Source organism: Protomyctophum parallelum (assembly GCF_964188405.1).
Source record: "Protomyctophum parallelum genome assembly, chromosome: 17".
NCBI lineage: Eukaryota > Metazoa > Chordata > Actinopteri > Myctophiformes > Myctophidae > Protomyctophum > Protomyctophum parallelum.
Window position 1 is genome coordinate 45,273,164 of NC_139719.1, and position 71,195 is coordinate 45,344,358.

At 40.7% G+C, this 71,195-nt stretch overlaps 9 protein-coding genes and 1 long non-coding RNA gene across 10 annotated transcripts; all 10 read left to right on the forward strand.

The window, feature by feature from the left end:
- Positions 1–7,095: 7,095 nt before the first annotated feature.
- LOC310874801 (uncharacterized protein) lies at positions 7,096–9,348 on the forward strand (the record flags this gene model as incomplete). The annotated part of the gene is made up of 10 exons (XM_083787668.1): positions 7,096–7,157; positions 7,244–7,390; positions 7,689–7,900; positions 7,999–8,099; positions 8,229–8,347; positions 8,565–8,729; positions 8,824–8,855; positions 8,971–9,068; positions 9,187–9,224; positions 9,319–9,348. Exons 1-10 carry the CDS (start codon positions 7,104–7,106, stop codon positions 9,346–9,348), a joined length of 996 nt encoding a protein of 331 aa, XP_083643794.1. The 5' UTR covers positions 7,096–7,103.
- A 931-nt stretch (positions 9,349–10,279) lies between these two features.
- LOC310874802 (uncharacterized protein) lies at positions 10,280–13,276 on the forward strand (the record flags this gene model as incomplete). The annotated part of the gene is made up of 7 exons (XM_083787669.1): positions 10,280–10,486; positions 10,585–10,685; positions 10,815–10,933; positions 11,151–11,315; positions 11,410–11,441; positions 11,557–11,608; positions 13,247–13,276. The coding sequence occupies exons 2-7, from the start codon at positions 10,628–10,630 to the stop codon at positions 13,274–13,276; spliced, it is 456 nt and encodes a 151-aa protein (XP_083643795.1). The 5' UTR covers positions 10,280–10,486; positions 10,585–10,627.
- A 1,037-nt stretch (positions 13,277–14,313) lies between these two features.
- LOC310874803 (uncharacterized protein) lies at positions 14,314–17,214 on the forward strand (the record flags this gene model as incomplete). The annotated part of the gene is made up of 7 exons (XM_083787670.1): positions 14,314–14,438; positions 14,537–14,637; positions 14,767–14,885; positions 15,103–15,267; positions 15,362–15,393; positions 15,509–15,560; positions 17,185–17,214. Exons 2-7 carry the CDS (start codon positions 14,580–14,582, stop codon positions 17,212–17,214), a joined length of 456 nt encoding a protein of 151 aa, XP_083643796.1. The 5' UTR covers positions 14,314–14,438; positions 14,537–14,579.
- Positions 17,215–19,654: 2,440 nt separating this feature from the next.
- LOC310874804 (uncharacterized protein) lies at positions 19,655–23,599 on the forward strand (the record flags this gene model as incomplete). Its single annotated transcript, XM_083787671.1, has 14 exons — positions 19,655–19,660; positions 19,819–20,030; positions 20,129–20,229; positions 20,359–20,477; positions 20,695–20,859; positions 20,954–20,985; positions 21,101–21,198; positions 21,317–21,354; positions 21,988–22,134; positions 22,429–22,640; positions 22,739–22,839; positions 22,969–23,087; positions 23,305–23,469; positions 23,564–23,599. The coding sequence occupies 14 exons, from the start codon at positions 19,655–19,657 to the stop codon at positions 23,597–23,599; spliced, it is 1,551 nt and encodes a 516-aa protein (XP_083643797.1).
- Positions 23,600–29,305: 5,706 nt separating this feature from the next.
- Positions 29,306–29,915, forward strand: LOC310874444. Its single transcript, XR_014570571.1, has 4 exons — positions 29,306–29,329; positions 29,420–29,447; positions 29,676–29,760; positions 29,847–29,915. It is a non-coding gene; the product is annotated as an uncharacterized lncRNA (long non-coding RNA).
- Positions 29,916–30,140: 225 nt separating this feature from the next.
- Positions 30,141–31,653, forward strand: LOC310874805 (uncharacterized protein; the record flags this gene model as incomplete). Its single annotated transcript, XM_083787672.1, has 7 exons — positions 30,141–30,347; positions 30,446–30,546; positions 30,676–30,794; positions 31,012–31,176; positions 31,271–31,302; positions 31,418–31,515; positions 31,634–31,653. Exons 2-7 carry the CDS (start codon positions 30,489–30,491, stop codon positions 31,651–31,653), a joined length of 492 nt encoding a protein of 163 aa, XP_083643798.1. The 5' UTR covers positions 30,141–30,347; positions 30,446–30,488.
- Positions 31,654–31,747: 94 nt separating this feature from the next.
- On the forward strand, positions 31,748–32,798 carry LOC310874806 (uncharacterized protein; the record flags this gene model as incomplete). The annotated part of the gene is made up of 5 exons (XM_083787673.1): positions 31,748–31,765; positions 31,856–31,883; positions 32,112–32,196; positions 32,283–32,429; positions 32,724–32,798. Exons 2-5 carry the CDS (start codon positions 31,864–31,866, stop codon positions 32,796–32,798), a joined length of 327 nt encoding a protein of 108 aa, XP_083643799.1. The 5' UTR covers positions 31,748–31,765; positions 31,856–31,863.
- Positions 32,799–33,788: 990 nt separating this feature from the next.
- LOC310874807 (uncharacterized protein) lies at positions 33,789–38,317 on the forward strand (the record flags this gene model as incomplete). Its single annotated transcript, XM_083787674.1, has 18 exons — positions 33,789–33,952; positions 34,051–34,151; positions 34,281–34,399; positions 34,617–34,781; positions 34,876–34,907; positions 35,023–35,120; positions 35,239–35,276; positions 35,371–35,392; positions 35,483–35,510; positions 35,739–35,823; positions 35,910–36,056; positions 36,351–36,562; positions 36,661–36,761; positions 36,891–37,009; positions 37,227–37,391; positions 37,486–37,517; positions 37,633–37,684; positions 38,300–38,317. Exons 2-18 carry the CDS (start codon positions 34,094–34,096, stop codon positions 38,315–38,317), a joined length of 1,491 nt encoding a protein of 496 aa, XP_083643800.1. The 5' UTR covers positions 33,789–33,952; positions 34,051–34,093.
- Positions 38,318–39,325: 1,008 nt separating this feature from the next.
- LOC310874808 (uncharacterized protein) lies at positions 39,326–42,269 on the forward strand (the record flags this gene model as incomplete). The annotated part of the gene is made up of 11 exons (XM_083787675.1): positions 39,326–39,343; positions 39,434–39,461; positions 39,690–39,774; positions 39,861–40,007; positions 40,303–40,514; positions 40,613–40,713; positions 40,843–40,961; positions 41,179–41,343; positions 41,438–41,469; positions 41,585–41,636; positions 42,252–42,269. The coding sequence occupies exons 2-11, from the start codon at positions 39,442–39,444 to the stop codon at positions 42,267–42,269; spliced, it is 951 nt and encodes a 316-aa protein (XP_083643801.1). The 5' UTR covers positions 39,326–39,343; positions 39,434–39,441.
- A 1,008-nt stretch (positions 42,270–43,277) lies between these two features.
- On the forward strand, positions 43,278–51,956 carry LOC310874809 (uncharacterized protein; the record flags this gene model as incomplete). The annotated part of the gene is made up of 28 exons (XM_083787676.1): positions 43,278–43,295; positions 43,386–43,413; positions 43,642–43,726; positions 43,813–43,959; positions 44,254–44,465; positions 44,564–44,664; positions 44,794–44,912; positions 45,130–45,294; positions 45,389–45,420; positions 45,536–45,577; positions 47,093–47,130; positions 47,225–47,246; positions 47,593–47,677; positions 47,764–47,910; positions 48,205–48,253; positions 48,663–48,794; positions 49,252–49,426; positions 49,525–49,625; positions 49,755–49,873; positions 50,091–50,255; positions 50,350–50,381; positions 50,497–50,594; positions 50,713–50,750; positions 50,845–50,866; positions 50,957–50,984; positions 51,213–51,297; positions 51,384–51,530; positions 51,825–51,956. Exons 2-28 carry the CDS (start codon positions 43,394–43,396, stop codon positions 51,954–51,956), a joined length of 2,538 nt encoding a protein of 845 aa, XP_083643802.1. The 5' UTR covers positions 43,278–43,295; positions 43,386–43,393.
- Between the last annotated feature and the right edge of the window lie 19,239 nt (positions 51,957–71,195).

Below are 71,195 nucleotides of genomic sequence, written 5' to 3' on the forward strand. Positions count from 1 at the left end.
GTTATTCAAGCTGTGTGTTGAATGCTGTGATTCTGGTTGTGATTCAAGCTGTGTGTTGAATGATGTGATTCAAGCTACGTGTTGAATGCTGTGATTATGGATGTGATTCAAGCTGTGTGTTGAACGCTGTGATTATGGATGTGATTCAAGCTGTGTGTGTTGAATGCTGTGATTATGGATGTGATTCAAGCTGTGTTTAATGTTGTGATTATGGATGTTATCCAAGCTGTGTGTTTAATGCTGTGATTCTGGATGTTATTCAAGCTGTGTGTTTAATGCTGTGATCATGGATGTTATTCAAGCTGTGTGTTTAATGCTGTGATCATGGATGTTATTCAAGCTGTGTGTTTAATGCTGTGATCATGGATGTCTTGCAAGTATGATCGAACCCTACAAACCCTCCCGCGCACTCAGATCAGCCAACGCAGGGAAGCTGGAAGTACCCTCACTAAAAACGCCGGGACAACGCTCCACACGTCCCAAACTCTTCTCCCTTCTGGCTCCAAAACTGTGGAATGCACGTCCCATTGCAGTCAGAACTGCAGCATCACTCCCAATCTTCCGCCGTATTCTGAAAACCCACCTTTTCAGACTCCATCATGGCCCATAGCACTTAGCCCACCCCCTTAGATAGCATTTCTGTAGACTTAGATAGCATTTGATACAGACTTATAGCATGTTATGTAGACTGCACTATAATTGCATTGTATGTAGTCATAGTACAGATGTATAGCATAGTAGTATAGATGTATAGTTTACATGTATAGTTTCATTATATAGATATTCCACTGTTACTTTCTTAGCTTACGCATGTTTCATGATAAATGTTTTATGTGATGTATTCCCATGCTTTTTTCTTCTTGCTTAATGTAAGTCGCTCTGGATTAAGAGCGTCTTCTAAATGCCTAAATTGTAAATTGATGATGTTCAACCTCTGTGTTTAATGCTGTGATTATGGATGTTATTCAAGCTGTGTGTTTAATGCTGTGATTATGCATGTTATTCAAGCTGTGTGTTTAATGCTGTGATTATGCATGTTATTCAACCTCTGTGTTTAATGCTGTGATTATGGATGTTATTCAAGCTGTGTGTTTAATGCTGTGATTATGGATGTTATTCAAGCTGTGTGTTTAATGCTGTGATCATGGATGTTATTCAAGCTGTGTTGAATGCTGTGATTATGGATGTTATTCAAGCTGTGTGTTCAATGCTGTGATCATGGATTTTATTCAAGCTGTGTTGAATGCTGTGATCATGGATGTTATTCAAGCTGTGTTTAATGCTGTGATCATGGATGTTATTCAAGCAGTGTGTTGAATGCTGTGATTATGGATGTTCAAGCTGTGTTGAATGCTGTGATTATGGGTGTTATTCAAGCTGTGGTGAATGCTGTGATCATGGATGTTATTCAAGCTGTGTGTTTAATGCTGTGATTCTGGATGTTATTCTAGCTGTGTGTTGAATGCTGTGATTATGGATGTTATTCAAGCTGTGTGTTGAATGCTGTGATTATGGATGTTATTCAAGCTGTGTTGAATGCTGTGATCATGGATGTTATTCAAGCTGTGTGTTTAATGCTGTGATCATGGACGTTATTCAAGCTGTGTTGAATGCTGTGATCATGGATGTTATTCAAGCTGTGTGTTTAATGCTGTGATCATGGATGTCTTGCAAGTATGATCGAACCCTACAAACCCTCCCGCGCACTCAGATCAGCCAACGCAGGGAAGCTGGAAGTACCCTCACTAAAAACGCCGGGACAACGCTCCACACGTCCCAAACTCTTCTCCCTTCTGGCTGCAAAACTGTGGAATGCACTTCCCATTGCAGTCAGAACTGCAGCATCACTCCCAATCTTCCGCCGTAGTCTGAAAACCCACCTTTTCAGACTCCATCATGGGCCATAGCACTTACCCCACCCCCTTAGATAGCATTTCTGTAGACTTAGATAGCATTTGATGCAGACTTATAGCATGTTATGTAGACAGCACTATAATTGCATTGTTTGTAGTCATAGTACAGATGTATAGCATAGTAGTATAGCTGTATAGTTTACATGTATAGTTTCATTATATAGATATTCCACTGTTACTTTCTTAGCTTACGTATGTTCTATGATAAATGTTTTATGTGATGTATTCCCATGCTTTTTTGTTCTTGCTTAATGTAAATCGCTCTGGATTAAGAGAGTCTGCTAAATGCCTAAATTGTATATTGTAAATTGATGTTATTCAAGCTGTGTGTTTAATGCTGTGATTATGGATGTTATTCAAGCTGTGTGTTGAATGCTGTGATTATGGATGTTATTCAAGCTGTGTGTTGAATGCTGTGATTCTGGATGTGATTCAAGCTGTGTTGAATGCTGTGATCATGGATGTTATTCAAGCTGTGTGTTGAATGCTGTGATTATGGATGTTATTCAAGCTGTGTGTTGAATGCTGTGATCATGGATGTTATTCAAGCTGTGTGTTTAATGCTGTGATTATGGATGTTGTTCAAGCTGCGTGTTTAATGCTGTGATTCTGGATGTTATTCAAGCTGTGTGTTTAATGCTGTGATTATGGATGTTATTCAAGCTGTGTGTTTAATGCTGTGATCATAGATGTTATTCAAGCTGTGTGTTTAATGTTGTGATCATGGATGTTATTCAAGCTGTGTTGAATGCTTTGATTCTGGATGTTATTCAAGCTGTGTGTTTAATGCTGTGATCATGGATGTGATCATGGATGTTATTCAAGCTGTGTTGAATGCTGTGATTATGGATGTTATTCAAGCTGTGTGTTTAATGATGTGATCATGGATGTTATTCAAGCTGTGTGTTTAATGCTGTGATTATGGATGTTGTTCAAGCTGCGTGTTTAATGCTGTGATTCTGGATGTTATTCAAGCTGTGTTGAATGCTGTGATCATAAATGTTATTCAAGCTGTGTGTTTAATGCTGTGATCATGGATGTTATTCAAGCTGTGTTGAATGCTGTGATTATGGATGACCGATTCCATCTGCGATTTCAGCATTCAACACTACGCATGCCTGCCTCAGGTAGCTCTTTTAAATGGCTGCACTCTTTGTACAGACATAATCAATGTAAAGCTGTTTGATTTCATGATTTCTTTCTGTTATTTCAGCAAGTCAAACTCAGTCCAGAGCAGCTATCATTGCTCATAGAGTGCAAACTGTCTGGTAACGTGAACCACCCAAAGAAATGTGGAAGCTGTTCTTCACCAAATTCTCTGCACATCTTGGAGATGCTCTTCAAATGCTTTCAAACACGGTAAAGACAATGGCTCACAGCCAAAGTGCCGTTTGATAGCGATATACACACTTGCATGTGAATGTACATATTGTGTGAATATGTTTGTCTCTGTGTGGGTGTGCACACGCGTGCATGTTTGCACGCAAACATGTCTGTACGCTTATGCTTACAGCATGCATGCTGCATGTATGTAGGATATATAGACAACATTTATGTAGGTTCATAATAACTAAACACCTGAAACAATAATAGGTCAATGAATTGAACATTGTCAATGAAACCTCATGAAGAGATTTTCTTTCTGTCCACAGACTTTCCGGCCCCAAGGTCCATCCATACCTCTTGTGCTTGATGTACTCAGGGAGGTCACTGTCGATCAGTTTACTCCACAAGAGCTGAAAGATACGCACTTTATACAGAAGTGGTTTCAACACAATCTTAAGCCTTTCCTCCCCCATGCATCTGGAGAGTTTCTGTCTCGTCTCAGCAGCAAAGACTTTAGCTGTGAAACCTACCAGTCTTTGTAAGTGTAATTACATTGGGTGCTTAGCGCTTTTTCCATCCATATGCTTACCATGTATGTACTTTGTATCTGGTATTTATACCTGTTTACCTTTGCAGAGTGGCTGCTCTGGGTCATCAACCAGCTCTCGACAGGCACAAGATGCAAATGATCTACTCAGACTTCATTGCAGCCTATTTACGTCGAAATGACACTGAAGGTGCTTGTCCTTTTTGTTCTAAAACAGATCAACTAAACAAATTGCACGTTCCATAGCTGACGGAAATGATCATGACAAGTAAAATGAACTATTTGCAAAGTCTTGAAATGCGTTCATTGTCTATTTCAGTTCCCGGTTGCGTCGACAATTCAATCAGCATCACCTACTGGCTACACTTGGTCTTTGGGCCTTTTATTTCCTTTGTACCCCTCCCTGATATCATGCAACACCAGACAAATGTCTCAGTGGTAGGTACCAGTTCAAGCCCACTGATTTTACTGTGTTATGAAATAGACGTACTACTGCGGAATTAAACTGCCTTGTGTATTCTAAAATATAGGTACTGTAAATGCTGCAGTTTTGTTTGCTACTACTGTATTTGTTTTCACATTGATTACAATGATGCCGTACTTTGAAAAATAAGGAGTAACGCTACTGTGTGTGCATTGTCTATTCTCAACATAGGTGGAAGTCCTGCCAGCTTTCTCTCCACAGCAGATAGGAGAAGTGGTACTGAAGCCTACTAACACTGGAAATACAGTTTACATCATCAACATTGTCTTTAATCACCTGGGCAATGGCACCAGATTCAAAGAATTCCTCATCTACCTGGAAGCAAATGCAGCAGGGGTAAATATCCAAATGTTTTAAAGTAATCCAGGCTTTTGCGAGATTGTCTTAAAGTACCGTAACTGTATCCTGTTTTTCTCATTCTCATTTTCAGGCAAACCTTGGTTGCGGATCATACAGTGCCATGTAAGTGAAGTTGTGTTGTAACGCATTCTTTATCAATTATTGAGTCGTCACTTGTGCTGGATAGCTTATGCTCGTATCTTCCTCACTCATGCCTTCCCCTCTCTTTTGCCACCAGCTTCAAAAGGTTAGACACAGGGCTCGACGCTTAGCATTTTTCCAAGTAGCACGTGTGCGCCTAAGTTGAAAAATCTAGTAGCACACAAATTATTTTAGGAGCACGATGAAAAGTTATCAAATAATGTGTTTTTGAGGGGCGCTAGCCCCTCCTATATACAGCTTTAGTCCCCACACGTCTCAATATTTTCCATTGACAATGAACGGAGAAATTAGGTCAAAATTCCAATAATTATTACGTAAATTAAACCATGATGTATGATGATAAGAGTGCCCCTCACTTCACACAGGTGTGATTTTTCTTTAATAAAGTGATATGAGGTAGGGGCAGGCAATATGACAAAATATTATATCACAATATATTTTCAGAAATGATCACAATATTGATATTCATCTGGATATCATATTCTTTTTATATAATCTATATAATCAATTTGTTTTTATACTGATAGACTATTAGTTTGGTATGCAGAATTGCAGATAGATAGATAGTCAATTCATTTTATGAATGGATGGACAGACAGACTATCCGTTTTTATCTTGCTGTTCCATCATGTGAGTGTGACATTTAGACAGTGCAGAGGCTACTCAATGGTGAATTAGTAATGTAACATTCTCCTTGGCTCTGACTGCTTCAGTTCAGACAGAACATCGGACATAGGCTACACCTCGGCGTGGTGGAAGGAGGTGGTGGGGGGATCTTTGCCTTTTTTACGTTGCTCGTTATGCAGGCCAGTGAGGCCACTGACTAGCTCTGGTCCATAGCTCTAGTCTAATGCGTTGCATTAAATAGAGTTATGGACCTGAGCTAGCCACTGACTAATAATATATCCAGCCAGGTCGGTCATTCGTATTGCGCTGCGCACACGCTTTTAGCGGTGCCGAGCAGTGCATGTTCGGACTAACGGGACTTCGGATCTATGGGCAGTTTCCCTTTTAGCGAGGTGCTAAGCAAGGGTTGTTTTGGTAAACCAATCAATCAGTCTACTCCATGTGCGTGTGCACGTGCACTCTTTACGTGCGCGGCTGCACGCTGTTTCACCCACGTTTGGTTAAAAGTTATATCAAGTGATGTTTTAACATTACAAAATTTCTAAATAACTTTAGTATTCAACGTGTCGGGGTCCTAGCAACTCCTTCTGTCTTCCGTGCTACCCTGCTGCGTTGCGTTCGCTCCGCTGCTCAGTGGGGAAGAGAACTGAGCAACACAGGGAGGGGCGGGGCGGGGCGGTGGGAGCAATGGGGACAGATCTCCAAATGAACGCCGCATTGAGCCTCGACACGTTGTTAGCTTGTAGCTCTGCTCTTTTTGGCGAACGACACCGCCATTCAGAAATATAGATTTAGGTATAGAACCGCGACTATAGAATGTGCACTTGCTGTAGACAGAGACTTCTCTTTATCACGATTGAATGGTCAAATCCTGTAGTCGCACCTGTGCGACAAATTTAATTTTACAACTCGCACGGTGATATTTTTAGTCGCAAATGCGAGTACCTAGTCGCACTGTCGAGCCCTGGTTAGACATGGTCATTGCTTCATCCCAACCTGATCTGGCTGCATTCACTATGGCCATCACGGACCATCTGACGAGCACTCTCCCTAAAGGTGAGTTACCGCACAGGGATTTAAGCATTATCTAATATCTCAATGCAAGCAAGCATGGATGTGCTACGCGTTTTGATATCTATGTGCTTAAGTCTGTGTTCTGATGCTTTTTGTTCAGGTTGCCATGGGATTCGGCCACCAATTGGGGTAATAAAGGTGAGCGATTGCTTATATCTTTCCATGTGTCATTTGAAGAGTTTAGTCAATGGAGACTCTGTGCTAATGATATCGGTTTTTGTCTTTCTCCCAGTGCAAAGTGACCTCAGCCAACGGTGAGTAGCTTAATGTTTACTAGCAACCTTTCCTCTCTTTGCTTCTCATTGGAGACAATTCTGAAATTAATCAAACTCACTCTCTTACAGAAAGCCAAATGTGCAGTGGTGTCGATAGGTGAGTGTCCCCTGATTTCCTCCATGCTTTGACATGCACACGTGCTTACTTATCCATGCAGGTGCATCATTTCTATGTTTTTAGCATTTCAACTCGTAAAAGAGAGGACTATGCGATAGCTGTCGATAATCAGACTCAAACTCACAACACTGTGAATACATGGTATATACAATATAAGCTTTTTTAGCCCAATTGACTCATTCTTATGTACTTGTCTCTATTTCACAGCACCGCCTTGGAAAGATACTTGGGCAGAAATATGACCGATTCCATCTGCGATTTCAGCATTCAACACTACGCATGCCTGCCTCAGGTAGCTCTTTTAAATGGCTGCACTCTTTGTACAGACATAATCAATGTAAAGCTGTTTGATTTCATGATTTCTTTCTGTTATTTCAGCAAGTCAAACTCAGTCCAGAGCAGCTATCATTGCTCATAGAGTGCAAACTGTCTGGTAACGTGAACCACCCCAAAGAAATGTGGAAGCTGTTCTTCACCAAATTCTCTGCACATCTTGGAGATGCTCTTCAAATGCTTTCAAACACGGTAAAGACAATGGCTCACAGCCAAAGTGCCGTTTGATAGCGATATACACACTTGCATGTGAATGTACATATTGTGTGAATATGTTTGTCTCTGTGTGGGTGTGCACACGCGTGCATGTTTGCACGCAAACATGTCTGTACGCTTACTTATGCTTACAGCATGCATGCTGCATGTATGTAGGATATATAGACAACATTTATGTAGGTTCATAATAACTAAACACCTGAAACAATAATAGGTCAATGCATTTGAACATTGTCAATGAAACCTCATGAAGAGATTTTCTTTCTGTCCACAGACTTTCCTGCCCCAAGGTCCATCCATACCTCTTGTGCTTGATGTACTCAGGGAGGTCACTGTCGATCAGTTTACTCCACAAGAGCTGAAAGATACGCACTTTATACAGAAGTGGTTTCAACACAATCTTAAGCCTTTCCTCCCCCATGCATCTGGAGAGTTTCTGTCTTGTCTCAGCAGCAAAGACTTTAGCTGTGAAACCTACCAGTCTTTGTAAGTGTAATTACATTGGGTGCTTAGCGCTTTTTCCATCCATATGCTTACCATGTATGTACTTTGTATCTGGTATTTATACCTGTTTACCTTTGCAGAGTGGCTGCTCTGGGTCATCAACCAGCTCTCGACAGGCACAAGATGCAAATGATCTACTCAGACTTCATTGCAGCCTATTTACGTCGAAATGACACTGAAGGTGCTTGTCCTTTTTGTTCTAAAACAGATCAACTAAACAAATTGCACGTTCCATAGCTGACGGAAATGATCATGACAAGTAAAATGAACTACTTGCAAAGTCTTGAAATGCGTTCATTGTCTATTTCAGTTCCCGGTTGCGTCGACAATTCAATCAGCATCACCTACTGGCTACACTTGGCCTTTGGGCCTTTTATTTCCTTTGTACCCCTCCCTGATATCATGCAACACCAGACAAATGTCTCAGTGGTAGGTACCAGTTCAAGCCCACTGATTTTACTGTGTTATGAAATAGACGTACTACTGCAGAATTAAACTGCCTTGTGTATTCTAAAATATAGGTACTGTAAATGCCGCAGTTTTGTTTGCTACTACTGTATTTGTTTTCACATTGATTACAATGATGCCGTACTTTGAAAAATAAGGAGTAACGCTACTGTGTGTGCATTGTCTATTCTCAACATAGGTGGAAGTCCTGCCAGCTTTCTCTCCACAGCAGATAGGAGAAGTGGTACTGAAGCCTACTAACACTGGAAATACAGTTTACATCATCAACATTGTCTTTAATCACCTGGGCAATGGCACCAGATTCAAAGAATTCCTCATCTACCTGGAAGCAAATGCAGCAGGGGTAAATATCCAAATGTTTTAAAGTAATCCAGGCTTTTGCGAGATTGTCTTAAAGTACCGTAACTGTATCCTGTTTTTCTCATTCTCATTTTCAGGCAAACCTTGGTTGCGGATCATACAGTGCCATGTAAGTGAAGTTGTGTTGTAACGCATTCTTTATCGTTTATTGAGTCGTCACTTGTGCTGGATAGCTTATGCTCGTATCTTCCTCACTCATGCCTTCCCCTCTCTTTTGCCACCAGCTTCAAAAGGTTAGACATGGTCATTGCTTCATTCCAACCTGATCTGGCTGCATTCACTATGGCCATCACGGACCATCTGACGAGCACTCTCCCTAAAGGTGAGTTACCGCACAGGGATTTAAGTATTATCTAATATCTCAATGCAAGCAAGCATAGATGTGCTACGCGTTTTGATATCTATGTGCTTAAGTCTGTGTTCTGATGCTTTTTGTTCAGGTTGCCATGGGATTCGGCCACCAATTGGGGTAATAAAGGTGAGCGATTGCTTATATCTTTCCATGTGTCATTTGAAGAGTTTAGTCAATGGAGACTCTGTGCTAATGATATCGGTTTTTGTCTTTCTCCCAGTGCAAAGTGACCTCAGCCAACGGTGAGTAGCTTAATGTTTACTAGCAACCTTTCCTCTCTTTGCTTCTCATTGGAGACAATTCTGAAATTAATCAAACTCACTCTCTTACAGAAAGCCAAATGTGCAGTGGTGTCGATAGGTGAGTGTCCCCTGATTTCCTCCATGCTTTGACATGCACACACGTGCTTACTTATCCAATATCCATGCAGATGCATCATTTCAAAGTTTTTAGCATTTCAACTCTTCAGTAAAAGAGAGGACTATGCGATAGCTGTCAATAATCAGACTCAAACTCACAACACTGTCAATAAAATACATGGTATATAAAATAAACTTTTGGAGCCTAATTGACTCATTCTTAAATTCTTGTCCCTATGACCGATTTCATCTGCAATTTCAGCATTGAACACTATGCATGCTTGCCTCAGGTAGCTCTTTTAAATGGCTGCACTCTTTGTACAGACATAATCAATGTAAAGCTGTTTGATTTCATGATTTCTTTCTGTTATTTCAGCAAGTCAAACTCAGTCCAGAGCAGCTATCATTGCTCATAGAGTGCAAACTGTCTGGTAACGTGAACCACCCCAAAGAAATGTGGAAGCTGTTCTTCACCAAATTCTCTGCACATCTTGGAGATGCTCTTCAAATGCTTTCAAACACTGTAAAGACAATGGCTCACAGCCAAAGTGCCGTTTGATAGCGATATACACACTTGCATGTGAATGTACATATTGTGTGAATATGTTTGTCTCTGTGTGGGTGTGCACACGCGTGCATGTTTGCACGCAAACATGTCTGTACGCTTATGCTTACAGCATGCATGCTGCATGTATGTAGGATATATAGACAACATTTATGTAGGTTCATAATAACTAAACACCTGAAACAATAATAGGTCAATGCATTTGAACATTGTCAATGAAACCTCATGAAGAGATTTTCTTTCTGTCCACAGACTTTCCGGCCCCAAGGTCCATCCATACCTCTTGTGCTTGATGTACTCAGGGAGGTCACTGTCGATCAGTTTACTCCACAAGAGCTGAAAGATACGCACTTTATACAGAAGTGGTTTCAACACAATCTTAAGCCTTTCCTCCCCCATGCATCTGGAGAGTTTCTGTCTTGTCTCAGCAGCAAAGACTTTAGCTGTGAAACCTACCAGTCTTTGTAAGTGTAATTACATTGGGTGCTTAGCGCTTTTTCCATCCATATGCTTACCATGTATGTACTTTGTATCTGGTATTTATACCTGTTTACCTTTGCAGAGTGGCTGCTCTGGGTCATCAACCAGCTCTCGACAGGCACAAGATGCAAATGATCTACTCAGACTTCATTGCAGCCTATTTACGTCGAAATGACACTGAAGGTGCTTGTCCTTTTTGTTCTAAAACAGATCAACTAAACAAATTGCACGTTCCATAGCTGACGGAAATGATCATGACAAGTAAAATGAACTATTTGCAAAGTCTTGAAATGCGTTCATTGTCTATTTCAGTTCCCGGTTGCGTCGACAATTCAATCAGCATCACCTACTGGCTACACTTGGTCTTTGGGCCTTTTATTTCCTTTGTACCCCTCCCTGATATCATGCAACACCAGACAAATGTCTCAGTGGTAGGTACCAGTTCAAGCCCACTGATTTGACTGTGTTATGAAATAGACGTACTACTGCGGAATTAAACTGCCTTGTGTATTCTAAAATATAGGTACTGTAAATGCCGCAGTTTTGTTTGCTACTACTGTATTTGTTTTCACATTGATTACAATGATGCCGTACTTTGAAAAATAAGGAGTAACGCTACTGTGTGTGCATTGTCTATTCTCAACATAGGTGGAAGTCCTGCCAGCTTTCTCTCCACAGCAGATAGGAGAAGTGGTACTGAAGCCTACTAACACTGGAAATACAGTTTACATCATCAACATTGTCTTTAATCACCTGGGCAATGGCACCAGATTCAAAGAATTCCTCATCTACCTGGAAGCAAATGCAGCAGGGGTAAATATCCAAATGTTTTAAAGTAATCCAGGCTTTTGCGAGATTGTCTTAAAGTACCGTAACTGTATCCTGTTTTTCTCATTCGCATTTTCAGGCAAACCTTGGTTGCGGATCATACAGTGCCATGTAAGTGAAGTTGTGTTGTAACGCATTCTTTATCGTTTATTGAGTCGTCACTTGTGCTGGATAGCTTATGCTCGTATCTTCCTCACTCATGCCTTCCCCTCTCTTTTGCCACCAGCTTCAAAAGGTTAGACATGGTCATTGCTTCATCCCAACTAGGGTTGGGATTCGTTAGGATTTTAACGGTTCCGGATCCTTCCCGGATCCCTCTTAACGGTTCCGCTTCCTAACGGTTCCCTTAACGGATCCTAATATTATTTTTTCCCCTTTTTTTCTGACATAAATGATGCTTATATTATAACTAACCTAACCAAGTACACAATAAAAACAAATTAATTAATTAAATTATTGAAAATGCACTTTACAAGTATGAGGTGGCACTATTATTTAAACTTCACCACCACCAGCTAGCCACCACAACAATATCATTTTTACTCTATAAATTGCAATTTGCTGTATATTAAATACAGTACACATTGCAATAATGATATTGTTGTGGTGACAAATGTTGTCTTTAATGTTCAGATTAATTTAATATGAAGGACCCCTTACCCTAATGGAAACAAATAGTGCTTTCTTGGAATAAAAAAATCCTTTTAGCAGACCTTGTATTGAACTGTAGGCTACCGTTCCTGTGCTTTTTTCTGCAAACTGTTTATAAAGTAGGCTAATCAATCTATGGAGGTATATGCACCTAAACGCTGGGCTCTCAACAGTCACGCGATTAATTTAGAGCCAAATCAAAAGCAGTTGAGTTGCTTATAAGTTGTAAAAAATAAGTGCAGAAATTTGATTTGGCATGATTCATAAAATATCAGACAGAAAGACGTCGAGACATTGGCGTTCTAAATTAACACCATTAACAGTTGTACAATACACCTAATGAAAAGCTCTGTAGACATTAGTAGTTTTTATTTTCTATTACGTTACTAGCCTGGGGAAAGTGAACCAGCCTTGCATCATCCTCATCCCCCGCCGGCTGTGGTGGAGCTGCGGGGGGGGCTTTCTGCATGGCTCTCAAACGCGATTTGCCTAGATTATTCTCGTGAGTTGTGGACTCGTGTAGGCGTATTGATTTTGAGTTGTTTCATCAATGTGGACGTGCAACTGGTACAAGTTGCAACAACCTTTGCAGGGAACTATAGCATAACATGTATTCCACTTTGCGTGCTCAGCCTCAGAGTCATTTCCCTCTCTGTTAACCACACTTTGAAGATCTCTTCGACATCACTCGCTCCGTGGCGGTGAGCGGTCGCTGAATGCACAGAACAGTGGGCGTATCCTCCCCGACCCCACACACTCCTTTAGGTGGGGTGACGTCACCTCAGGCTCTGCTTGCATGCATGCACATTGCACAGACACAGCGGAGCTAAATGACGACTGATGAGAGCCGTTTGGGGAACCGTTAATAAAAAAACGATGGAACCGGCTCCGGATCCGCAATGTCGGAACCGGGTCTGAAATGGACCCGGTTCCGAATCCCAACCCTAATCCCAACCTGATCTGGCTGCATTCACTATGGCCATCACGGACCATCTGACGAGCACTCTCCCTAAAGGTGAGTTACCGCACAGGGATTTAAGCATTATCTAATATCTCAATGCAAGCAAGCATAGATGTGCTACGCGTTTTGATATCTATGTGCTTAAGTCTGTGTTCTGATGCTTTTTGTTCAGGTTGCCATGGGATTCGGCCACCAATTGGGGTAATAAAGGTGAGCGATTGCTTATATCTTTCCATGTGTCATTTGAAGAGTTTAGTCAATGGAGACTCTGTGCTAATGATATCGGTTTTTGTCTTTCTCCCAGTGCAAAGTGACCTCAGCCAACGGTGAGTAGCTTAATGTTTACTAGCAACCTTTCCTCTCTTTGCTTCTCATTGGAGACAATTCTGAAATTAATCAAACTCACTCTCTTACAGAAAGCCAAATGTGCAGTGGTGTCGATAGGTGAGTGTCCCCTGATTTCCTCCATGCTTTGACATGCACACGTGCTTACTTATCCATGCAGGTGCATCATTTCTATGTTTTTAGCATTTCAACTCGTAAAAGAGAGGACTATGCGATAGCTGTCGATAATCAGACTCAAACTCACAACACTGTGAATACATGGTATATACAATATAAGCTTTTTTAGCCCAATTGACTCATTCTTATGTACTTGTCTCTATTTCACAGCACCGCCTTGGAAAGATACTTGGGCAGAAATATGACCGATTCCATCTGCGATTTCAGCATTCAACACTACGCATGCCTGCCTCAGGTAGCTCTTTTAAATGGCTGCACTCTTTGTACAGACATAATCAATGTAAAGCTGTTTGATTTCATGATTTCTTTCTGTTATTTCAGCAAGTCAAACTCAGTCCAGAGCAGCTATCATTGCTCATAGAGTGCAAACTGTCTGGTAACGTGAACCACCCCAAAGAAATGTGGAAGCTGTTCTTCACCAAATTCTCTGCACATCTTGGAGATGCTCTTCAAATGCTTTCAAACACTGTAAAGACAATGGCTCACAGCCAAAGTGCCGTTTGATAGCGATATACACACTTGCATGTGAATGTACATATTGTGTGAATATGTTTGTCTCTGTGTGGGTGTGCACACGCGTGCATGTTTGCACGCAAACATGTCTGTACGCTTATGCTTACAGCATGCATGCTGCATGTATGTAGGATATATAGACAACATTTATGTAGGTTCATAATAACTAAACACCTGAAACAATAATAGGTCAATGCATTTGAACATTGTCAATGAAACCTCATGAAGAGATTTTCTTTCTGTCCACAGACTTTCCGGCCCCAAGGTCCATCCATACCTCTTGTGCTTGATGTACTCAGGGAGGTCACTGTCGATCAGTTTACTCCACAGGAGCTGAAAGATACGCACTTTATACAGAAGTGGTTTCAACACAATCTTAAGCCTTTCCTCCCCCATGCATCTGGAGAGTTTCTGTCTTGTCTCAGCAGCAAAGACTTTAGCTGTGAAACCTACCAGACTTTGTAAGTGTAATTACATTGGGTGCTTAGCGCTTTTTCCATCCATATGCTTACCATGTATGTACTTTGTATCTGGTATTTATACCTGTTTACCTTTGCAGAGTGGCTGCTCTGGGTCATCAACCAGCTCTCGACAGGCACAAGATGCAAATGATCTACTCAGACTTCATTGCAGCCTATTTACGTCGAAATGACACTGAAGGTGCTTGTCCTTTTTGTTCTAAAACAGATCAACTAAACAAATTGCACGTTCCATAGCTGACGGAAATGATCATGACAAGTAAAATGAACTATTTGCAAAGTCTTGAAATGCGTTCATTGTCTATTTCAGTTCCCGGTTGCGTCGACAATTCAATCAGCATCACCTACTGGCTACACTTGGTCTTTGGGCCTTTTATTTCCTTTGTACCCCTCCCTGATATCATGCAACACCAGACAAATGTCTCAGTGGTAGGTACCAGTTCAAGCCCACTGATTTTACTGTGTTATGAAATAGACGTACTACTGCGGAATTAAACTGCCTTGTGTATTCTAAAATATAGGTACTGTAAATGCCGCAGTTTTGTTTGCTACTACTGTATTTGTTTTCACATTGATTACAATGATGCCGTACTTTGAAAAATAAGGAGTAACGCTACTGTGTGTGCATTGTCTATTCTCAACATAGGTGGAAGTCCTGCCAGCTTTCTCTCCACAGCAGATAGGAGAAGTGGTACTGAAGCCTACTAACACTGGAAATACAGTTTACATCATCAACATTGTCTTTAATCACCTGGGCAATGGCACCAGATTCAAAGAATTCCTCATCTACCTGGAAGCAAATGCAGCAGGGGTAAATATCCAAATGTTTTAAAGTAATCCAGGCTTTTGCGAGATTGTCTTAAAGTACCGTAACTGTATCCTGTTTTTCTCATTCGCATTTTCAGGCAAACCTTGGTTGCGGATCATACAGTGCCATGTAAGTGAAGTTGTGTTGTAACGCATTCTTTATCGTTTATTGAGTCGTCACTTGTGCTGGATAGCTTATGCTCGTATCTTCCTCACTCATGCCTTCCCCTCTCTTTTGCCACCAGCTTCAAAAGGTTAGACATGGTCATTGCTTCATCCCAACTAGGGTTGGGATTCGTTAGGATTTTAACGGTTCCGGATCCTTCCCGGATCCCTCTTAACGGTTCCGCTTCCTAACGGTTCCCTTAACGGATCCTAATATTATTTTTTCCCCTTTTTTTCTGACATAAATGATGCTTATATTATAACTAACCTAACCAAGTACACAATAAAAACAAATTAATTAATTAAATTATTGAAAATGCACTTTACAAGTATGAGGTGGCACTATTATTTAAACTTCACCACCACCAGCTAGCCACCACAACAATATCATTTTTACTCTATATATTGCAATTTGCTGTATATTAAATACAGTACACATTGCAATAATGATATTGTTGTGGTGACAAATGTTGTCTTTAATGTTCAGATTAATTTAATATGAAGGACCCCTTACCCTAATGGAAACAAATAGTGCTTTCTTGGAATAAAAAAATCCTTTTAGCAGACCTTGTATTGAACTGTTGTGCTTTTTTCTGCAAACTGTTTATAAAGTAGGCTAATCAATCTATGGAGGTATATGCACCTAAACGCTGGGCTCTCAACAGTCACGCGATTAATTTAGAGCCAAATCAAAAGCAGTTGAGTTGCTTATAAGTTGTAAAAAATAAGTGCAGAAATTTGATTTGGCATGATTCATAAAATATCAGACAGAAAGACGTCGAGACATTGGCGTTCTAAATTAACACCATTAACAGTTGTACAATACACCTAATGAAAAGCTCTGTAGACATTAGTAGTTTTTATTTTCTATTACGTTACTAGCCTGGGGAAAGTGAACTAGCCTTGCATCATCCTCATCCCCCGCCGGCTGTGGTGGAGCTGCGGGGGGGCTTTCCGCATGGCTCTCAAACGCGATTTGCCTAGATTATTCTCGTGAGTTGTGGACTCGTGTAGGCGTATTGATTTTGAGTTGTTTCATCAATGTGGACGTGCAACTGGTACAAGTTGCAACAACCTTTGCAGGGAACTATAGCATAACATGTATTCCACTTTGCGTGCTCAGCCTCAGAGTCATTTCCCTCTCTGTTAACCACACTTTGAAGATCTCTTCGACATCACTCGCTCCGTGGCGGTGAGCGGTCGCTGAATGCACAGAACAGTGGGCGTATCCTCCCCGACCCCACACACTCCTTTAGGTGGGGTGACGTCACCTCAGGCTCTGCTTGCATGCATGCACATTGCACAGACACAGCGGAGCTAAATGACGACTGATGAGAACCGTTTGGGGAACCGTTAATAAAAAAACGATGGAACCGGCTCCGGATCCGCAATGTCGGAACCGGGTCTGAAATGGACCCGGTTCCGAATCCCAACCCTAATCCCAACCTGATCTGGCTGCATTCACTATGGCCATCACGGACCATCTGACGAGCACTCTCCCTAAAGGTGAGTTACCGCACAGGGATTTAAGCATTATCTAATATCTCAATGCAAGCAAGCATAGATGTGCTACGCGTTTTGATATCTATGTGCTTAAGTCTGTGTTCTGATGCTTTTTGTTCAGGTTGCCATGGGATTCGGCCACCAATTGGGGTAATAAAGGTGAGCGATTGCTTATATCTTTCCATGTGTCATTTGAAGAGTTTAGTCAATGGAGACTCTGTGCTAATGATATCGGTTTTTGTCTTTCTCCCAGTGCAAAGTGACCTCAGCCAACGGTGAGTAGCTTAATGTTTACTAGCAACCTTTCCTCTCTTTGCTTCTCATTGGAGACAATTCTGAAATTAATCAAACTCACTCTCTTACAGAAAGCCAAATGTGCAGTGGTGTCGATAGGTGAGTGTCCCCTGATTTCCTCCATGCTTTGACATGCACACGTGCTTACTTATCCATGCAGGTGCATCATTTCTATGTTTTTAGCATTTCAACTCGTAAAAGAGAGGACTACAATTTACAATTTACAATTTAGGCATTTAGCAGACGCTCTTAATCCAGAGCGACTTACATTTAAGCAAGAACAAAAGCATGGGAATACATCACATAAAAGCATTTATCAATATCATGAAACATGCGTAAGCTAAGAAAGTAACAGTGGAATATCTATATAATGAAACTATACATACACTATACATATAAACTATACATATTTACTACTATGCTATACATATGTACTATGGCGTGCTATAACTATATACAATACAATTATAGTGCTGTCTACATAACATGCTATAAGTCTGTGTCAAATGCTATCTAAGCCAACAGAAATGCTATCTAAGGGGTTAGGGTAAGTGCTATGGGCCATGATGGAGTCTGAAAAGGTGGGTTTTCAGGCTACAGCGGAAGATTGGGAGTGATGCTGCAGTTCTGACTGCAATGGGAAGTGCATTCCACAGTTTTGGAGCCAGAAGGGAGAAGAGTTTGGGACGTGTGGAGCGTTGGCCCGGCGTTTTTAGTGAGGGTACTTCCAGTTTCCCTGCGTTGGCTGATCTGAGTGCGCGGGAGGGTTTGTAGGGTTCAATCATACTTGTAAGATATGGGGGAGCCATACCTTTGGTTGCTTTGAATGCCAGCATCAGAGTTTTGTATTCTGTGCGGGCAGCGACCGGGAGCCAGTGGAGGGAGCGGAGCAGGGGGGAGACATGTGAGAATTTTGGCTGGTTGAAGACCAAGCGAGCTGCTGCATTTTGGATCAGCTGGAGAGGCTTAAGTGCACATGCTGGTAGGCCAGTAAGGAGGGAGTTACAATAGTCGAGTTTTGACAAGACTGTTGTCTGGATTAGGAGCTGGGCTGATTCCTGGGTGAGGAACGGTCTAATTCGTCGTATGTTATAGAGTGTGAACCTACATGATCGAGTGACAGCTGTGATGTGAGCTTTGAACGAGAGCTGACTATCCAGGACAACACCAAGATTCCTGGCTGTTGGGACAGACGTTACCAGGGCGTTGTCTACGGAAATAGTTAGCTCCCGCATAGGGCAGGACTTAGCTGGGAAGAAGAGAAGCTCAGTCTTGTCTGGGTTCAGCTTGAGGTGGTTGGAGGACATCCACTGTGAGATGTCAGCCAGGCATGCAGTGATGCGCTCTTCCACCTGAGTGGCAGAGGGGGGAAAGGATAGGAACAGTTGTGTGTCATCGGCGTAGCAGTGATAGGATATATTGTGAGCAGAGATGATAGTGCCAAGGGATTTAGTGTACAGTGAGAAAAGGAGGGGACCAAGTACAGATCCCTGTGGGACCCCAGTTTGGAGGGTTCGGGGGGATGATAACAGACCTTTCCAGGAAACCTGGTAGGTCCGGTCGGTGAGGTAGGAGGAGAACCACTTTAGTGCCGTTCCACCGATGCCTAGCTCCGCTAGGGTGTCTAGGAGCAGCTGGTGGTTCACTGTGTCAAATGCTGCTGATAGGTCTAGGAGAATCAGTACTGCAGAGTGGGAAGCAGCTTGGGCAGCATGCAGTGCTTCTGTGACTGCCAGCAGGGCAGTTTCTGTGGAGTGGGCTTTCTTGAATCCGGACTGGTTGGGATCCAGCAGGTTGTTCTGTGAGAGATGGAGAGAGAGCTGGTTGGAGACGGTTGGAGACGAGACGAGCTGGTTGGAGACTATGCGATAGCTGTCGATAATCAGACTCAAACTCACAACACTGTGAATACATGGTATATACAATATAAGCTTTTTTAGCCCAATTGACTCATTCTTATGTACTTGTCTCTATTTCACAGCACCGCCTTGGAAAGCTACTTGGGCAGAAATATGACCGATTCCATCTGCGATTTCAGCATTCAACACTACGCATGCCTGCCTCAGGTAGCTCTTTTAAATGGCTGCACTCTTTGTACAGACATAATCAATGTAAAGCTGTTTGATTTCATGATTTCTTTCTGTTATTTCAGCAAGTCAAACTCAGTCCAGAGCAGCTATCATTGCTCATAGAGTGCAAACTGTCTGGTAACGTGAACCACCCCAAAGAAATGTGGAAGCTGTTCTTCACCAAATTCTCTGCACATCTTGGAGATGCTCTTCAAATGCTTTCAAACACTGTAAAGACAATGGCTCACAGCCAAAGTGCCGTTTGATAGCGATATACACACTTGCATGTGAATGTACATATTGTGTGAATATGTTTGTCTCTGTGTGGGTGTGCACACGCGTGCATGTTTGCACGCAAACATGTCTGTACGCTTATGCTTACAGCATGCATGCTGCATGTATGTAGGATATATAGACAACATTTATGTAGGTTCATAATAACTAAACACCTGAAACAATAATAGGTCAATGCATTTGAACATTGTCAATGAAACCTCATGAAGAGATTTTCTTTCTGTCCACAGACTTTCCGGCCCCAAGGTCCATCCATACCTCTTGTGCTTGATGTACTCAGGGAGGTCACTGTCGATCAGTTTACTCCACAAGAGCTGAAAGATACGCACTTTATACAGAAGTGGTTTCAACACAATCTTAAGCCTTTCCTCCCCCATGCATCTGGAGAGTTTCTGTCTTGTCTCAGCAGCAAAGACTTTAGCTGTGAAACCTACCAGTCTTTGTAAGTGTAATTACATTGGGTGCTTAGCGCTTTTTCCATCCATATGCTTACCATGTATGTACTTTGTATCTGGTATTTATACCTGTTTACCTTTGCAGAGTGGCTGCTCTGGGTCATCAACCAGCTCTCGACAGGCACAAGATGCAAATGATCTACTCAGACTTCATTGCAGCCTATTTACGTCGAAATGACACTGAAGGTGCTTGTCCTTTTTGTTCTAAAACAGATCAACTAAACAAATTGCACGTTCCATAGCTGACGGAAATGATCATGACAAGTAAAATGAACTATTTGCAAAGTCTTGAAATGCGTTCATTGTCTATTTCAGTTCCCGGTTGCGTCGACAATTCAATCAGCATCACCTACTGGCTACACTTGGTCTTTGGGCCTTTTATTTCCTTTGTACCCCTCCCTGATATCATGCAACACCAGACAAATGTCTCAGTGGTAGGTACCAGTTCAAGCCCACTGATTTTACTGTGTTATGAAATAGACGTACTACTGCGGAATTAAACTGCCTTGTGTATTCTAAAATATAGGTACTGTAAATGCCGCAGTTTTGTTTGCTACTACTGTATTTGTTTTCACATTGATTACAATGATGCCGTACTTTGAAAAATAAGGAGTAACGCTACTGTGTGTGCATTGTCTATTCTCAACATAGGTGGAAGTCCTGCCAGCTTTCTCTCCACAGCAGATAGGAGAAGTGGTACTGAAGCCTACTAACACTGGGAATACAGTTTACATCATCAACATTGTCTTTAATCACCTGGGCAATGGCACCAGATTCAAAGAATTCCTCATCTACCTGGAAGCAAATGCAGCAGGGGTAAATATCCAAATGTTTTAAAGTAATCCAGGCTTTTGCGAGATTGTCTTAAAGTACCGTAACTGTATCCTGTTTTTCTCATTCGCATTTTCAGGCAAACCTTGGTTGCGGATCATACAGTGCCATGTAAGTGAAGTTGTGTTGTAACGCATTCTTTATCGTTTATTGAGTCGTCACTTGTGCTGGATAGCTTACGCTTGTATCTTCCTCACTCATGCCTTCCCCTCTCTTTTGCCACCAGCTTCAAAAGGTTAGACATGGTCATTGCTTCATCCCAACCTGATCTGGCTGCATTCACTATGGCCATCACGGACCATCTGACGAGCACTCTCCCTAAAGGTGAGTTACCGCACAGGGATTTAAGCATTATCTAATATCTCAATGCAAGCAAGCATAGATGTGCTACGCGTTTTGATATCTATGTGCTTAAGTCTGTGTTCTGATGCTTTTTGTTCAGGTTGCCATGGGATTCGGCCACCAATTGGGGTAATAAAGGTGAGCGATTGCTTATATCTTTCCATGTGTCATTTGAAGAGTTTAGTCAATGGACACTCTGTGCTAATGATATCGTTTTTTGTCTTTCTCCCAGTGCAAAGTGACCTCAGCCAACGGTGAGTAGCTTAATGTTTACTAGCAACCTTTCCTCTCTTTGCTTCTCATTGGAGACAATTCTGAAATTAATCAAACTCACTCTCTTACAGAAAGCCAAATGTGCAGTGGTGTCGATAGGTGAGTGTCCCCTGATTTCCTCCATGCTTTGACATGCACACGTGCTTACTTATCCATGCAGGTGCATCATTTCTATGTTTTTAGCATTTCAACTCGTAAAAGAGAGGACTATGCGATAGCTGTCGATAATCAGACTCAAACTCACAACACTGTGAATACATGGTATATACAATATAAGCTTTTTTAGCCCAATTGACTCATTCTTATGTACTTGTCTCTATTTCACAGCACCGCCTTGGAAAGATACTTGGGCAGAAATATGACCGATTCCATCTGCGATTTCAGCATTCAACACTACGCATGCCTGTCTCAGGTAGCTCTTTTAAATGGCTGCACTCTTTGTACAGACATAATCAATGTAAAGCTGTTTGATTTCATGATTTCTTTCTGTTATTTCAGCAAGTCAAACTCAGTCCAGAGCAGCTATCATTGCTCATAGAGTGCAAACTGTCTGGTAACGTGAACCACCCCAAAGAAATGTGGAAGCTGTTCTTCACCAAATTCTCTGCACATCTTGGAGATGCTCTTCAAATGCTTTCAAACACGGTAAAGACAATGGCTCACAGCCAAAGTGCCGTTTGATAGCGATATACACACTTGCATGTGAATGTACATATTGTGTGAATATGTTTGTCTCTGTGTGGGTGTGCACACGCGTGCATGTTTGCACGCAAACATGTCTGTACGCTTATGCTTACAGCATGCATGCTGCATGTATGTAGGATATATAGACAACATTTATGTAGGTTCATAATAACTAAACACCTGAAACAATAATAGGTCAATGCATTTGAACATTGTCAATGAAACCTCATGAAGAGATTTTCTTTCTGTCCACAGACTTTCCGGCCCCAAGGTCCATCCATACCTCTTGTGCTTGATGTACTCAGGGAGGTCACTGTCGATCAGTTTACTCCACAAGAGCTGAAAGATACGCACTTTATACAGAAGTGGTTTCAACACAATCTTAAGCCTTTCCTCCCCCATGCATCTGGAGAGTTTCTGTCTTGTCTCAGCAGCAAAGACTTTAGCTGTGAAACCTACCAGTCTTTGTAAGTGTAATTACATTGGGTGCTTAGCGCTTTTTCCATCCATATGCTTACCATGTATGTACTTTGTATCTGGTATTTATACCTGTTTACCTTTGCAGAGTGGCTGCTCTGGGTCATCAACCAGCTCTCGACAGGCACAAGATGCAAATGATCTACTCAGACTTCATTGCAGCCTATTTACGTCGAAATGACACTGAAGGTGCTTGTCCTTTTTGTTCTAAAACAGATCAACTAAACAAATTGCACGTTCCATAGCTGACGGAAATGATCATGACAAGTAAAATGAACTATTTGCAAAGTCTTGAAATGCGTTCATTGTCTATTTCAGTTCCCGGTTGCGTCGACAATTCAATCAGCATCACCTACTGGCTACACTTGGTCTTTGGGCCTTTTATTTCCTTTGTACCCCTCCCTGATATCATGCAACACCAGACAAATGTCTCAGTGGTAGGTACCAGTTCAAGCCCACTGATTTTACTGTGTTATGAAATAGACGTACTACTGCGGAATTAAACTGCCTTGTGTATTCTAAAATATAGGTACTGTAAATGCTGCAGTTTTGTTTGCTACTACTGTATTTGTTTTCACATTGATTACAATGATGCCGTACTTTGAAAAATAAGGAGTAACGCTACTGTGTGTGCATTGTCTATTCTCAACATAGGTGGAAGTCCTGCCAGCTTTCTCTCCACAGCAGATAGGAGAAGTGGTACTGAAGCCTACTAACACTGGAAATACAGTTTACATCATCAACATTGTCTTTAATCACCTGGGCAATGGCACCAGATTCAAAGAATTCCTCATCTACCTGGAAGCAAATGCAGCAGGGGTAAATATCCAAATGTTTTAAAGTAATCCAGGCTTTTGCGAGATTGTCTTAAAGTACCGTAATTGTATCCTGTTTTTCTCATTCGCATTTTCAGGCAAACCTTGGTTGCGGATCATACAGTGCCATGTAAGTGAAGTTGTGTTGTAACGCATTCTTTATCGTTTATTGAGTCGTCACTTGTGCTGGATAGCTTATGCTCGTATCTTCCTCACTCATGCCTTCCCCTCTCTTTTGCCACCAGCTTCAAAAGGTTAGACACAGGGCTCGACGCTTAGCATTTTTCCAAGTAGCACGTGTGCGCCTAAGTTGAAAAATCTAGTAGCACACAAATTATTTTAGGAGCACGATGAAAAGTTATCAAATAATGTGTTTTTGAGGGGCGCTACCCAGGCGAAAAATAAATATATTTATTCCATACTTAAGTACACTTTTAGCACAGAAAGTATGTTAAATATATGCTTGTAGTGTCTCTAATCATATTAATAGTACATTTTTGTTAAATATAATATAAGTGAACATAAATTAATTTGTGATTTAGCACATTTGTGATAAGTTTACTAAATGAGAAATATATTTCAAATAGTACTTAAATACATATAATCACAAATACATTTGTGATGATTATATTTTAAGTACTTTATCAATATATTCACAACAAGTTCTCCTGAACATGCATTTATTGTAAGATGTACTTTAATTATAATAATAAAAAATACATTTGTGATTATTATATTTTAAGCACTTTATCAATATATTCATAGCAAGTTCTACTGAACATGCATTTATTGTAAGATGTACTTTAAATATAATAATTAAAAATACATTGGTGATTATTATATTTTAAGTCCATTAGCAATATATTCATAGCAAGTTCTCCTGAACATGCATTTATTGTAAGATGTACTTTAATTATAATAATAAAAAATACATTTGTGATTATTATATTTTAAGTCCATTAGCAATATATTCATAGTAAGTTCTCCTGAATATGCATTTATTGTAAGATGTACTTTAATATAATAATTAAAAATACATTTGTGATTATTATATTTTAAGCACTTTATCAATATATTCATAGCAAGTTCTACTGAACATGCATTTATTGTAAGATGTACTTTAAATATAATAATTAAAAATACATTGGTGATTATTATATTTTAAGTCCATTAGCAATATATTCATAGCAAGTTCTCCTGAACATGCATTTATTGTAAGATGTACTTTAATATAATAATTAAAAATACATTTGTGATTATTATATTTTAAGTCCATTAGCAATATATTCATAGCAAGTTCTCCTGAATATGCATTTATTGTAAGATGTACTTTAATATAATAATTAAAAATACATTTGTGATTATTATATTTTAAGTCTATTAGCAATATATTCATAGCAAGTTCTCCTGAACATGCATTTATTGTAAGATGTACTTTAAATATAATAATTAAAAATACATTGGTGATTATTATATTTTAAGTCCATTAGCAATATATTCACAGCAAGTTCTCCTGAATATGCATTTATTGTAAGATGTACTTTAATATAATAATTAAAAATACATTTGTGATTATTATATTTTAAGCACTTTATCAATATATTCATAGCAAGTTCTACTGAACATGCATTTATTGTAAGATGTACTTTAAATATAATAATTAAAAATACATTGGTGATTATTATATTTTAAGTCCATTAGCAATATATTCATAGCAAGTTCTCCTGAACATGCATTTATTGTAAGATGTACTTTAATATAATAATTAAAAATACATTTGTGATTATTATATTTTAAGTCCATTAGCAATATATTCATAGCAAGTTCTCCTGAATATGCATTTATTGTAAGATGTACTTTAATATAATAATTAAAAATACATTTGTGATTATTATAGTTTAAGTCCATTAGCAATATATTCATAGCGAGTTCTCCTGAACATGCATTTATTGTAAGATGTACTTTAATATAATAATTAAAAATATATTTGTAGATTGTATTTTTAAATGCACTCTTAGCATATTTTAAGTAAATATATTTGTAGATTGTATTTTTAATACATTATAAATACAATACAAGTCTAAACTTTCAGTATATTAAGTTTAAGTATATTAAGTACTAATGTGCTATAAATACTGCCAGGTGAAATGGGAGTGGCTAGAGGAAGTCCATTTCCCAGCATACACTGGGGCGCCAAGGACCGTGTGTTATTGTTCTTATTTGTGTTATTATTTGAATATTAGAATGTATACTGGAGTTATGTTATGGGTAATTGTGTTTAGGGTTTTGTTGTGGAGTTATTTGGTGATTTATGTTGTTTTATGTGATTTGTTAGTAAAACCATGAATCTAAATGTCTGTTGGTTTAGTCAGTCTCTCTCCCCTTTTCCCATTCATATGTATAGTAACATGGTTGCTACAATTAAGAGTTATATATGCAAATGTATACTTTTCCGAAGTATATATATAATATATATATACTTTGGAAAAGTATAAATTTGCATATATTTGCATATATATTATATATAATGCTTCAATTTTATTTGGAGTAAAAAAGTCATTAATTTGAAGTATACTTGTATTAGTTTCAAGTATACTATCAAATATATTTTAAGCGCATTAGTTTGTAATGTTATTATATTAACACATTGGTAGTATATTTTAAATGTATTTATTTAATACTTGATATACACTTATAATACACTATAAAAATACACTATAAATATAATATAAGTATGCTTTTCACTCATCGGAAAAAGTATACTTGGGATACTGGAAGTATATTTTCAATTTAACACTATTTTTTGTCACAAAAGGGTTAAAAAGTATAGAAAAAATATATTTAAGATATGTTTAAGTAGATCTGATAGTGTATTCGAGATAACAAAGTATATTTTAAGCACATTAGTTCATAATGTCATTATATTAACACATTGGTAGTATATTTTAAATGCATTTATTTAATACTTGATATACACTCGATATATTCGAAAATACACTATAAATATAATATAAGTATGCTTTTCAAAAGTATACTTGGGATACTGGAAGTATATTTTCAATTTAACACTATTTTTTTGGTCACAAAAGGGTTAAAAAGTATAGAAAAAATATATTTAAGATATGTTTTAGCACATCTTAAGTGCAACTTAAGTATAAAAAGTACAACTTAAGTAGTTTCAAAATAGCACAATTTAAATTCAAATAGTTTCAAGTACAAATAAGTACATTTAGTATACTTTAAAAAAGTATACTAAATATATTTATTTTTCGCCTGGGTAGCCCCTCCTATATACAGCTTTAGTCCCCACACGTCTCAATATTTTCCATTGACAATGAACGGAGAAATTAGGTCAAAATTCCAATAATTATTACGTAAATTAAACCATGATGTATGATGATAAGAGTGCCCCTCACTTCACACAGGTGTGATTTTTCTTTAATAAAGTGATATGAGGTAGGGGCAGGCAATATGACAAAATATTATATCACAATATATTTTCAGAAATGATCACAATATTGATATTCATCTGGATATCATATTCTTTTTATATAATCTATATAATCAATTTGTTTTTATACTGATACTATTAGTTTGGTATGCAGAATTGCAGATAGATAGATAGTCAATTCATTTTATGAATGGATGGACAGACAGACTATCCGTTTTTATCTTGCTGTTCCATCATGTGAGTGGCTACGTTTACATGAAGGGTGATCATTCCGAATAAATACTTCCGAATAAAATACATCCGATGTAATGTTTTTTGCAGCGAGTTTACATGGGAAATGGTCATTCCGAATGAGTGTTTATATGGAGAAGTGATAGAAGACATGATACATGTTAATTCACGTGAAACTACGCCATCTGTTGGACACATAAAATATAGGCAGTTCATTCATTGTGACTTTCAGACGAAAGACGACACTTTGAAATCCCATCATTTCATTCCGCAGTAGTTTTGAGACTGCTGCTTGGATAGGGACGGACATATTATGTTTACCGTCTTTTTTTCCCCACCTGCTGCCTCCCCTTCTCCGCTGGGAAGGTGATCATCTCGTTTTTATGTGTAGCCTACTTTATTATCTACAGCACGGCCAGGGCACACAACACACTGATTATTATTGTATCGGGTCGCTCGTTATTTTTGAGAGAGAGAGAGAGAGAGAGAGACACCGTTGAACACACACACACACACACACACACACACACACACACACACACACACACACACACACACACACACACACACACACACACACACACACACAAAATGCACGAAATAACGCGTTCTATGTGCAAACTCCTCGGCGCGCCTTGGATATGAGGCTTATGAGCGCCTTGGAGTTGGAGCGCAATGGAAATGAGCATGCTCAGAAAGACCAGAATTAATTTACATCCGAAACAGTGTATACATGAGTCCAATTTTCTTTCAATCACATTGAACATCGGAGTAATCCGGCCAGTGACATCGGAATGGTTTTTAGATCGCATCGAGCGTTTTCATTCGGATGTAAGTTTTTGTAGGTGTTTACATAACAACGTTTAATAGGATTGAACTTCTATTCGGAATGAAAAGGGGATTTAACTGCTCATGTAAACGTAGCCACTGTGACATTTAGACAGTGCAGAGGCTACTCAATGGTGAATTAGTAATGTAACATTCTCCTTGGCTCTGACTGCTTCAGTTCAGACAGAACATCGGACATAGGCTACACCTCGGCGTGGTGGAAGGAGGTGGTGGGGGGATCTTTGCCTTTTTTACGTTGCTCGTTATGCAGGCCAGTGAGGCCACTGACTAGCTCTGGTCCATAGCTCTAGTCTAATGCGTTGCATTAAATAGAGTTATGGACCTGAGCTAGCCACTGACTAATAATATATCCAGCCAGGTCGGTCATTCGTATTGCGCTGCGCACACGCTTTTAGCGGTGCCGAGCAGTGCATGTTCGGACTAACGGGACTTCGGATCTATGGGCAGTTTCCCTTTTAGCGAGGTGCTAAGCAAGGGTTGTTTTGGTAAACCAATCAATCAGTCTACTCCATGTGCGTGTGCACGTGCACTCTTTACGTGCGCGGCTGCACGCTGTTTCACCCACGTTTGGTTAAAAGTTATATCAAGTGATGTTTTAACATTACAAAATTTCTAAATAACTTTAGTATTCAACGTGTCGGGGTCCTAGCAACTCCTTCTGTCTTCCGTGCTACCCTGCTGCGTTGCGTTCGCTCCGCTGCTCAGTGGGGAAGAGAACTGAGCAACACAGGGAGGGGCGGGGCGGGGCGGTGGGAGCAATGGGGACAGATCTCCAAATGAACGCCGCATTGAGCCTCGACACGTTGTTAGCTTGTAGCTCTGCTCTTTTTGGCGAACGACACCGCCATTCAGAAATATAGATTTAGGTATAGAACCGCGACTATAGAATGTGCACTTGCTGTAGACAGAGACTTCTCTTTATCACGATTGAATGGTCAAATCCTGTAGTCGCACCTGTGCGACAAATTTAATTTTACAACTCGCACGGTGATATTTTTAGTCGCAAATGCGAGTACCTAGTCGCACTGTCGAGCCCTGGTTAGACATGGTCATTGCTTCATCCCAACCTGATCTGGCTGCATTCACTATGGCCATCACGGACCATCTGACGAGCACTCTCCCTAAAGGTGAGTTACCGCACAGGGATTTAAGCATTATCTAATATCTCAATGCAAGCAAGCATGGATGTGCTACGCGTTTTGATATCTATGTGCTTAAGTCTGTGTTCTGATGCTTTTTGTTCAGGTTGCCATGGGATTCGGCCACCAATTGGGGTAATAAAATAAATATCGGTTTTTGTCTTTCTCCCAGTGCAAAGTGACCTCAGCCAACGGTGAGTAGCTTAATGTTTACTAGCAACCTTTCCTCTCTTTGCTTCTCATTGGAGTCAATTCTGAAATTAATCAAACTCACTCTCTTACAGAAAGCCAAATGTGCAGTGGTGTCGATAGGTGAGTGTCCCCTGATTTCCTCCATGCTTTGACATGCACACGTGCTTACTTATCCATGCAGGTGCATCATTTCTATGTTTTTAGCATTTCAACTCGTAAAAGAGAGGACTATGCGATAGCTGTCGATAATCAGACTCAAACTCACAACACTGTGAATACATGGTATATACAATATAAGCTTTTTTAGCCCAATTGACTCATTCTTATGTACTTGTCTCTATTTCACAGCACCGCCTTGGAAAGCTACTTGGGCAGAAATATGACCGATTCCATCTGCGATTTCAGCATTCAACACTACGCATGCCTGCCTCAGGTAGCTCTTTTAAATGGCTGCACTCTTTGTACAGACATAATCAATGTAAAGCTGTTTGATTTCATGATTTCTTTCTGTTATTTCAGCAAGTCAAACTCAGTCCAGAGCAGCTATCATTGCTCATAGAGTGCAAACTGTCTGGTAACGTGAACCACGTGAATATGTTTGTCTCTGTGTGGGTGTGCACACGCGTGCATGTTTGCACGCAAACATGTCTGTACGCTTATGCTTACAGCATGCATGCTGCATGTATGTAGGATATATAGACAACATTTATGTAGGTTCATAATAACTAAACACCTGAAACAATAATAGGTCAATGCATTTGAACATTGTCAATGAAACCTCATGAAGAGATTTTCTTTCTGTCCACAGACTTTCCGGCCCCAAGGTCCATCCATACCTCTTGTGCTTGATGTACTCAGGGAGGTCACTGTCGATCAGTTTACTCCACAAGAGCTGAAAGATACGCACTTTATACAGAAGTGGTTTCAACACAATCTTAAGCCTTTCCTCCCCCATGCATCTGGAGAGTTTCTGTCTTGTCTCAGCAGCAAAGACTTTAGCTGTGAAACCTACCAGTCTTTGTAAGTGTAATTACATTGGGTGCTTAGCGCTTTTTCCATCCATATGCTTACCATGTATGTACTTTGTATCTGGTATTTATACCTGTTTACCTTTGCAGAGTGGCTGCTCTGGGTCATCAACCAGCTCTCGACAGGCACAAGATGCAAATGATCTACTCAGACTTCATTGCAGCCTATTTACGTCGAAATGACACTGAAGGTGCTTGTCCTTTTTGTTCTAAAACAGATCAACTAAACAAATTGCACGTTCCATAGCTGACGGAAATGATCATGACAAGTAAAATGAACTATTTGCAAAGTCTTGAAATGCGTTCATTGTCTATTTCAGTTCCCGGTTGCGTCGACAATTCAATCAGCATCACCTACTGGCTACACTTGGTCTTTGGGCCTTTTATTTCCTTTGTACCCCTCCCTGATATCATGCAACACCAGACAAATGTCTCAGTGGTAGGTACCAGTTCAAGCCCACTGATTTTACTGTGTTATGAAATAGACGTACTACTGCGGAATTAAACTGCCTTGTGTATTCTAAAATATAGGTACTGTAAATGCCGCAGTTTTGTTTGCTACTACTGTATTTGTTTTCACATTGATTACAATGATGCCGTACTTTGAAAAATAAGGAGTAACGCTACTGTGTGTGCATTGTCTATTCTCAACATAGGTGGAAGTCCTGCCAGCTTTCTCTCCACAGCAGATAGGAGAAGTGGTACTGAAGCCTACTAACACTGGAAATACAGTTTACATCATCAACATTGTCTTTAATCACCTGGGCAATGGCACCAGATTCAAAGAATTCCTCATCTACCTGGAAGCAAATGCAGCAGGGGTAAATATCCAAATGTTTTAAAGTAATCCAGGCTTTTGCGAGATTGTCTTAAAGTACCGTAACTGTATCCTGTTTTTCTCATTCGCATTTTCAGGCAAACCTTGGTTGCGGATCATACAGTGCCATGTAAGTGAAGTTGTGTTGTAAGGCATTCTTTATCGTTTATTGAGTCGTCACTTGTGCTGGATAGCTTATGCTCGTATCTTCCTCACTCATGCCTTCCCCTCTCTTTTGCCACCAGCTTCAAAAGGTTAGACATGGTCATTGCTTCATCCCAACCTGATCTGGCTGCATTCACTATGGCCATCACGGACCATCTGACGAGCACTCTCCCTAAAGGTGAGTTACCGCACAGGGATTTAAGCATTATCTAATATCTCAATGCAAGCAAGCATAGATGTGCTACGCGTTTTGATATCTATGTGCTTAAGTCTGTGTTCTGATGCTTTTTGTTCAGGTTGCCATGGGATTCGGTGAGCGATTGCTTATATCTTTCCATGTGTCATTTGAAGAGTTTAGTCAATGGAGACTCTGTGCTAATGATATCGGTTTTTGTCTTTCTCCCAGTGCAAAGTGACCTCAGCCAACGGTGAGTAGCTTAATGTTTACTAGCAACCTTTCCTCTCTTTGCTTCTCATTGGAGACAATTCTGAAATTAATCAAACTCACTCTCTTACAGAAAGCCAAATGTGCAGTGGTGTCGATAGGTGAGTGTCCCCTGATTTCCTCCATGCTTTGACATGCACACGTGCTTACTTATCCATGCAGGTGCATCATTTCTATGTTTTTAGCATTTCAACTCGTAAAAGAGAGGACTATGCGATAGCTGTCGATAATCAGACTCAAACTCACAACACTGTGAATACATGGTATATACAATATAAGCTTTTTTAGCCCAATTGACTCATTCTTATGTACTTGTCTCTATTTCACAGCACCGCCTTGGAAAGCTACTTGGGCAGAAATATGACCGATTCCATCTGCGATTTCAGCATTCAACACTACGCATGCCTGCCTCAGGTAGCTCTTTTAAATGGCTGCACTCTTTGTACAGACATAATCAATGTAAAGCTGTTTGATTTCATGATTTCTTTCTGTTATTTCAGCAAGTCAAACTCAGTCCAGAGCAGCTATCATTGCTCATAGAGTGCAAACTGTCTGGTAACGTGAACCACCCCAAAGAAATGTGGAAGCTGTTCTTCACCAAATTCTCTGCACATCTTGGAGATGCTCTTCAAATGCTTTCAAACACGGTAAAGACAATGGCTCACAGCCAAAGTGCCGTTTGATAGCGATATACACACTTGCATGTGAATGTACATATTGTGTGAATATGTTTGTCTCTGTGTGGGTGTGCACACGCGTGCATGTTTGCACGCAAACATGTCTGTACGCTTATGCTTACAGCATGCATGCTGCATGTATGTAGGATATATAGACAACATTTATGTAGGTTCATAATAACTAAACACCTGAAACAATAATAGGTCAATGCATTTGAACATTGTCAATGAAACCTCATGAAGAGATTTTCTTTCTGTCCACAGACTTTCCGGCCCCAAGGTCCATCCATACCTCTTGTGCTTGATGTACTCAGTAGGGCTGTCAGTTCACCTCTATAATCCAATTCGAATTTCATTGCTTCATTATTTGTAATATTCGGAAATATTCGAATATTTACATTGTTTATTTTAGCTCATATTTAGCCTATAATAATACACAGAATATAATACGATGCACGTTCTGTCCACTAGAGGCCCCCCCCCTTCCAAACGACAAAGCAGTACTTTCAGTTTCAGCACACGTAATAATGGTTTTCACCGCACAAAATAGCGTTTAAACTGTTTTATTGAGCACAGTGCACTCAGCACGGTAAGATTGTTGTCTGTCTATAGTGCAAATGCATTTTACAGTGAGTGAACGTGAAACGTAAAACGACAGGCCTAGCGCGAGACCCACCGAATGCTTGTGTTTCCACGGACATTATGTCATGTCATTGCGGTCACTCTAAGCGCCGCCGCTCCTCCGGACATTTCGAAACTTTTCGGGGGTACCGCCTGGGTTCTGCGCGACGGGCTTGACCATGCGGAGTAGCCCTCGTCGGCCCGCTCAGGACCCACGGAACCGCGGGCTTGTTAGCGGCGGTACCGCGAGGCCACGGCGCCTAGAACGCACGAAAATCGAGCCTCCGAAAATATTTTCGAGACATTTCGACGTTTTGGACCGCGTGCTCAGCCTTTGCAATCGGGGTCCTTGTCACCTTCGTGTAGCTGGCTAGTCTCCGCTCATTTATCACCGGGCCACTAAGCCGTCTCTATTACGGTCGCGAGGCCATGGGGTCCGGAACCCGGCCCACATTCGCTCGAGACGTGAACGTGCACGTTTTCACATGCAGTGGAAGCGGCCGGGGAGATATCACAGCGGTAGATTCGTTACTCAATACATTTAGTGAGCGGATAAAATAACATAAAACAAAATAAAAATATTAAATAGAATTAATAAATGATAAAAGCTCCATTCGAATGGCAATTTTAGCTTTCGAATATATATATTTTTTTTAATATTCGAATTTCTTTCATATTATGAAATTCGTTCTGACAGCCCTAGTACTCAGGGAGGTCACTGTCGATCAGTTTACTCCACAAGAGCTGAAAGATACGCACTTTATACAGAAGTGGTTTCAACACAATCTTAAGCCTTTCCTCCCCCATGCATCTGGAGAGTTTCTGTCTTGTCTCAGCAGCAAAGACTTTAGCTGTGAAACCTACCAGTCTTTGTAAGTGTAATTACATTGGGTGCTTAGCGCTTTTTCCATCCATATGCTTACCATGTATGTACTTTGTATCTGGTATTTATACCTGTTTACCTTTGCAGAGTGGCTGCTCTGGGTCATCAACCAGCTCTCGACAGGCACAAGATGCAAATGATCTACTCAGACTTCATTGCAGCCTATTTACGTCGAAATGACACTGAAGGTGCTTGTCCTTTTTGTTCTAAAACAGATCAACTAAACAAATTACACGTTCCATAGCTGACGGAAATGATCATGACAAGTAAAATGAACTATTTGCAAAGTCTTGAAATGCGTTCATTGTCTATTTCAGTTCCCGGTTGCGTCGACAATTCAATCAGCATCACCTACTGGCTACACTTGGTCTTTGGGCCTTTTATTTCCTTTGTACCCCTCCCTGATATCATGCAACACCAGACAAATGTCTCAGTGGTAGGTACCAGTTCAAGCCCACTGATTTTACTGTGTTATGAAATAGACGTACTACTGCGGAATTAAACTGCCTTGTGTATTCTAAAATATAGGTACTGTAAATGCCGCAGTTTTGTTTGCTACTACTGTATTTGTTTTCACATTGATTACAATGATGCCGTACTTTGAAAAATAAGGAGTAACGCTACTGTGTGTGCATTGTCTATTCTCAACATAGGTGGAAGTCCTGCCAGCTTTCTCTCCACAGCAGATAGGAGAAGTGGTACTGAAGCCTACTAACACTGGAAATACAGTTTACATCATCAACATTGTCTTTAATCACCTGGGCAATGGCACCAGATTCAAAGAATTCCTCATCTACCTGGAAGCAAATGCAGCAGGGGTAAATATCCAAATGTTTTAAAGTAATCCAGGCTTTTGCGAGATTGTCTTAAAGTACCGTAACTGTATCCTGTTTTTCTCATTCGCATTTTCAGGCAAACCTTGGTTGCGGATCATACAGTGCCATGTAAGTGAAGTTGTGTTGTAACGCATTCTTTATCGTTTATTGAGTCGTCACTTGTGCTGGATAGCTTATGCTCGTATCTTCCTCACTCATGCCTTCCCCTCTCTTTTGCCACCAGCTTCAAAAGGTTAGACATGGTCATTGCTTCATCCCAACCTGATCTGGCTGCATTCACTATGGCCATCACGGACCATCTGACGAGCACTCTCCCTAAAGGTGAGTTACCGCACAGGGATTTAAGCATTATCTAATATCTCAATGCAAGCAAGCATAGATGTGCTACGCGTTTTGATATCTATGTGCTTAAGTCTGTGTTCTGATGCTTTTTGTTCAGGTTGCCATGGGATTCGGCCACCAATTGGGGTAATAAAGGTGAGCGATTGCTTATATCTTTCCATGTGTCATTTGAAGAGTTTAGTCAATGGAGACTCTGTGCTAATGATATCGGTTTTTGTCTTTCTCCCAGTGCAAAGTGACCTCAGCCAACGGTGAGTAGCTTAATGTTTACTAGCAACCTTTCCTCTCTTTGCTTCTCATTGGAGACAATTCTGAAATTAATCAAACTCACTCTCTTACAGAAAGCCAAATGTGCAGTGGTGTCGATAGGTGAGTGTCCCCTGATTTCCTCCATGCTTTGACATGCACACGTGCTTACTTATCCATGCAGGTGCATCATTTCTATGTTTTTAGCATTTCAACTCGTAAAAGAGAGGACTATGCGATAGCTGTCGATAATCAGACTCAAACTCACAACACTGTGAATACATGGTATATACAATATAAGCTTTTTTAGCCCAATTGACTCATTCTTATGTACTTGTCTCTATTTCACAGCACCGCCTTGGAAAGCTACTTGGGCAGAAATATGACCGATTCCATCTGCGATTTCAGCATTCAACACTACGCATGCCTGCCTCAGGTAGCTCTTTTAAATGGCTGCACTCTTTGTACAGACATAATCAATGTAAAGCTGTTTGATTTCATGATTTCTTTCTGTTATTTCAGCAAGTCAAACTCAGTCCAGAGCAGCTATCATTGCTCATAGAGTGCAAACTGTCTGGTAACGTGAACCACCCCAAAGAAATGTGGAAGCTGTTCTTCACCAAATTCTCTGCACATCTTGGAGATGCTCTTCAAATGCTTTCAAACACGGTAAAGACAATGGCTCACAGCCAAAGTGCCGTTTGATAGCGATATACACACTTGCATGTGAATGTACATATTGTGTGAATATGTTTGTCTCTGTGTGGGTGTGCACACGCGTGCATGTTTGCACGCAAACATGTCTGTACGCTTATGCTTACAGCATGCATGCTGCATGTATGTAGGATATATAGACAACATTTATGTAGGTTCATAATAACTAAACACCTGAAACAATAATAGGTCAATGCATTTGAACATTGTCAATGAAACCTCATGAAGAGATTTTCTTTCTGTCCACAGACTTTCCGGCCCCAAGGTCCATCCATACCTCTTGTGCTTGATGTACTCAGGGAGGTCACTGTCGATCAGTTTACTCCACAAGAGCTGAAAGATACGCACTTTATACAGAAGTGGTTTCAACACAATCTTAAGCCTTTCCTCCCCCATGCATCTGGAGAGTTTCTGTCTTGTCTCAGCAGCAAAGACTTTAGCTGTGAAACCTACCAGTCTTTGTAAGTGTAATTACATTGGGTGCTTAGCGCTTTTTCCATCCATATGCTTACCATGTATGTACTTTGTATCTGGTATTTATACCTGTTTACCTTTGCAGAGTGGCTGCTCTGGGTCATCAACCAGCTCTCGACAGGCACAAGATGCAAATGATCTACTCAGACTTCATTGCAGCCTATTTACGTCGAAATGACACTGAAGGTGCTTGTCCTTTTTGTTCTAAAACAGATCAACTAAACAAATTGCACGTTCCATAGCTGACGGAAATGATCATGACAAGTAAAATGAACTATTTGCAAAGTCTTGAAATGCGTTCATTGTCTATTTCAGTTCCCGGTTGCGTCGACAATTCAATCAGCATCACCTACTGGCTACACTTGGTCTTTGGGCCTTTTATTTCCTTTGTACCCCTCCCTGATATCATGCAACACCAGACAAATGTCTCAGTGGTAGGTACCAGTTCAAGCCCACTGATTTTACTGTGTTATGAAATAGACGTACTACTGCGGAATTAAACTGCCTTGTGTATTCTAAAATATAGGTACTGTAAATGCCGCAGTTTTGTTTGCTACTACTGTATTTGTTTTCACATTGATTACAATGATGCCGTACTTTGAAAAATAAGGAGTAACGCTACTGTGTGTGCATTGTCTATTCTCAACATAGGTGGAAGTCCTGCCAGCTTTCTCTCCACAGCAGATAGGAGAAGTGGTACTGAAGCCTACTAACACTGGAAATACAGTTTACATCATCAACATTGTCTTTAATCACCTGGGCAATGGCACCAGATTCAAAGAATTCCTCATCTACCTGGAAGCAAATGCAGCAGGGGTAAATATCCAAATGTTTTAAAGTAATCCAGGCTTTTGCGAGATTGTCTTAAAGTACCGTAACTGTATCCTGTTTTTCTCATTCGCATTTTCAGGCAAACCTTGGTTGCGGATCATACAGTGCCATGTAAGTGAAGTTGTGTTGTAACGCATTCTTTATCGTTTATTGAGTCGTCACTTGTGCTGGATAGCTTATGCTCGTATCTTCCTCACTCATGCCTTCCCCTCTCTTTTGCCACCAGCTTCAAAAGGTTAGACATGGTCATTGCTTCATCCCAACTAGGGTTGGGATTCGTTAGGATTTTAACGGTTCCGGATCCTTCCCGGATCCCTCTTAACGGTTCCGCTTCCTAACGGTTCCCTTAACGGATCCTAATATAATTTTTTCCCCTTTTTTTCTGACATAAATGATGCTTATATTATAACTAACCTAACCAAGTACACAATAAAAACAAATTAATTAATTAAATTATTGAAAATGCACTTTACAAGTATGAGGTGGCACTATTATTTAAACTTCACCACCACCAGCTAGCCACCACAACAATATCATTTTTACTCTATAAATTGCAATTTGCTGTATATTAAATACAGTACACATTGCAATAATGATATTGTTGTGGTGACAAATGTTGTCTTTAATGTTCAGATTAATTTAATATGAAGGACCCCTTACCCTAATGGAAACAAATAGTGCTTTCTTGGAATAAAAAAATCCTTTTAGCAGACCTTGTATTGAACTGTAGGCTACCGTTCCTGTGCTTTTTTCTGCAAACTGTTTATAAAGTAGGCTAATCAATCTATGGAGGTATATGCACCTAAACGCTGGGCTCTCAACAGTCACGCGATTAATTTAGAGCCAAATCAAAAGCAGTTGAGTTGCTTATAAGTTGTAAAAAATAAGTGCAGAAATTTGATTTGGCATGATTCATAAAATATCAGACAGAAAGACGTCGAGACATTGGCGTTCTAAATTAACACCATTAACAGTTGTACAATACACCTAATGAAAAGCTCTGTAGACATTAGTAGTTTTTATTTTCTATTACGTTACTAGCCTGGGGAAAGTGAACCAGCCTTGCATCATCCTCATCCCCCGCCGGCTGTGGTGGAGCTGCGGGGGGGCTTTCCGCATGGCTCTCAAACGCGATTTGCCTAGATTATTCTCGTGAGTTGTGGACTCGTGTAGGCGTATTGATTTTGAGTTGTTTCATCAATGTGGACGTGCAACTGGTACAAGTTGCAACAACCTTTGCAGGGAACTATAGCATAACATGTATTCCACTTTGCGTGCTCAGCCTCAGAGTCATTTCCCTCTCTGTTAACCACACTTTGAAGATCTCTTCGACATCACTCGCTCCGTGGCGGTGAGCGGTCGCTGAATGCACAGAACAGTGGGCGTATCCTCCCCGACCCCACACACTCCTTTAGGTGGGGTGACGTCACCTCAGGCTCTGCTTGCATGCATGCACATTGCACAGACACAGCGGAGCTAAATGACGACTGATGAGAACCGTTTGGGGAACCGTTAATAAAAAAACGATGGAACCGGCTCCGGATCCGCAATGTCGGAACCGGGTCTGAAATGGACCCGGTTCCGAATCCCAACCCTAATCCCAACCTGATCTGGCTGCATTCACTATGGCCATCACGGACCATCTGACGAGCACTCTCCCTAAAGGTGAGTTACCGCACAGGGATTTAAGCATTATCTAATATCTCAATGCAAGCAAGCATAGATGTGCTACACGTTTTGATATCTATGTGCTTAAGTCTGTGTTCTGATGCTTTTTGTTCAGGTTGCCATGGGATTCGGCCACCAATTGGGGTAATAAAGGTGAGCGATTGCTTATATCTTTCCATGTGTCATTTGAAGAGTTTAGTCAATGGAGACTCTGTGCTAATGATATCGGTTTTTGTCTTTCTCCCAGTGCAAAGTGACCTCAGCCAACGGTGAGTAGCTTAATGTTTACTAGCAACCTTTCCTCTCTTTGCTTCTCATTGGAGACAATTCTGAAATTAATCAAACTCACTCTCTTACAGAAAGCCAAATGTGCAGTGGTGTCGATAGGTGAGTGTCCCCTGATTTCCTCCATGCTTTGACATGCACACGTGCTTACTTATCCATGCAGGTGCATCATTTCTATGTTTTTAGCATTTCAACTCGTAAAAGAGAGGACTATGCGATAGCTGTCGATAATCAGACTCAAACTCACAACACTGTGAATACATGGTATATACAATATAAGCTTTTTTAGCCCAATTGACTCATTCTTATGTACTTGTCTCTATTTCACAGCACCGCCTTGGAAAGCTACTTGGGCAGAAATATGACCGATTCCATCTGCGATTTCAGCATTCAACACTACGCATGCCTGCCTCAGGTAGCTCTTTTAAATGGCTGCACTCTTTGTACAGACATAATCAATGTAAAGCTGTTTGATTTCATGATTTCTTTCTGTTATTTCAGCAAGTCAAACTCAGTCCAGAGCAGCTATCATTGCTCATAGAGTGCAAACTGTCTGGTAACGTGAACCACCCCAAAGAAATGTGGAAGCTGTTCTTCACCAAATTCTCTGCACATCTTGGAGATGCTCTTCAAATGCTTTCAAACACGGTAAAGACAATGGCTCACAGCCAAAGTGCCGTTTGATAGCGATATACACACTTGCATGTGAATGTACATTATTGTGTGAATATGTTTGTCTCTGTGTGGGTGTGCACACGCGTGCATGTTTGCACGCAAACATGTCTGTACGCTTATGCTTACAGCATGCATGCTGCATGTATGTAGGATATATAGACAACATTTATGTAGGTTCATAATAACTAAACACCTGAAACAATAATAGGTCAATGCATTTGAACATTGTCAATGAAACCTCATGAAGAGATTTTCTTTCTGTCCACAGACTTTCCGGCCCCAAGGTCCATCCATACCTCTTGTGCTTGATGTACTCAGGGAGGTCACTGTCGATCAGTTTACTCCACAAGAGCTGAAAGATACGCACTTTATACAGAAGTGGTTTCAACACAATCTTAAGCCTTTCCTCCCCCATGCATCTGGAGAGTTTCTGTCTTGTCTCAGCAGCAAAGACTTTAGCTGTGAAACCTACCAGTCTTTGTAAGTGTAATTACATTGGGTGCTTAGCGCTTTTTCCATCCATATGCTTACCATGTATGTACTTTGTATCTGGTATTTATACCTGTTTACCTTTGCAGAGTGGCTGCTCTGGGTCATCAACCAGCTCTCGACAGGCACAAGATGCAAATGATCTACTCAGACTTCATTGCAGCCTATTTACGTCGAAATGACACTGAAGGTGCTTGTCCTTTTTGTTCTAAAACAGATCAACTAAACAAATTGCACGTTCCATAGCTGACGGAAATGATCATGACAAGTAAAATGAACTATTTGCAAAGTCTTGAAATGCGTTCATTGTCTATTTCAGTTCCCGGTTGCGTCGACAATTCAATCAGCATCACCTACTGGCTACACTTGGTCTTTGGGCCTTTTATTTCCTTTGTACCCCTCCCTGATATCATGCAACACCAGACAAATGTCTCAGTGGTAGGTACCAGTTCAAGCCCACTGATTTTACTGTGTTATGAAATAGACGTACTACTGCGGAATTAAACTGCCTTGTGTATTCTAAAATATAGGTACTGTAAATGCCGCAGTTTTGTTTGCTACTACTGTATTTGTTTTCACATTGATTACAATGATGCCGTACTTTGAAAAATAAGGAGTAACGCTACTGTGTGTGCATTGTCTATTCTCAACATAGGTGGAAGTCCTGCCAGCTTTCTCTCCACAGCAGATAGGAGAAGTGGTACTGAAGCCTACTAACACTGGAAATACAGTTTACATCATCAACATTGTCTTTAATCACCTGGGCAATGGCACCAGATTCAAAGAATTCCTCATCTACCTGGAAGCAAATGCAGCAGGGGTAAATATCCAAATGTTTTAAAGTAATCCAGGCTTTTGCGAGATTGTCTTAAAGTACCGTAACTGTATCCTGTTTTTCTCATTCGCATTTTCAGGCAAACCTTGGTTGCGGATCATACAGTGCCATGTAAGTGAAGTTGTGTTGTAACGCATTCTTTATCGTTTATTGAGTCGTCACTTGTGCTGGATAGCTTATGCTCGTATCTTCCTCACTCATGCCTTCCCCTCTCTTTTGCCACCAGCTTCAAAAGGTTAGACATGGTCATTGCTTCATCCCAACTAGGGTTGGGATTCGTTAGGATTTTAACGGTTCCGGATCCTTCCCGGATCCCTCTTAACGGTTCCGCTTCCTAACGGTTCCCTTAACGGATCCTAATATTATTTTTTCCCCTTTTTTTCTGACATAAATTATGCTTATATTATAACTAACCTAACCAAGTACACAATAAAAACAAATTAATTAATTAAATTATTGAAAATGCACTTTACAAGTATGAGGTGGCACTATTATTTAAACTTCACCACCACCAGCTAGCCACCACAACAATATCATTTTTACTCTATATATTGCAATTTGCTGTATATTAAATACAGTACACATTGCAATAATGATATTGTTGTGGTGACAAATGTTGTCTTTAATGTTCAGATTAATTTAATATGAAGGACCCCTTACCCTAATGGAAACAAATAGTGCTTTCTTGGAATAAAAAAATCCTTTTAGCAGACCTTGTATTGAACTGTAGGCTACCGTTCCTGTGCTTTTTTCTGCAAACTGTTTATAAAGTAGGCTAATCAATCTATGGAGGTATATGCACCTAAACGCTGGGCTCTCAACAGTCACGCGATTAATTTAGAGCCAAATCAAAAGCAGTTGAGTTGCTTATAAGTTGTAAAAAATAAGTGCAGAAATTTGATTTGGCATGATTCATAAAATATCAGACAGAAAGACGTCGAGACATTGGCGTTCTAAATTAACACCATTAACAGTTGTACAATACACCTAATGAAAAGCTCTGTAGACATTAGTAGTTTTTATTTTCTATTACGTTACTAGCCTGGGGAAAGTGAACCAGCCTTGCATCATCCTCATCCCCCGCCGGCTGTGGTGGAGCTGCGGGGGGGCTTTCCGCATGGCTCTCAAACGCGATTTGCCTAGATTATTCTCGTGAGTTGTGGACTCGTGTAGGCGTATTGATTTTGAGTTGTTTCATCAATGTGGACGTGCAACTGGTACAAGTTGCAACAACCTTTGCAGGGAACTATAGCATAACATGTATTCCACTTTGCGTGCTCAGCCTCAGAGTCATTTCCCTCTCTGTTAACCACACTTTGAAGATCTCTTCGACATCACTCGCTCCGTGGCGGTGAGCGGTCGCTGAATGCACAGAACAGTGGGCGTATCCTCCCCGACCCCACACACTCCTTTAGGTGGGGTGACGTCACCTCAGGCTCTGCTTGCATGCATGCACATTGCACAGACACAGCGGAGCTAAATGACGACTGATGAGAACCGTTTGGGGAACCGTTAATAAAAAAACGATGGAACCGGCTCCGGATCCGCAATGTCGGAACCGGGTCTGAAATGGACCCGGTTCCGAATCCCAACCCTAATCCCAACCTGATCTGGCTGCATTCACTATGGCCATCACGGACCATCTGACGAGCACTCTCCCTAAAGGTGAGTTACCGCACAGGGATTTAAGCATTATCTAATATCTCAATGCAAGCAAGCATGGATGTGCTACGCGTTTTGATATCTATGTGCTTAAGTCTGTGTTCTGATGCTTTTTGTTCAGGTTGCCATGGGATTCGGCCACCAATTGGGGTAATAAAGGTGAGCGATTGCTTATATCTTTCCATGTGTCATTTGAAGAGTTTAGTCAATGGAGACTCTGTGCTAATGATATCGGTTTTTGTCTTTCTCCCAGTGCAAAGTGACCTCAGCCAACGGTGAGTAGCTTAATGTTTACTAGCAACCTTTCCTCTCTTTGCTTCTCATTGGAGACAATTCTGAAATTAATCAAACTCACTCTCTTACAGAAAGCCAAATGTGCAGTGGTGTCGATAGGTGAGTGTCCCCTGATTTCCTCCATGCTTTGACATGCACACGTGCTTACTTATCCATGCAGGTGCATCATTTCTATGTTTTTAGCATTTCAACTCGTAAAAGAGAGGACTATGCGATAGCTGTCGATAATCAGACTCAAACTCACAACACTGTGAATACATGGTATATACAATATAAGCTTTTTTAGCCCAATTGACTCATTCTTATGTACTTGTCTCTATTTCACAGCACCGCCTTGGAAAGCTACTTGGGCAGAAATATGACCGATTCCATCTGCGATTTCAGCATTCAACACTACGCATGCCTGCCTCAGGTAGCTCTTTTAAATGGCTGCACTCTTTGTACAGACATAATCAATGTAAAGCTGTTTGATTTCATGATTTCTTTCTGTTATTTCAGCAAGTCAAACTCAGTCCAGAGCAGCTATCATTGCTCATAGAGTGCAAACTGTCTGGTAACGTGAACCACCCCAAAGAAATGTGGAAGCTGTTCTTCACCAAATTCTCTGCACATCTTGGAGATGCTCTTCAAATGCTTTCAAACACGGTAAAGACAATGGCTCACAGCCAAAGTGCCGTTTGATAGCGATATACACACTTGCATGTGAATGTACATATTGTGTGAATATGTTTGTCTCTGTGTGGGTGTGCACACGCGTGCATGTTTGCACGCAAACATGTCTGTACGCTTATGCTTACAGCATGCATGCTGCATGTATGTAGGATATATAGACAACATTTATGTAGGTTCATAATAACTAAACACCTGAAACAATAATAGGTCAATGCATTTGAACATTGTCAATGAAACCTCATGAAGAGATTTTCTTTCTGTCCACAGACTTTCCGGCCCCAAGGTCCATCCATACCTCTTGTGCTTGATGTACTCAGGGAGGTCACTGTCGATCAGTTTACTCCACAAGAGCTGAAAGATACGCACTTTATACAGAAGTGGTTTCAACACAATCTTAAGCCTTTCCTCCCCCATGCATCTGGAGAGTTTCTGTCTTGTCTCAGCAGCAAAGACTTTAGCTGTGAAACCTACCAGTCTTTGTAAGTGTAATTACATTGGATGCTTAGCGCTTTTTCCATCCATATGCTTACCATGTATGTACTTTGTATCTGGTATTTATACCTGTTTACCTTTGCAGAGTGGCTGCTCTGGGTCATCAACCAGCTCTCGACAGGCACAAGATGCAAATGATCTACTCAGACTTCATTGCAGCCTATTTACGTCGAAATGACACTGAAGGTGCTTGTCCTTTTTGTTCTAAAACAGATCAACTAAACAAATTGCACGTTCCATAGCTGACGGAAATGATCATGACAAGTAAAATGAACTATTTGCAAAGTCTTGAAATGCGTTCATTGTCTATTTCAGTTCCCGGTTGCGTCGACAATTCAATCAGCATCACCTACTGGCTACACTTGGTCTTTGGGCCTTTTATTTCCTTTGTACCCCTCCCTGATATCATGCAACACCAGACAAATGTCTCAGTGGTAGGTACCAGTTCAAGCCCACTGATTTTACTGTGTTATGAAATAGACGTACTACTGCGGAATTAAACTGCCTTGTGTATTCTAAAATATAGGTACTGTAAATGCCGCAGTTTTGTTTGCTACTACTGTATTTGTTTTCACATTGATTACAATGATGCCGTACTTTGAAAAATAAGGAGTAACGCTACTGTGTGTGCATTGTCTATTCTCAACATAGGTGGAAGTCCTGCCAGCTTTCTCTCCACAGCAGATAGGAGAAGTGGTACTGAAGCCTACTAACACTGGAAATACAGTTTACATCATCAACATTGTCTTTAATCACCTGGGCAATGGCACCAGATTCAAAGAATTCCTCATCTACCTGGAAGCAAATGCAGCAGGGGTAAATATCCAAATGTTTTAAAGTAATCCAGGCTTTTGCGAGATTGTCTTAAAGTACCGTAACTGTATCCTGTTTTTCTCATTCGCATTTTCAGGCAAACCTTGGTTGCGGATCATACAGTGCCATGTAAGTGAAGTTGTGTTGTAACGCATTCTTTATCGTTTATTGAGTCGTCACTTGTGCTGGATAGCTTATGCTCGTATCTTCCTCACTCATGCCTTCCCCTCTCTTTTGCCACCAGCTTCAAAAGGTTAGACATGGTCATTGCTTCATCCCAACTAGGGTTGGGATTCGTTAGGATTTTAACGGTTCCGGATCCTTCCCGGATCCCTCTTAACGGTTCCGCTTCCTAACGGTTCCCTTAACGGATCCTAATATTATTTTTTCCCCTTTTTTTCTGACATAAATGATGCTTATATTATAACTAACCTAACCAAGTACACAATAAAAACAAATTAATTAATTAAATTATTGAAAATGCACTTTACAAGTATGAGGTGGCACTATTATTTAAACTTCACCACCACCAGCTAGCCACCACAACAATATCATTTTTACTCTATATATTGCAATTTGCTGTATATTAAATACAGTACACATTGCAATAATGATATTGTTGTGGTGACAAATGTTGTCTTTAATGTTCAGATTAATTTAATATGAAGGACCCCTTACCCTAATGGAAACAAATAGTGCTTTCTTGGAATAAAAAAATCCTTTTAGCAGACCTTGTATTGAACTGTAGGCTACCGTTCCTGTGCTTTTTTCTGCAAACTGTTTATAAAGTAGGCTAATCAATCTATGGAGGTATATGCACCTAAACGCTGGGCTCTCAACAGTCACGCGATTAATTTAGAGCCAAATCAAAAGCAGTTGAGTTGCTTATAAGTTGTAAAAAATAAGTGCAGAAATTTGATTTGGCATGATTCATAAAATATCAGACAGAAAGACGTCGAGACATTGGCGTTCTAAATTAACACCATTAACAGTTGTACAATACACCTAATGAAAAGCTCTGTAGACATTAGTAGTTTTTATTTTCTATTACGTTACTAGCCTGGGGAAAGTGAACCAGCCTTGCATCATCCTCATCCCCCGCCGGCTGTGGTGGAGCTGCGGGGGGGCTTTTCGCATGGCTCTCAAACGCGATTTGCCTAGATTATTCTCGTGAGTTGTGGACTCGTGTAGGCGTATTGATTTTGAGTTGTTTCATCAATGTGGACGTGCAACTGGTACAAGTTGCAACAACCTTTGCAGGGAACTATAGCATAACATGTATTCCACTTTGCGTGCTCAGCCTCAGAGTCATTTCCCTCTCTGTTAACCACACTTTGAAGATCTCTTCGACATCACTCGCTCCGTGGCGGTGAGCGGTCGCTGAATGCACAGAACAGTGGGCGTATCCTCCCCGACCCCACACACTCCTTTAGGTGGGGTGACGTCACCTCAGGCTCTGCTTGCATGCATGCACATTGCACAGACACAGCGGAGCTAAATGACGACTGATGAGAACCGTTTGGGGAACCGTTAATAAAAAAACGATGGAACCGGCTCCGGATCCGCAATGTCGGAACCGGGTCTGAAATGGACCCGGTTCCGAATCCCAACCCTAATCCCAACCTGATCTGGCTGCATTCACTATGGCCATCACGGACCATCTGACGAGCACTCTCCCTAAAGGTGAGTTACCGCACAGGGATTTAAGCATTATCTAATATCTCAATGCAAGCAAGCATAGATGTGCTACGCGTTTTGATATCTATGTGCTTAAGTCTGTGTTCTGATGCTTTTTGTTCAGGTTGCCATGGGATTCGGCCACCAATTGGGGTAATAAAGGTGAGCGATTGCTTATATCTTTCCATGTGTCATTTGAAGAGTTTAGTCAATGGAGACTCTGTGCTAATGATATCGGTTTTTGTCTTTCTCCCAGTGCAAAGTGACCTCAGCCAACGGTGAGTAGCTTAATGTTTACTAGCAACCTTTCCTCTCTTTGCTTCTCATTGGAGACAATTCTGAAATTAATCAAACTCACTCTCTTACAGAAAGCCAAATGTGCAGTGGTGTCGATAGGTGAGTGTCCCCTGATTTCCTCCATGCTTTGACATGCACACGTGCTTACTTATCCATGCAGGTGCATCATTTCTATGTTTTTAGCATTTCAACTCGTAAAAGAGAGGACTATGCGATAGCTGTCGATAATCAGACTCAAACTCACAACACTGTGAATACATGGTATATACAATATAAGCTTTTTTAGCCCAATTGACTCATTCTTATGTACTTGTCTCTATTTCACAGCACCGCCTTGGAAAGATACTTGGGCAGAAATATGACCGATTCCATCTGCGATTTCAGCATTCAACACTACGCATGCCTGCCTCAGGTAGCTCTTTTAAATGGCTGCACTCTTTGTACAGACATAATCAATGTAAAGCTGTTTGATTTCATGATTTCTTTCTGTTATTTCAGCAAGTCAAACTCAGTCCAGAGCAGCTATCATTGCTCATAGAGTGCAAACTGTCTGGTAACGTGAACCACCCCAAAGAAATGTGGAAGCTGTTCTTCACCAAATTCTCTGCACATCTTGGAGATGCTCTTCAAATGCTTTCAAACACGGTAAAGACAATGGCTCACAGCCAAAGTGCCGTTTGATAGCGATATACACACTTGCATGTGAATGTACATATTGTGTGAATATGTTTGTCTCTGTGTGGGTGTGCACACGCGTGCATGTTTGCACGCAAACATGTCTGTACGCTTATGCTTACAGCATGCATGCTGCATGTATGTAGGATATATAGACAACATTTATGTAGGTTCATAATAACTAAACACCTGAAACAATAATAGGTCAATGCATTTGAACATTGTCAATGAAACCTCATGAAGAGATTTTCTTTCTGTCCACAGACTTTCCGGCCCCAAGGTCCATCCATACCTCTTGTGCTTGATGTACTCAGTAGGGCTGTCAGTTCACCTCTATAATCCAATTCGAATTGCATTGTTTCATTATTTGTAATATTCGGAAATATTCGAATATTTACATTGTTTATTTTAGCTCATATTTAGCCTATAATAATACACAGAATATAATACGATGCACGTTCTGTCCACTAGAGGCCCCCCCCTTCCAAACGACAAAGCAGTACTTTCAGTTTCAGCACACGTAATAATGGTTTTCACCGCACAAAATAGCGTTTAAACTGTTTTATTGAGCACAGTGCACTCAGCACGGTAAGATTGTTGTCTGTCTATAGTGCAAATGCATTTTACAGTGAGTGAAACGTAAAACGACAGGCCTAGCGCGAGACCCACCGAATGCTTGTGTTTCCACGGACATTATGTCATGTCATTGCGGTCACTCTAAGCGCCGCCGCTCCTCCGGACATTTCGAACCTTTTCGGGGGTACCGTCTGGGTTCTGCGCGACGGGCTTGACCATGCGGAGTAGCCCTCGTCGGCCCGCTCAGGACCCACGGAACCGCGGGCTTGTTAGCGGCGGTACCGCGAGGCCACGGCGCCTAGAACGCACGAAAATCGAGCCTCCGAAAATATTTTCGAGACATTTCGACGTTTTGGACCGCGTGCTCAGCCTTTGCAATCGGGGTCCTTGTCACCTTCGTGTAGCTGGCTAGTCTCCGCTCATTTATCACCGGGCCACTAAGCCGTCTCTATTACGGTCGCGAGGCCATGGGGTCCGGAACCCGGCCCACATTCGCTCGAGACGTGAACGTGCACGTTTTCACATGCAGTGGAAGCGGCCGGGGAGATATCACAGCGGTAGATTCGTTACTCAATACATTTAGTGAGCGGATAAAATAACATAAAACAAAATAAAAATATTAAATAGAATTAATAAATGATAAAAGCTCCATTCGAATGGCAATTTTAGCTTTCGAATATATATATATTTTTTAATATTCGAATTTCTTTCATATTATGAAATTCGTTCTGACAGCCCTAGTACTCAGGGAGGTCACTGTCGATCAGTTTACTCCACAAGAGCTGAAAGATACGCACTTTATACAGAAGTGGTTTCAACACAATCTTAAGCCTTTCCTCCCCCATGCATCTGGAGAGTTTCTGTCTTGTCTCAGCAGCAAAGACTTTAGCTGTGAAACCTACCAGTCTTTGTAAGTGTAATTACATTGGGTGCTTAGCTCTTTTTCCATCCATATGCTTACCATGTATGTACTTTGTATCTGGTATTTATACCTGTTTACCTTTGCAGAGTGGCTGCTCTGCGTCATCAACCAGCTCTCGACAGGCACAAGATGCAAATGATCTACTCAGACTTCATTGCAGCCTATTTACGTCGAAATGACACTGAAGGTGCTTGTCCTTTTTGTTCTAAAACAGATCAACTAAACAAATTACACGTTCCATAGCTGACGGAAATGATCATGACAAGTAAAATGAACTATTTGCAAAGTCTTGAAATGCGTTCATTGTCTATTTCAGTTCCCGGTTGCGTCGACAATTCAATCAGCATCACCTACTGGCTACACTTGGTCTTTGGGCCTTTTATTTCCTTTGTACCCCTCCCTGATATCATGCAACACCAGACAAATGTCTCAGTGGTAGGTACCAGTTCAAGCCCACTGATTTTACTGTGTTATGAAATAGACGTACTACTGCGGAATTAAACTGCCTTGTGTATTCTAAAATATAGGTACTGTAAATGCCGCAGTTTTGTTTGCTACTACTGTATTTGTTTTCACATTGATTACAATGATGCCGTACTTTGAAAAATAAGGAGTAACGCTACTGTGTGTGCATTGTCTATTCTCAACATAGGTGGAAGTCCTGCCAGCTTTCTCTCCACAGCAGATAGGAGAAGTGGTACTGAAGCCTACTAACACTGGAAATACAGTTTACATCATCAACATTGTCTTTAATCACCTGGGCAATGGCACCAGATTCAAAGAATTCCTCATCTACCTGGAAGCAAATGCAGCAGGGGTAAATATCCAAATGTTTTAAAGTAATCCAGGCTTTTGCGAGATTGTCTTAAAGTACCGTAACTGTATCCTGTTTTTCTCATTCTCATTTTCAGGCAAACCTTGGTTGCGGATCATACAGTGCCATGTAAGTGAAGTTGTGTTGTAACGCATTCTTTATCGTTTATTGAGTCGTCACTTGTGCTGGATAGCTTATGCTCGTATCTTCCTCACTCATGCCTTCCCCTCTCTTTTGCCACCAGCTTCAAAAGGTTAGACATGGTCATTGCTTCATCCCAACCTGATCTGGCTGCATTCACTATGGCCATCACGGACCATCTGACGAGCACTCTCCCTAAAGGTGAGTTACCGCACAGGGATTTAAGCATTATCTAATATCTCAATGCAAGCAAGCATAGATGTGCTACGCGTTTTGATATCTATGTGCTTAAGTCTGTGTTCTGATGCTTTTTGTTCAGGTTGCCATGGGATTCGGCCACCAATTGGGGTAATAAAGGTGAGCGATTGCTTATATCTTTCCATGTGTCATTTGAAGAGTTTAGTCAATGGAGACTCTGTGCTAATGATATCGGTTTTTGTCTTTCTCCCAGTGCAAAGTGACCTCAGCCAACGGTGAGTAGCTTAATGTTTACTAGCAACCTTTCCTCTCTTTGCTTCTCATTGGAGACAATTCTGAAATTAATCAAACTCACTCTCTTACAGAAAGCCAAATGTGCAGTGGTGTCGATAGGTGAGTGTCCCCTGATTTCCTCCATGCTTTGACATGCACACGTGCTTACTTATCCATGCAGGTGCATCATTTCTATGTTTTTAGCATTTCAACTCGTAAAAGAGAGGACTATGCGATAGCTGTCGATAATCAGACTCAAACTCACAACACTGTGAATACATGGTATATACAATATAAGCTTTTTTAGCCCAATTGACTCATTCTTATGTACTTGTCTCTATTTCACAGCACCGCCTTGGAAAGCTACTTGGGCAGAAATATGACCGATTCCATCTGCGATTTCAGCATTCAACACTACGCATGCCTGCCTCAGGTAGCTCTTTTAAGTGGCTGCACTCTTTGTACAGACATAATCAATGTAAAGCTGTTTGATTTCATGATTTCTTTCTGTTATTTCAGCAAGTCAAACTCAGTCCAGAGCAGCTATCATTGCTCATAGAGTGCAAACTGTCTGGTAACGTGAACCACCCCAAAGAAATGTGGAAGCTGTTCTTCACCAAATTCTCTGCACATCTTGGAGATGCTCTTCAAATGCTTTCAAACACGGTAAAGACAATGGCTCACAGCCAAAGTGCCGTTTGATAGCGATATACACACTTGCATGTGAATGTACATATTGTGTGAATATGTTTGTCTCTGTGTGGGTGTGCACACGCGTGCATGTTTGCACGCAAACATGTCTGTACGCTTATGCTTACAGCATGCATGCTGCATGTATGTAGGATATATAGACAACATTTATGTAGGTTCATAATAACTAAACACCTGAAACAATAATAGGTCAATGCATTTGAACATTGTCAATGAAACCTCATGAAGAGATTTTCTTTCTGTCCACAGACTTTCCGGCCCCAAGGTCCATCCATACCTCTTGTGCTTGATGTACTCAGGGAGGTCACTGTCGACAATGTTCCACAATGCAGTGCACACCGTTTCCGTATCCGCTCTTCACAGAGGAGCAGCAGAGTGTAAACATTAACACACACAGAGTCTAATAAAAGCCATTAGGACAAGTTACAACTAATGGAACCAACGCATTGTATTATACGGATGATGATTTATCCTGATCATTAATTAATAATGCCTTACACTATGGACCCATGGCGTACACATTACACAATGGGATTTCACTGTAAATATAGATAAGCGATTAAATGAGAACAATAGAGCGCAATTTGTTATGAAACTTTGAGGATTTGACAATATACTAATTTGCTGTTAGGCTTTGACCAGTCCTGTACAGAAACCCCACCACTGTCTTCTAAAGTCTATTTGAACTTACATTGCAACTTAATAAAATAAAAATATAAAAAAGGTACAGGGTGTGCAGTAGTATACTTGTAAAAGACAAGATGTGAAGGCTTGTGTACTATTTATAAAGACTGTTTGCAATACTATAGGGGGTGGGTGGCAGTTTGTGTTTTGAAAACAATAGTTTTGAAAAACTGTTTTTCTTGTTTTTTCTTCACCAGAGCTGGTTCTATGTTACTGAAATAATGTAAATAAATCCTCTTAATTGCTCTGCTGCAGTAAAACTCCATTAATATCCACTTATTCAATATTTTTAGACTGTACATATATTATCCAGATAGTCAGATACTCTATATTGGATATAGATAGATTCATATATTAAATATGAAGCTTACAAAGCAATCTCACAGTTAGCAGTTTATTTCTAGAATGTTGCATAGAGCAATACCTGGGGGAGGAGTCAGAGAGGGGTGGATCACATGCAGCAGTTTCTCAGGTTGTGATTGGTTGCTGATGATTCAATTGTTCTCTTTGGCCAATCAACACCAAGCAGTTAGTGGTTCCACCTCAGACTTTCTAGTATAAGAAGAGTTTGTAGTTGTCAGTTCTCCACAACTCCTCCAGGATATCAATACTTTCTGATCTCATCTGACTGTGGACTCCAGGCTTGAAGCGAAGATGGACTCTCTCAATGCCACCTCAAACGATTCTGCTCAACAGGGATGACCCAATGATCATCAACACCTCTGTAAGTTACTTATTGTGTCTATGGATATACAGCATGCAATAAGGATGTTTTTTATCTAGTCATGCTTGTTCTCTATTTAATATTAGCTTTGACTACCTGTTTTTGTGTCTTTTCTAAAATGAAGATAACCTTCTATTTAAACGATGCAATACTGCCTCATCAAAGTTGGTGTTGTGACTTTAGATAGATATTGTAAATGACTTGCATGAGAAGGAGAGGTGGTGGAGTAAGCTGGTTTAGACAGTTTGAGGGTGCAATGGAGTTAAGAGGTTTTGTGCGATGTAAGTTGAATTTGTTTCCACTTTAGTATAGAAGACAGTGTGTGTTGTTGAGGGGAAAGGGGGGGGGGGGGGGCAGGGAGGGGCTGCTATTGGGCCCCCATTAGCCTAGAAAGAGCCAGTTGTCCCCTGTTGTTGTTGTTGATGTTCTATTAGTTTTAGTTTTGTGTATTATTAATATTTTTTGTTACAAACTGGCACAACTGAAGCACTGCTAAAAGCTGGATTTCAAATAAAGCTTGATGACATCATCAAGATGTGATTCACCATAATGGTCTCCTACTGGAGACTGATGCTATCAAACTATACGGTATGGATATTATGTACATGCACTGAGTATCTGGATAAATATGTACAATCTCACTGAATACGTGGATATGAATGAATTGTTACTGCAGCAGGGCCATTCATCTTGAGGATTTCTCCACATTATTTCAGTAACATCAGAACCAAGTATAAGCAAAGTTCTTTGTTTTTCCTACTACTACATTCTCATCATCATTAAAGGTGTGCTTCATTATAGGGCTGACCTAGCTCTGTTCCATAGCCTTCCTGCTTCCAGGAAGGCTATGCGACTTACCGGTTTAAATCTCAAATCGAAATCAGACCAGCCTCTCCTCTTTAGTGGAAATCTCATGGACGTTTGACCTACTCACCAATGTGATGTAAGTTCAATTTGTACAGTTTCTGTACAAAACTGGTCAAGGCCTAAAAACAAATTAGTATATTGTCAAATCCTCTTAGTCTCATATCCCATTGTGTAATGTGTAGGCCTGTGTGCAGAACCAGTATTATTAATTAATGATCAGGATAAGTCAGTATCTTTATAATAATAATCATATCCTCTATTCACGATTACATTGTTATTAACAACAGAGACACAATAACAGCAACAACTGTATTTGTGTAAACCTGGACAACTTTAAGTCTTTAAGTCATTGTTCAGGTTGTGTTGCTCTGAGGGAATGAGGGGCACTGAATTAGTTTCAATAGGGTTGTGATGACTGCACTTTTATTCAATGTTTATTCAAATGCTAAATAATGAACAAACCCACATTTCTTCCCACCGGTTAAAATATAAACAGGCTAAATGATGATGGCTGATGCTTCATTCACTGTAGACAATGCATTCAAATGCAGAGATTAAACGTGTTAATGGTCACTGGTTGTCTGTCATTGGACAGATCACCTGCTAATGATCACATTATGGATGAACTGAGACCATTTTACACCTCTTTGACTCTGATGAGTTTCAGCAGAACAGAAATAGGTCTATCACACAGAACTCAATATTACCCTTTGTGAAATATTAAAGGTGTTGTAAGGGATGTGTTGTTAAAATAGCTCTAGTAATCATATAGATCATAATCATGTTGTTTGTTCCCTAACAGAGGTCTTCCCATGTCTCCAGGCATAGAACTCATATAGGATACATACAGAATATAAGTGAAACTGGAAGACATTGAACTAAAACTGATAAATCTTTGCAGGGTTCTCTCCTTTTAGGATGGAATTTGTAACCCACATGTACATTTATTTCTGTTTATTAAAGAGATTGATGGGCAGACTCCTGGTACTGAACAAAGACTGCATGTTTAAAGGGATGTTTCACTTTCAAACTAATGTTGGGGGATTTAACATTACTCTTTTGTAAGGACCCCATTTTTGAGTTGATTTATTTAACATAACATGTGTCAATATAGACTATAGATCAAGCTTGTACATTTTAATTATATACTAAGAGAAACAAAACAGGAATAAAAAACAACCTTTCATAACGTAATAGCATTTTGAATATCCATCATATAACTAAACATATAGGCAGTTTGTTTTAGTGTTGAGTAACACAAACAATAATTGTATTCTATATTTTTATGAAGCAGAAACAAACGATTGATTCAACATTTTATTCAGTTTGTAGAATGGGTACAGTTCAACAAAAGTACAGGTCAATACAAAAAACCTGAAAAAATCACATTTTCAATTCATCCGAACATTTAATGACATGACAAAAATCGTCTAAATATAAACTACAACAAATATGGGTAATCTGTAACATGTCAGAAGACAGTAGCCTACATTTGGTCTAACTGGCTACACCTATACTGTTCTTTCCTAGTCATTTATCTGGAAACTATTGACTCAGTGAATGAGGAGTAGTACTACAAATAACAGTCCGTTCAAATTTTATGTTAAGTGACATACTTTCAATTCATCTATATATGGAAACGTTTAATCGCAATCCAATTAATCTAGTATCAGCATACATGTAATGCGTTTAAACAGTTTAGCTTTAAACAATTGTTTAAAAATATGGAGGATGTGGATTCATATGTTTGCAGTCAGGACATTTTCAGTGGCTCAAATTAGTAAAATTCTAAACAAGAGTAAACAGTTTAAATCCAATGTGTACAACCTTGTGAAAGTCTAAATTATTTGAATTACTAAAAAGCTTTTCCACACAAATCACAATTATTTGGGTTTCTCTCCAGTGTGAACTCTCTGGTGGGTTTTAAGGCTGTCTATTCTAGAGAAATGTTGTCCACAGTGATCACATCCATAGGGTTTCTCTCCGGTGTGAGTTCTCTGGTGGCTTTTAAGGCTGGACATTTGAGAGAAGTGTTGTCCACACTGATCACATCCATAGGGTTTCTCTCCAGTGTGAATTCTCTGGTGGCTTTTAAGGTGTGCCATTTGAGAGAAGTGTTGTCCACACTGATCACATCCATAGGGTTTCTCTCCAGTGTGAATTCTCTGGTGGCTTTTAAGGTGTGCCATTTGAGAGAAGTGTTGTCCACAATCATCACATCCATATGGTTTCTCTCCAGTATGAATTCTCTGGTGTTTTTTAAGGCTTAACAAGTGAGAGAAGTGTTTCCCACACTGATCACATCCATAGGGTTTCTCTCCAGTGTGAATTCTCTGGTGTTTGTTCAGGGTGGACTTCTCAGAGAAGTGTTGTCCACAATGATCACATCCATAGGGTTTCTCACCAGAGTGAATTCGCTGGTGTGTTTTAAGGTTGGACAACTGAGAGAAGTGTTGTCCACACTGATCACATCCATAGGGTTTCTCTCCAGTGTGAATTCTTTGGTGGCTTTTAAGGTGTGTCAAACCAGAGAAGTGTTTCTCACAATGTTCACATCCATATGGTTTCTCTCCAGTGTGAATTATCTGGTGTGTATTAAGACTGTCCATTCGAGAGAAGTGTTGTCCACACTGATCACATCCATAGGGTTTCTCTCCAGTGTGAATTCTCTGGTGGCTTTTAAGGTGTGCCATTTGAGAGAAGTGTTGTCCACAATCATCACATCCATATGGTTTCTCTCCAGTATGAATTCTCTGGTGTGTATTAAGGCTTAACAATTGAGAGAAGTGTTTCCCACACTGATCACATCCATAGGGTTTCTCTCCAGTGTGAATTCTCTGGTGTTTGTTCAGGGTGGACTTCTCAGAGAAGTGTTGTCCACACTGATCACATCCATAGGGTTTCTCTCCAGTGTGAATCCTCTGGTGTATTTTAAGTCTGGTCATTGTAGGGAAGCGTTTTCCACACTGATCACAGCAGTGGTGTTTTTGCTTAGCCAAGCTTCTTTGTTCATTCACCTCTGGTAGAACAGGAAAACCAGACTGATGATGCAACACTGCATTTGAAAAAAAGGAAATGTGTTTTAGACAAGAGACACTATTACTGTAATTAATACATAAAAAACGTGATGCCTTCCTTTTAGACAAATAATAAAACAAAACAAATACACATGACTAGAATAAAAAAGCATCCTTATTCCAACACAGTAAGTAACTTACAGATGTGTTGATCATTGGGTCCTCCCTGTTGAGCATAATTGTTTGTGCTGTGGTTGAGAGAGTTCATCTTCAGCTGAAGTCTGGAGTCCACAGTCAGATGAGATCAGAAAGTATTGATATCCTGGAGGAGTTGTGGAGAACTGACAACTACACACTGTTCTTATACTAGAGAGCCTGAGGTGGAACCACTAACTGATTGGCCAACGAGGAGAACAATAGAATCATCAGCCACCAATTACAACGTAACAAACTGCTGCATGTGCTCCACCCCTCACTGACTCTATGCAACATTCTAGAATTAAACTGGTATACTGTGATATTGCTTTGTATAAAGCTTAATATTTAATTAATCAAAACTATTTCCAGGTAGACCTGTTGCTATTGCAGCATAGCAACAGGTTTTAAAAGGGCTGGGCTACATTCATTCAGGGGATCCCCTAGCTTGCTGTAAGGTTGGTGTATCTGAGGACAAGAGTTGGTCACATGAACCTGTGCTTTCTATTGTTAAAGAGGATAAAATGTGGCGTAGTTTAGTAGTTTAGTAGTTTAGTAGTTTAGTAGTTTAGTAGTTTAGTAGTATAGTAGTATAGTAGTATAGTAGTATAGTAGGAATTGAGTTAGTAGCCTATATTGTATTATTATTCCCTCAAAAGTCCCCCCTGCTACACATTGATGTATGGACATAAGTACATCCTATAGACTATGTGAATGTGAGTAAAGTCAAAGCAGGAGTGAGCATAAATCTAAAAGAACCGACACTGTCAGAGTCAAAGCATATAATATAGAAAACATGATTATCATAGTTCCAACAAGGTAAGCATGCTTTGCACAAATCAGACAAACAGATATAAAATCATAACTGAATATTATTATTATTTATTTATTTTCCAAATGCTAAACGATGAACAAACCCACATTCTTCCCCCAGTTTTAAAGTAAACCAGGTGGGATAACTATATGGGACCCACATGGAAATGTCAGCGGGCACCAGATGGTTCTCACCTGGGTTGCCCGTGTGGGCCTGATGAGGTGGGCCCCACCTTGGCAATTTTGTGGGACCCACCTTTTTCACCATATGGGATAGATGTGGGATCTAAGTGGGCTTGCCTGTGGGATCCACATGGGCTAAGACTGGCCCATGTGGACATGTGGTCCATCTCTGACACTCTGGAGTTGCAGGACACAGACTTCCCTCACCGGGCCTCAACATTGATTTCCTGGTTAAACAACAACAGAAACAAAAATAGAATTACAATGAAACCACAAAAATGTGTCCAGTTTACTGTTGTGAGAAAATGTTGAATATGATGTTGTTATTATGTTATTGGTAAATCAGGAAACAAATAACTGAAACAATATAAATAAAATAATAATAAAACATTACAGCGGAGAAGAGAAAGGAAGTCAAACTCAATCAAAGGAAACGGAACCGTCTTTAACTATGATTTAACATAAATCAGAGTGTCAGCATACCTGCTGTTTTCTGGGAGTTTTTACATATGTGGTGCATAAAAACTGCTGGTTTATAATAAACCTTAAAAACATCAAAGGAGTAGTTCCTACCAAACACTCATTGGGACTCCTACTGGTTCACAAACTATATCCTATGAATATGATGTAAATGCAATGAGTATCTGGACAATATATGTCTAACAGTATTGAATAAGATCTACCTGGGACCTAGTAAATCATTGATATATATTGTTTGTTCAGTAACAGAGGTCTTCCCATGTCTCCATACCTACTTCACTAACATCATTTTTACTATTTCATAATGTGAAAGTACAATAGCTCAGCTACAGTAATATGAAGGGGGAATTAAGACCTGGGCTCTACTGTATTTAAGAACATATTAGCCTACTACAAAGACTGCATGTTTATGCGAGTAAAGTTAATGTGAGTAAAGTCAAAGCAGGAGTGAGCATAAATCTAAAAGAACCGACACTGTCAGAGTCAAAGCATAGAATATAGAAAACATGATTATCATAGTTCCAAGATCATTGTGCTTTGCACAAATCAGGAAACAGATATAAAATACTATTATTATATCACCATTCTGGCTGCCTGGTGAATTAGTAAGTAGTAATGCCCTTATTCCATGCTGCTGTGCTCCTCCTCCGGTATAGTTTTTACATAGGCTATGTGGTGCATAAAAACTGCTGCAATGAGTATCTGGATAATATATGTCTAACAGTATTGAATAATATAAGTGGATATGAATTAATGCAGCAGAGTCAAAGAGGATTGCTCTACATTATTTCAGCAACATCTGAACCAAGTAAAACCAGCTCTGGTGAAGAAACAACTGCTCATACTGTGACCAGCATCTTACAAAGAGAAACAGTTATGCCTATTTGTTTTCCAAAACACAAACTGCCACCCACCCCCTAAATTAATGCAGACAGTCTTCATAAATAGTACACAAGCCTTCATATCTTCTCTTTAAAAGTATACTACCACATCCCCTGCACCTTTATTATTATTTTATTAAGGTGTGATGTAAGTTCAATTTGTACAGTTTCTGTACAAAACTGGTCAAGGCCTAACAACAAATTAGTATATTGTCAAATCATCTTAGTCTCATATCCCATTGTGTAATATGCCTGTATGCAGAACCAGTATTATTAATTAATGATCAGGATAAGTCAGTATAAATCATATCCTCTATTCACAATTACATTGTCATTAACAACAGAGACACAATAACAACAACTGTATTTGTGTAAACCTGGACAACTTTAAGTCTTTAAGTTATTGTTCAGGTTGTGTTGCTCTGAGGGAATGAGGGGCACTCAGGTGTGTTTAATTAGTTTCAATAGGGTTGTGATGACTGCACTTTTATTCAATGTTTATTCAAATGCTAAATAATGAAGAAAACTCACATTCTTCCCACATGTTAAAATGTAAACTAAACAGGCTAAATGATGATGGCTGGTGATTCATTCACTATAGACAATGCATTCAAATGCAGAGATTAAACGTGTTAATGGTCACTGAGTTTCAGCAGAGCTACAGAAATAGGTCTATCACTGTATCACATAGAACTCAATATTACCCATTGTGAAATATTAAAGGTGTTGTAAGGGATATGTGTTGTTAAAATAGCTCTAGTAATCATATAGATCATAATCATATTGTTTGTTCCGTAACAGAGGTCCTCCCATGTCTCCAGGCATAGAACTCATATAGGATACATACAGAATATAAGGGAAACTGTAAGACATTGAACTAAAACACAAGCTGATAAATCTTTGCAGGGTTCTCTCCTTTTAGGATATAATTTGTAACCCACAACAAAAGTACAGGTCAATACAAAAAACCTGAAAAATAAACAAAACAAATGTTTACATCAGGGTCATCCATTTCCAATTCATCCGAACATTTAACAAAAATTGTCTAAATATAAACTACAACTAATCTGGTTAATCTGTAACATGGCAGAAGACAGTAGCCTACATTTTGTCTAACTGGCTACACCTATACTGTTCTTTCCTAGTAATTTATCTGGAAACTATTGACTCAGTGAATGAGGAGTAGTACTACAAATAACAGTCCGTTCAAATTGTATGATAAGTTTACTTGCAATTAATATATACATGGAAACATTAGTATAATCGCCATCCAATTAATCTAGTATCAGCATACATGTAATGCGTTTAAACAGTTTAGCCTTAAACAATTGTTAAAACATACGGAGGATGTGAATTCATATGTGTGCGGTCAGGACATTTTCAGTGTCTCAAATTAGTAAAATTCGAACACAAGAGTCAACAATTTAAATCCAATGTGAAATCCTTGTGAAAGTCTAAATTATTTGAATTACTAAAAAGCTTTTCCACACAAATCACAATTATTTGGGTTTCTCTCCAGTGTGAACTCTCTGGTGGGTTTTAAGGCTGGACATATGAGAGAAGTGCTGCCCACACTGATCACATCCATAGGGTTTCTCTCCAGTATGAATTCTCTGGTGTGTTTTAAGGTGTGCCATTAGAGAGAAGTGTTGTCCACACTGATCACATCCATATGGTTTCTCTCCAGTGTGAATTCTCTGGTGTTTTTGCAGGCTGGACTTGACAGAGAATTGTTGTCCACACTGAACACATCCATATGGTTTCTCTCCAGTGTGAATTCTCTGGTGTCTTTTCAGGGTGGTCTTGTCAGAGAAGTGTTGTCCACACTGAACACATCCATAGGGTTTCTCTCCAGTGTGAATTCTCTTGTGTGTTTTAAGGGTTGCCATTAGAGAGAAGTGTTGTCCACACTGAACACATCCATATGGTTTCTCTCCAGTGTGAATTTTCTGGTGGCTTTTAAGGTTGCCCATTTGAGAGAACTGTTTCCCACACTGATCACATCCATAGGGTTTATCTCCAGTGTGAATTTTCTGGTGGCTTTTAAGGTTGCCCATTTGAGAGAACTGTTTCCCACACTGATCACATCCATAGGGTTTATCTCCAGTGTGAATTTTCTGGTGTGTTTTAAGGTGTCCCATTAGAGAGAAGTGTTGTCCACACTGAACACATCCATATGGCTTCTCTCCAGTGTGAATTCTCTGGTGTTTTTGCAGGGTGTACTTGTCAGAGAATTGTTTCCCACACTGATCACATCCATAGGGTTTCTCTCCAGTATGAATTCTCTGGTGTGTTTTAAGGGTGTCCATTCTAGAGAAGTGTTGTTCACACTGATCACATCCATAGGGTTTCTCTCCAGTATGTACTCTCTGGTGGATTTTCAGTTTGGACTTGTCAGAGAAGTGTTGTCCACACTGATCACATCCATAGGGTTTCTCTCCAGTGTGAATTCTCTGGTGTTTTTTAAGGATTGCCATTGTAGAGAAATGTTGTCCACACTGATCACATCCATAGGGTTTCTCTCCAGTGTGACTTCTCTGGTGTGATTTAAGATTTCCCATTGTAGGGAAGTGTTGTCCACACTGATCACATCCATAGGCTTTCTCTCCAGTGTGAATCCTCTGGTGTATTTTAAGTCTGGACATTGTAGGGAAGCGTTTACCACACTGATCACAGCAGTGGCATTTTTGCTTAGCCAAGCTTCTTTGTTCATTCACCCCTGGTAGAACATGGAAACCAGACTGATGATGCAACACTGAATTGGAAACAAAGACAAAGGAAATGTTGTTTAGAGGCATTCTTTAAAAATAGCAAAAACTAGTGTGAAATTAATGTACCCAATTATCAATTTAGCATCCATTTATAATTTGATTCTAAAATTGTTTTATTTTTTAGAAAAGACACAAAAACAGGTAGTCAATGCTAATATTAAATCAAAAACAAACATGACTAGATAAAATCCTTATTGCATGCTGTATATCCATAGACACAGTAAGTAACTTACAGAGGTCTTGATGATCATTGGGTCCTCCCTGTTGAGCAGAATCGTTTGAGGTGGCATTGAGAGAGTCCATCTTCGCTTCAAGCCTGGAGTCCACAGTCAGATGAGATCAGAAAGTATTGATATCCTGGAGGAGTTGTGGAGAACTGACAACTACAAACTCTTCTTATACTAGAGAGTCTGAGGTGGAACCACTAACTACGTGGTGTTGATTGGCCAAAGAGGAGAACAATTGAATCATCAGCCACCAATCACAACCTAAGAAACTGCTGGATGTCCTCCACCCCTCTCTGACTCCTCCCCCCAAGTGGGTGAAGTAAACATTGAAGATGCTTTGCTACAAGCAGAATCTGCTAGAGCTACTTACAGGTGTTGCAAGTTCCTCCTCTTTGGTAATCCTCGGTGGATGGATGATCTGAGCATTGCGAGTACCAGCTGTCAGGGTCGTCAGCTGGGAGCCATCCTTCCTTGATGTTTCGCCCCTTTCATCCCAGAACATCTCCGGATGGTGGGGCCCGCGGTCAGGGACGTCTCCCTGCCGCTCCCTGCAGCTGGACTCGGGACTATGCATGGCAGGGGCGTCCTATTCCCTGAGCCAGGTCTGAACCTGGCCGCATACCTTCTGCTTCTTGACTGGTTGTCAGTGGGGCTAGGATCCTGCAGGGTTCCAACTGTGGGCTCTCTTCAGCCATATCCATCTTGATGTGGTCTCGGCTACAGTGGCTATCTCCCCAGTGGCTTTCTTCAGTTGCTTGGGATCCAACCCGATCTTCTGCAAGAAGTAGCGCACTGATGTTGCTGGGAAACCACGGCAGCCAACTTCGATGGGGAATAGGGATGCGTGCCATCCTTTGATAAGAGCCTCATCAATCAAATCCTGGTACTTGGCTTTCTTCAATTGGTGAGAGATGCCTAGTCTGTCCTCCCAGGGCACTGTTAGTTCTGCTACCAAGATGGTTTTTGTGGTCCTGGATAGTAGGATCATGTCTGGTCTGAGAGAAGTCACAGCCACCTCTTCTGGAAAAACAAGCTTCTTTTTCAGGTCCACTTGCATCTCCCAGTCAGAAGCTCTGTGTAAAATGGAAGGTGGTTTCTTGGCAGCTCTCCTTGCCTTAGGAGCCTTATCTCCTTGCTTTTGGAATTGGACGACTTCTGGTGGTGGTGCCTGATGTTTGTTGGCCGTGGCCCTCTGCAGTTCCGTCCATTTGGCAACTTCTGCAAGGACCTTATCGTGTCTCCATCTGTATCGGCCATCTCCCAGTGCTTTGGGACATCCCGTTAAGATGTGATTCAGTGTACAGAGGGATGCCCCACACTGCTTACAGGACGGATCCTCTTCTTTCCCCCAGATCTTTAGGTTGTTTGGGGTTGGTAAGAGGTCAGCCACTGCCCGCAAGAGGAAGGACAACTTGCCCTGGTCGGTAGCCCAGAGTTCCTTCCAGGACAGTGGACGATCCTGTGCCTCGTCCCACTGCATCCATTGTCCTTGGACTGCAAGCCCCGTCGCCTTTACACGGCGGTCTTCTTCTACTGTCTCTCGGACTCTCTGCACCACAAGTCCTCTCTTTCCTTTGGCGTCGGATTTGCTCCACCTCTTGGTGTTGTAGTGTCCAAGTCCCAGTCGCCCTTGACAGACCACCCCAACGATCTCCTGGTGCCTCCAGTGTGCTTCCGCTTCCTTCACTGCTTCCTGGGGTTTCCACTTCCTGCCGCACTTGATGGACTTATTAGCGTGTCTGACTTTCTCATCCTCAGATAGAAGCAGTGTGCTGACTGCTCTTGCCTTAGTGGCTTTGAATTCTTCAACCACTGATGAGACTGGTAGGCGGAGCTTGGATGTCTTGCTGTACAAGTTCACTGCGCTGAATGATGGGGGGACTCCCAGCCATCTTCGTACAAATTTGCTGCACAGTCTCTCCATTGCCTCCACCTGAGTCATGGGGAAGTCATACAGCAGGAATGGCCATTGCAGTCTAGGTATGATGCCATACTGGAAGCACCACACCTTAAACCTTCCGAGCAGCTGGCTGTTGTCGATCGCCTTGAGCCAAGTGTTTAACTGAGCCACCGTGTTTTGGAGGTTTACACCGTCCTTCAGGGTGCTGTCATAGTTCTTTCCCAGGCATCTGATATCTTGGTCTTGTATGGTTGGGATCTCCGACCCTTGAATACTGAAGATGCTCTTTGTCAGCTTTCCTTTCAGTATACTTAGGCTCCTAGATTTCTTTGGGTTGAATTGCATTCGTGACCAGGTGGCCATCTTCTCCAGAGCGCTTAGGATCCAGCGTGTTCCTTGGATCGATGGAGTCATCACTGTTACATCATCCATGAAAGCTCTGCAGGATGGGTGTCTTGTGTCATCGTTTGCTTTTGGTCCTCTACATTGCATTCCTGCTGCCTTTAGTAGGAGGTCCATGGCAGCCACGAACAGTACCACAGATATTGTGCATCCTGCCATGATGCCCTTCTCAAGTCTCTGCCATTTGGTGGTGGTATCTCCCACAGTGAACCTCATCTTCAGTGAACCCATGTGAGACATCACCAGCTTGGTTACCTCAGATGGGACTTGGTAGTGTGCCAATGATTTTTGGATCAACTGGTGGGGTACGCTTGGGTAGGCTTTGGCGAGATCTAGCCATACGACTGAGAGAGTGTTCTTATTACTCTTTGCTTCCTTGATGATCTGGCTGATCGCTGATGTATGCTCCAGACATCCGGAGAATCCTGGGACTCCTCCTTTTTGGACACTTGTGTCCACATACTTGTTGGTGATTAGGTAAGATGTTAATCGTTTTGCAATGATGGCCCAGAATATCTTCCCTTCAACATCTAGGAGGGAGATCTCTCGAAATTGGTCAAGTCCTGATGAGTTCAGTTCTTTGGGGACAAAACATCCCTCGGCGAGTGTCCAGAGCCAGGGTTCCTGTTTCTTTTTCCAGAGCGTCCTGATAAGCTTTGCCAGCCTCTTCAGAAGCAATGGACAGTTTTTGTAGATCTTATAAGTGGTGCCTGATGGTCCTGGGGCAGATCCTGCTCTGGCTTTCTCCACTACTGTCCTTACATCATCGAGGGTGAAGTCTCCCATGTTAAAGGGGGTGTGTGGCTTGAGTATTGGCAGATGGAATGGGCAGTCCTCCAGTGGAATATCTCTGCTGGGGTCACTATGGGCTGCTGCCACACTATCCTCCACTTCTTCCTTTGAACATGTTAGTCTTCCACTTTTTGGCTTTCCAAGAATGTTGGCTGTAAACTGGAAGGGATTGTTGAAGAAAGTCTTCCTCTGTCTACGCTTCTCACTCTGCTTTCTCCGGCTTGTCTCTGTTCTTCGAAGGTTGATTAGGGTTTTCCGCAGCTCTGAGCTTAGCTCGTTCAGGGCTGCTTTCTCCTCATTGTCTGCTTTCCGCCATCTTTTCTTGAGGGTTCTTAGTTGTTTCCGCAGCTCTGTGATCTGGCGCTGCCTTCTACTAGGACCTGAAGGTGGCTTGACCGCTGGGCCTTCCTTCACGCCGAAGGTATCCTGGCATGCCTGATACACAAGTTGCACCATGGTCTTCATCTTTTTGGTTGCATCTCCTTTCAGGACGTTGTCCAGAGTGATACTCAAATCTTCATCCAATTGACGCCATCTGCGGTCTGTTGCTGGTGGTAAATTCAGCCGAGGTTTCCTCTCGAAGCCCTCCAACCTCTCGGATTCACCCCCTCTTGTGCTTTGAACTGGTTCAGCAGGGAGGTCTGGGGCACTGTGGTTTGCCTCCTGGCCCTGGTCCTCCTCCGTCGACTGACAAGCACTGCTAGTAAACTCAGAGATAGCTCTCTGGGTCATAACAGGTGCTTTGCGTTGCTGTAGTTGCTCTTTGCACTTAGTCTTGCCTTGGTGAATCTTTACGCCATGCTCATTCTTGAACATTTTGCCGCAGTTGTTACATCTTCTCCGGGCTTCACCCTCCTGTCTTGCTGCATCCGATCTCGTAGTTCTTTGTCCGTTGTCCGGGTCATTAGCCGTGTGATCCGTCCTTTCTGGCAGATTATCCTCCCCCCCTCCTCGGTCTGCCTGGGGGTATTCTCTTTGATTTGTACTAGTAGCTTGTTTGTGCAGTGCTTCGGGGTGCTAACCCTAACACTATTGCGTGCCGTCTTTCCGTGCTGTCATCCATTCTTTCTTGGATGTCCGTGGGTCTTCCCCCACCGCCAATGGGCCTTTCCCCATGGTCTAGACAATACAGGTGAAGTAAACATTGAAGATGCTTTGCTACAAGCAGAATCTGCTAGAGCTACTTACAGGTGTTGCAAGTTCCTCCTCTTTGGTAATCCTCGGTGGATGGATGATCTGAGCATTGCGAGTACCAGCTGTCAGGGTCGTCAGCTGGGAGCCATCCTTCCTTGATGTTTCGCCCCTTTCATCCCAGAACATCTCCGGATGGTGGGGCCCGCGGTCAGGGACGTCTCCCTGCCGCTCCCCCTAGCTGCTCTATGCAACATTCTAGAAATAAACTGCTAACTGTGAGATTGCTTTGTAAGCTTCATATTTAATATATGAATCCATCTATATCCAATATAGAGTATCTGACTATCTGGATAATATATGTACAGTCAATTTTTTGAATAAGTGGATATTAATGGAGTGTTACTGCAGCAGAGCAATTAAGATGATTTATTTACATTATTTCAGTAACATAGAACCAGCTCTGGTGAAGAAACAACAAGAAAAACAGTTTTCCAAAACTATTGTTTCCAAAACACAAACTGCCACCCACCCCTATAGTATTGCAAACAGTCTTCATAAATAGTACACAAGCCTTCACATCTTGTCTTTTACAAGAATACTACTGCACACCCTGTAACTTTATATTTTTTATTTTATTAAGTTGCAATGTAAGTTCAATTAGACTATAGAAGACAGTGGTGGGGTTTCTGTACAGGACTGGTCAAGGCCTAACAGCAAATTAGTATATTGTTAAATCCTCAAAGTTTCATAGCAAATTGCGCTCTATTGTTCTCATTTAATCGCTTATCTATATTTACAGTGAAATCCCATTGTGTAATTTGTACGCCATGGGTCCATAGTGTAAGGCATTATTAATTAATGATCAGGATAAGTCATCATCCGTATAATAATTATATCCTATATCCACCATTACATTGTTTTTAACAACAGAGACACAATAACAGCAACAACTGTATTTGTGTAAACCTGGACAACTTTAAGTCTTTAAGTCATTGTTCAGGTTGTGTTGCTCTGAGGGAATGAGGGGCACTGAATTAGTTTCAATAGGGTTGTGATGACTTTTATTCAATGTTTTTTCAAATGCTAAATAATGAACAAACCCACATTTCTTCCCACCGGTTAAAATGTAAACAGGCTAAATGATGATGGCTGATGCTTCATTCACTGTAGACAATGCATTCAAATGCAGAGATTAAACATGTTAATGGTCACTGGTTGTCTGTCATTGGACAGATCACCTGTTGATGATCACATTATGCATGTATTCAGACCATTTTACACCTCTTTGACTCTGAGTTTCAGCAGAGCTACAGAAATAGGTCTATCACACAGAACTCAATATTACCCTTTGTGAAATATTAAAGGTGTTGTAAGGGATATGTGTTGTTAAAATAGCTCTAGTAATCATATAGATCATAATCATGTTGTTTGTTCCGTAACAGAGGTCTTCCCATGTCTCCAGGCATAGAACTCATATAGGATACATACAGAATATAAGTGAAACTGGAAGACATTGAACTAAAACACAAGCTGATAAATCTTTGCAGGGTTCTCTCCTTTTAGGATATAATTTGTAACCCACATGTACATTTATTTCTGTTTACCAAAGAGATTGTGTGATGGGCAGACTCCTGGTACTGAACAAAGACTGCATGTTTAAAGGGATGTTTCACTTTCAAACATGTTGGGGGATTTTAACATCTACTCAGACTTTTTAAGTTGATTTGTTTAACATGTGTCAATTTAGACTATAGATCAAGCTTGTACATTTTAATTATATACTAAGAGAAACAAAACAGGAAGAAAAAAATAACCTTTCGTAACGTAATAGCATCCATCAATATCCATCATATAACTAAACATATAGGCAGTTTGTTTTAGTGTTGAGTAACACAAACAATAATTGTATTCTATATTTTTATGAAGCACAAACAAACGATTGATTCAACATTTTATTCAGTTTGTAGAATGGGTACAGTTCAACAAAAGTACAGGTCAATACAAAAAACCTGAAAAACAATTGTTTACATCAGGCCAGGGTCATACATTTTCAATTAATCCAAACATTTAATGACGTGACAAAAATGGTCTAAATATAAACTACAACTAATCTGGGGAATCTGTAACATGGCAAAAGACAGTAGCCTACATTTGGTCTAACTGGCTACACCTATACTGTTCTTTCCTAGTCATTTATATGGAAACTATTGACTCAGTGAATGAGGAGTAGTACTACAAATCGCCATCCAATTAATCTAGTATCAGCATACATGTAATGCGTTTAAACAGTTTAGCCTTAAACAATTGTTTAAAAATATTGAGGATGTGGATTCATATGTTATGCAGTCAGGACATTTTCAGTGGCTCAAATTAGTAAAATTCTAAACAAGAGTAAACCGTTTAAATCCAATGTGTACAACCTTGTGAAAGTCTAAATTATTTGAATTACTAAAAAGCTTTTCCACAATTATTTGGGTTTCTCTCCAGTGTGAACTCTCTGGTGGGTTTTAAGGTTGTCTATTCTAGAGAAATGTTGTCCACAGTGATCACATCCATAGGGTTTCTCTCCAGTGTGAATCCTTTGGTGTGTTTTAAGATTGGATATTGCAGAGAAGTGTTGTCCACACTGATCACATCCATAGGGTTTCTCTCCAGTGTGAATTCTCTGGTGTGTTTTAAGGTGGGAATTTTGAGAGAAGAGTTGTCCACACTGATCACATCCATAGGGTTTCTCTCCAGTGTGAATTTGCTGGTGTTTTTTAAGGCTGGACGTTTGAGAGAAGAGTTGTCCACACTGATCACATCCATATGGTTTCTCTCCAGTGTGAATTCTCTGGTGTTTTTTAAGGTTGCCCATTGTAGAGAAGTGTTGTCCACACTGATCACACCCATAGGGTTTCTCTCCAGTGTGAATTCTTTGGTGTTTTTTAAGGTTGCCCATTGTAGAGAAGTGTTGTCCACACTGATCACATCCATAGGGTTTCTCTCCATTATGAATTCTCTGGTGTATTTTAAGGTTGCCCATTGTAGAGAAGTGTTGTCCACACTGATCACATCCATAGGGTTTCTCTCCATTATGAATTCTCTGGTGTATTTTAAGACTGTCCATTCGAGAGAAGTGTTGTCCACACTGAACACATCCATAGGGTTTCTCTCCAGTGTGCATTCTTTGGTGTGTCTTAAGACCGCCCATTCTAGAGAAGTGTTGTCCACACTGATCACATCCATATGGTTTCTCTCCAGTGTGAATTGTCTGGTGTCTGGTAAGTGTGGACATTGTAGTGAAGCGTTTACCACACTGATCACTGTGGTGTTTTTGCTTAGCCAAGCGTCTTTGTTCATTCACCTCTGGTAGAACAGGAAAACCAGACTGATGATGCAACACTGCATTTGAAACAAAGGAAATGTGTTTTAGACAAGATGACACTATTACTGGAATTAATATAGCAAAAAACCTGATGTCTTCTTTTTAGACGAATAATAAAACAAAACAAATAAACATGACTATAATAAAAAAGCATCCTTATTCCATATAAACACAGTAAGTAACTTACAGATGAGTTGGTGATCATTGGGTCCTCCCTGTTGAGCAGAATTGTTTGTGCTGTGGTCGAGAGAGTTCATCTTCAGCTGAAGTCTGGAGTCCACAGTCAGATGTGATCAGAAATGATTGATATCCTGGAGGAGTTGTGGAGAACTGACAACTACACACTGTTCTTATACTAGAGAGCCTGAGGTGGAACCACTAACTGATTGGCCAACGAGGAGAACAATAGAATCATCAGCCACCAATTGCAACGTAAAAAACTGCTGCATGTGCTCCACCCATCACTTACTCTATGCAACATTCTAGAATTAAACTGGTATTACTGTGATATTGCTTTGTATAAAGCCTCATATTTAATTAATCAAAACTATTTCCAGGTAGACCTGTTGCTATTGCAGCATCAGCCAGGTGCTCCTTGTTTCAAATTAAGGATGGGGTTTATTGGCAGACAGGTTTTAAAAGGGCTGGGCTACATTCATTCAGGGGATTCAGGTGTATCTGAGGAGGACAAGAGTTTGAAGGCATGGCTTTCCTAAATGTATCAGCATACTGGCTGCCTGGTGAATTTGTAAGTAGAAATGTATCAGCATACTGGCTGCCTGGTGAATTAGTAAGTATAAATGTATCAGCATACTGGCTGCCTGATGAATTAGTAAGTATAAATGTATCAGCATACTGGCTGCCTGGTGAATTAGTAAGTATATATGTATCAGTATACTGGCTGCCTCGTGAATTAGTAAGTATAAATGTATCAGCATACTGGCTGCCTGGTGAATTAGTAAGTATAAATGTATCAGCATACTGGCTGCCTGATGAATTAGTAAGTATAAATGTATCAGCATACTGGCTGCCTGGTGAATTAGTAAGTATATATGTATCAGTATACTGGCTGCCTGGTGAATTAGTAAGTAGAAATGTATCAGCATACTGGCTGCCTGGTGAATTAGTAAGTAGTAATGTATCAGCATACTGGCTGCCTGGTGAATTAGTAAGTAGTAATGCC